This window comes from Arachis hypogaea, chromosome 16, assembly GCF_003086295.3.
Source record: "Arachis hypogaea cultivar Tifrunner chromosome 16, arahy.Tifrunner.gnm2.J5K5, whole genome shotgun sequence".
Taxonomy (NCBI): Eukaryota; Viridiplantae; Streptophyta; class Magnoliopsida; order Fabales; family Fabaceae; genus Arachis; species Arachis hypogaea.
Window position 1 is genome coordinate 17,984,080 of NC_092051.1, and position 72,089 is coordinate 18,056,168.

Genomic DNA, 72,089 nt, shown 5'->3' on the forward strand with positions numbered 1-72,089 from the left:
AGCACTCGCGAGTTTGAAGTTCGTCACAGCCATCCCTTCCCAGATCCTACTCGAAATACCACAGACAAGGTTTAGACTTTTCGGATCTCAGGAATGGCCATCCATGGGTTCTAACTTATACCACGAAGATTCTAATATCTCAGACTCGGTCCTCTGTATTAGATATCTAAGAGATACTCATTCTAGCTTGTTTGCATGTAGAACGGAAGTGTTTGTCAGGCACGCGTTCATAAGTGAGAATGATGATGAGCGTCACATAATCATCACATTCATCATGTTCTTGGGTGCGAATGGATATCTTAGAAGCGGAATAAGTTGAATTGAATAGAGAAACAGTAGTACTTTGCATTAAATCATGAGGAACAGCAGAGCTCCACACCTTAATCTATGGAGTGCAGAAACTCTACCGTTGAAAATACATAAGTGATGAAGGTTCAGGCATGGCCGAATGGCCAGCCCCCAAACGTGATCAATATGATCCAAAGTTGAACTAAAAATCATAAGATGTAAATACAATAGTAAAAAGTCCTATTTATACTAAACTAGCTACTAGGGTTTACAGAAGTAAGTAATTGATGCATAAATCCACTTTCGGAGCCCACTTGGTGTGTGCTTGGGCTGAGCTTGAAGTTTACACGTGCAGAGGCTTCTTTTGGATTTGAACGCCAAGTTGTAACGTGTTTTTGGCATTCAACTCTGGTTCGTGACGTGTTTCTGGCGTTTAACTCCAGACTGCAGCGTAGAACTGGCGTTCAATGCCCTTTTGCATCATCTAAACTCGGGAAAAGTATGAACTATTATATATTTCTGGAAAGACCTGGATGTCGACTTTCCAACGCAATTGGAAGCGCGCCATTTGGAGTTCTGTAGCTCTAGAAAATACACTTTGAGTGCAGGGAGGTCAGAATCCAACAGCATCAGCAGTCCTTCTTCAACTGCTGAATCTGATTTCTGCTCAAGTCCCTCAATTTCAGCCAGAAAATACCTGAAATCACAGAAAAATACACAAACTCATAGTAAAGTCCAGAAATGTGAATTTAACATAAAAACTAATAAAAACATCCCTAAAAGTAACTAGATCTTACTAAAAACATACTAAAAACAATGCCAAAAAGCGTATAAATTATCCGCTCATCACAACACCAAACTTAAATTGTTGCTTGTCCCCAAGCAACTGAAAATCAAATAGGATAAAAAGAAGAGAATATACTATAAATTCCAAAATATCAATGAAACATAGCTCCAATCAGATGAGCGGGACTTGTAGCTTTTTGCCTCTTGAATAGTTTTGCCATCTCACTTTATCCATTAAAGTTCAGAATGATTGGCATCTATAGGAACTCAGAGTTCAGATAGTGTTATTGATTCTCCTAGTTTAGTATGGTTATTCTTGAACACAGCTACTTTATGAGTCTTGGCCGTGGCCCTAAGCACTTTGTTTTCCAGTATTACCACCGGATACATAAATGCCACAGACACATAATTGGGTGAACCTTTTCAGATTGTGACTCAGCTTTGCTAAAGTCCCCAATTAGAGGTGTCCAGGGTTCTTAAGCACACTCTTCTTTTTGCTTTGGACCTTGACTTTAACCGCTCAGTCTCAAGTTTTCACTTGACACCTTCACGCCACAAGCACATGGTTAGGGACAGCTTGGTTTAGCCGCTTAGGCCAGGATTTTATTCCTTTAGGCCCTCCTATCCACTGATGTTCAATGCCTTGGGATCCTTTTTATTACCCTTGCCTTTTGGTTTTAAGGGCTGACGTGTATCCCGCTAAGCTCGGGGTTAGCATCAGCAACAACAATCCGACCATGAATCTCGGAAACAAACAAACCAAAACTGAAACAAACACGCACGTGAGTTATACACGTTACTTGCGAAAACAGAACTCATCATCCAAGCCATCAATATCGGAACAAATCAGGCTCCACTTGACGCCTCAGTCATCTATAAAATAAGGGTAAAAACAACCTAAGAAGGACAGGTGACAGAACTCACTCTAACTCATTTTCTTTACTCCTCTTAACTCATACACTTACTTGAGCGTCGGAGTGCTTTTTGCAGGTGCTCCCGCTGCCGTGTTTCACCACACCGAGGTTACCTCTGGAGACCACCTCCCTGACGACGCACAGCTCCTGGAGCTAAGCAAATCTCGTTGGGGACCTATACCTCGGCTGGTTCAGACGGAACATTTGGCGCCCACCGTGGGGCCCGGTTACACTAACCCCACTTTTTCTTTTGTATAGCACCTCGTGTTTTCTTTTTACGCAGGAATTCTCAACCCTCGCTCATGGCTGATAATGGAGTCCATCAAAACACTCAGGCCGAGCTCATGGCTCAAATGGCCGAACTGCAAGCGGAAGTCAAAAGGCTGGCCGAACTAACCAGCCAAAATGACGCCAGTAAACGTGAAGACAACGGCCATAAAGGAAAAACAGACCTACTGAGTATCGACCCACCAAGGGAGAAGCTGACCTTGGACAACCCATTCTCCGAGGAGATCACCAACTACCAGATGCCAAAGCATTTCACATTACCTTCTTCCCTCGAGCCATATAAGGGGATTGGTGACCCCCGGGCTCACATCAAGAAATTTCAATCTATGATGTTCTTTAATGGTCCTAATAACGAACCCGTCCTTTGCAGGGCCTTCCCTACTTACCTCGATGGTGCAGCCCTGCTTTGGTTCTCAAAACTACCTGCAGGATCAATCTCTTCTTTCGAGGAATTAGCGAAATCCTTCATAGACTACTTCGCTGCAGCAAGGATATATGTACATGGATCAGACTACCTCGGTACCATTCGCCAAGGACCCCAGGAGAACTTGAAGGACTACCTAACCAGGTTTGCAGAAGCAACAATGGAAATACCCGACTTAGACCCCGCCGTCCATCTGCACGCCATAAAGGCAGGACTCCGACCCGGAAAATTCAGGGAAACAATCGCGGTAACAAAGCCAAAGACATTGGAAGAGTTCCGAGAAAGGGCGGCAGGGCAGATGGAGATCGAAGAGCTCCGCGAAACCGAAAAAACAGAAAAGAGACAACCCAGAAGAGAGGATGAAAAATCCACAAGGTCGGCAAACATCAAGGACCTCAAGAGACCCTTCAAGCTAACCCCAAAATTTGACAATTACACCAGGTTCAACACAAGAAGGGAAAGGATAATCAAAGAAATACTCAACGCCAAAATCATAAAACCACCAGCAAGGGCCGGGAGCTATCAAGACCAGAGATTCGTCGACAAAAGCAAGCACTGTGCTTTCCACCAAAAGTACGGCCACACAACCGACGAATGCATAATAGCCAAGGACCTATTAGAAAGATTGGCCCGGCAGGGCCTCCTAGATAAATACATCGAGGGAAGGAAGCATAAGGAGAACGATAAAGAGGAACGCCAACAGACCTCAGGAGCAAAAGACACCAACAAATGGCCAAACAACACACCACCTAAGGGGATCATAAACACCATATCAGGAGGATTCGCCGGAGGAGGAGAAACAACTTCGGCGAGAAAACGTAACTATCGCGCGATGCTTGCAATAGAAGGGACAACACCACATAACGACAAGGACACATTAAACCTAGAAATCGTTTTCAATCAGAGGGACATATGCTCAGCCGCACCACATTCAGACGACCCAGTGGTAATTTCTATCCAAACAGGCGAGTTACTGGTAAGAAAAGTCCTCTTGGACCCAGGTAGTAGTGCCGATGTTCTGTTTTACGCTACTTTTATAAAAATGCAATTATCTGAAAAACTTATACAACCTTCATCCGGAGAATTAGTCGGATTCTCCGGAGAAAGAGTACCGATCAAAGGCTACATATGGTTGAAGACAATGATGGGAAACCACCCATTGTCACGAACCATCGACATACAATACCTTATAGTTGACTGCCCTAGTCCTTATAACATTATTCTCGGAAGACCTGCTCTGAACATGTTCAGGGCAGTGGTTTCAACCTTTCACCTATGTGTAAAATTTCAGGCACAGGACGGAAAAATAGCGACACTTCACTCAGACCAGCAACAAGCTCGGCAATGTTACAACGCAAGCTTGAAAAGGCCAGCAACAGAGGTACTGTCCTTGGCAGAGCTTGATCCGCGCGAAGACACCCAAGAAAGGCCTCAACCAGCAGACGAGCTCCAAAAAATCCCACTGACAGAGAAACCAGAACAGTTCACATACGTCGGCCAGGCACTACAAGGAAAGGAAAGATCAGAACTGGTGAAAGTATTGCAAGACAACTCTGACCTATTTGCATGGACCCCGGCAGATATGCCAGGAATAGATCTGAGCATTATCTGCCATAAACTCGCCACAAACAAAGCAAGCCGACCTATAGCTCAGAAAAAGAGGAATCTCGGAGCAGACAAATCAAAGGCCGCACTGGAAGAAACCGAAAAGCTACTTAAAGCCAACTTCATCAAAGAAATCAGATTCACCACATGGCTCTCGAACGTAGTAATGGTAAGAAAAAATTCAGGTAAATGGCGCATGTGCGTCGACTTCACCGATTTAAATAAAGCATGCCCCAAGGATGCTTATCCTCTACCATGCATCGATAAACTTGTAGACAGTGCCTCAGGTTACAAAAGCTTGAGCTTCATGGATGCATACTCTGGTTATAACCAGATACTCATGCACCCAGAAGACCAAAGCAAAACCGCGTTTATAACCGAGCATGGAAATTTTTGTTATAGAGTAATGCCATTTGGACTAAAGAATGCAGGTGCAACATACCAGCGACTGATGGACAAGGTGTTCCATCACCAAATAGGTCGGAACATGGAGATCTATGTGGATGACATGGTCGCCAAGACCACCCATGGGAAGTCACACTGCGATGATCTTAAAGAAATATTTGAACAAGTCCGAACATATAGAATGAGGCTCAACCCAGAAAAATGTGCTTTTGGAGTACGAGGGGGAAAATTCCTCGGATTCATGCTAACATCACGAGGTATAGAGGCGAACCCAGAAAAATGTAAGGCAATACTCAGCATGGCAAGCCCCAAAACAGTCAAAGAAGTACAACAACTAGCAGGGAGAATAGCAGCATTATCCCGGTTCCTACCATCAGTATCGAGCCGATCATATCATTTCTTCCAAACAATAACAAAGAACAAAAAGTTTCTATGGACAGAAGAATGTGAAAAAGCTTTCGCTGAACTCAAAGTCGTCTTATCATCACCTCCAGTACTACAAAGACCTGAAATCGGCAAGCCCTTATACTTATACTTATCCGCTTCCGAACATTCCATAAGCTCGGCCTTAATGATCGAATCAGGGAAAGCTCAACAACCAGTATACTTCGTCAGCAGAGTCATGCAGCCAACAGAACAAAGGTACCTAAGAATTGAACAGCTAGCTTTGGCGCTCGTAACAACGGCGAGGAGACTTAGACATTACTTTCAAAGCCACACAATAATAGTACGAACAAACCAACCATTACGACAAATACTAACAAAGCCGAAATTAGCTGGACGACTGACCAAATGGTCCATAGAGCTCTCAGAATTCGATATCCAGTTTCAACCAAGATCGGCACTAAAGGCACAAATCCTGGCCGACTTCGTATCAGAATTAACCTCGGCCGAACACAACAAGCACTGGGAGCTACATGTAGACGGAGCATCCAGCCGAGAAGGAAGCGGAGCCGGAGTAATTCTGAAAGAAGGAGAAAACGTAGTGGCCGAGCAATCGCTACAATTCCACTTCCCAGCAAGCAACAACCAGGCCGAATATGAAGCCCTCATAGCCGGACTCAAGCTCGCCCTCAACCTCAGATACAAAGCCTGACAGCACATTGTGATTCCCTCTTGGTAGTCCAACAAATCCGAGGAGAATACCAGGTAAAAGATCCCTTGCTAGAGCGTTACTGGCTGATAGCAAAGGATCTTATTTCGAAATTTAATTCATTCATCATCCTACATGTACATAGAGAAAAGAACACTAGAGCCGACATATTATCTAAACTTGCATCCACTAGGGCAGACACACAAACATCAGCACTAACACAGCTGACACTTAAAAAACCCAGCATTGAATCTATATCTATAACAAACATTAACCATCTCCATGACTGGAGAACGCCCTTTCTTGAGTACATCAATACAGGTACCGTGCCTAAGAATGAGCTTAATCCGCAACACTTCAGACGAAAGGCAAGCCTATATACAAGCGTAGCAGGAGAACTGTATAAGCGCGGCATCTCACAACCATTACTGAAATGCCTGAACAACGAGGAGGCAAGAGAAGTAATGAACGAAGTACATGAAGGCGTATGTGGAAATCACACCGGAGGAAGAGCCCTAGCCGCAAAAGTCGTCCGAACAGGATATTTCTGGCCGACCATAAAAAGAGATTGCATAGCGAAAGTCAAGAAATGCGACAAATGCCAAAAGCATGAAGCCATTTCTACAAAGCCAGCCGAGCTATTGCACAGTATGGAGGTAAGCTGGCCTTTTCAAAGATGGGGACTCGATATCCTCGGCCCATTTCCAGTAGCACCAGGTCAGGTAAAATTTCTTTTGGTATCAATCGACTACTTCTCAAAATGGATAGAAGCGCAACCCTTAGCAAAGATAACAGCCGAAAAGGTAAGATCTTTTATATGGAAAAACATAATATGCCGATTTGGAATACCAAGAGAGATAATATCAGATAACGGTAGACAATTTACCGATAATAACCTCGGCACATTTTTAAGCAATTTTAATGTACAGCACTATTTTAGCTCGGTCGAACACCCACAAACCAATGGGCAAGCCGAAGCTGCTAACCGAGTTATATTGCAGGCAATAAAAAGAAAGCTTGACAATGCGAAGGGTGAATGGGCCGAGCTAATCCCAGAAATACTATGGAGCTACAACACTACAATACAAACAACCACTGGCGAAACACCTTTCAGGTTGGTATACGGGGCAGAGGCACTAATCCCAGTAGAAGTCAGAACACCCACAGTTAGGACCGAGCTATACGACGAACAAAACAACACTCTCATAAGAAGGGCCGAGCTTGACCTCATCGAAGAAGACAGGGATATCGCGGCAATCAAACAAAGAGCCATGAAACAATTGGCTGTAAGAAGACACAATAGCAAAGTCGTCCCGAGGGCTTTTTCAGAAGGCGACCTTGTCCTCAGACGAACTGAAGACGCAAGACGACCTCCTTCACACGGCAAGCTCGCAGCGAACTGGGAAGGACCCTTTCGAATATCAAAAGTGCTCGGAATGGGGGCTTATCAATTACAGACATTACAGGGCAGCCCAGTGTCAGGAAACTGGAATGTTTCCTCATTAAAAGTGTATAGATCATAAAATGTACAATCAGCGGATGAAGGCACCCTTTTTCCCCCTTAGAGCTTTTTTCCCAAAAAGGATTTTGCCTAAGCAAGGGTTTTAACGAGGCCGGACGCCCAATACATTCAACTTATCGAATGTTTCTCTCAAATCTAAGCCTAACAAACAACATATAAGGAAGAACGATGTATACAAAATCAACAACAAAATGACATCATTAACTTGGCCTAAACCTCGGCCAAAACAAAATAGTTCAAAAATATCAGCAAAACAAGGCCAAACCTCGGCCAAACGAAAGAAAATAGTCAATAATAGACAATCATACACAAACTAAGAGGGAGGAGCGTTCTCATCATGCTCCTCCGCAGTCCCATCTACAACTAATTTTCCACCAACAACTATCTTAGTCATATCAAGCTGATCACTGTCAAAATCTGGGGCCAGCACAGCGATCTGACTCGCAGCTCGTTCAAATCCATAGGAGAACATCTCCATACCATGCTCCTCCAACTCATGAACGCGAGAAGTGAGCCGACCTTTGGCCACATCATGTTCCATAACTTCAGCTTGCAGCAAACGGATCTGGTCCCTTAAGCGAGTCACCTCCTCTTCAGAATCCTTTGCCCTAGCCAAAGCACTGATAACAGCATCATCTTTCTCCTTAGCAGATTTTTCCAACTCAGCTATCCTCATATTATGCGACTTCTCCAGATCGGCAACTCGATTCACAATCCCCTGCTGCTCGGCACCGATAAGCTCGGTAGTTCGACCAACACACATCAGGCGAGAAGCAACAATCTACATAAAAAACCACAAAAAGTCAAAAGCCAAGGAAGAAGTATACCAAAATGCTCAAACTATAGCAGGCATTACCTGAACAAATTTACCAAGAGATTCCATACCAACGCGGCGAGTCATCAGCATATCTCCAGGGTATTGAGACACCTTATCAGAAAGATCGGCGAAGTCAAATTGATCGCTCCACAAGGAATGCGATCCACAACCAGGAATAAAGCCATGAAGCTTTCTCTGATGATCAAAGGCAACCCCACCACCTCCAACAACTTCCCTTACTTCCTCCAAGATCACCTCCACATATTTCTCAACATTATCCCTTTTTCTCTTAAAGGAAGACGCAGCCTGAGCAACAGATTGAGCAATATCACCTCCCCCCTCATTCACTGCCAGAGAGGCATCGGTAAGTCTTTCCTTTTTCTTTTTTAGAAAAGTCTGAAGACGCCCTGGATCAAGAAGAGGCACCCGTCCACCTACACAGAAGACAAAAGGTCAGAATAAATAAAGCAAGTAAGAAACAAACACAAAATAGTCAAGAAATACCTAAATATGCTTTCAAACCATCCATATCACCAGAGTCATAATAGCGAAGAAGGTCAGGAATAGACAAACACTCCCCCCCAGCAAAACTCTCAACCAAAAAGTCTAGTAACCGCTCCTCCTCCTCACTCCGTTCAACAGCTTCAAGAATCTGACAAGGTTCCGAACACCAGTATAAGGGAAATCTCTCTACCAACTCGTCATCTAAGTAAAAAGGGTATTCAGATTCCGCCGACCTCACCTTTACGAACAAAGATTTAAAGTTTTTAAAGGAAGACTTATAAAGAAGGAAGAGAGGCCGACCGGGGTAACTGCTCAGACATACCCATAACCCCTTTCGAACCCCTTTCGCCTGAAACAACGAAAAAAAGACAGCAAGAGAACAAGGGGTAGAAAGAAAGCTCATTAAACACTGGAAAGCACGCAAAAACGCCCAAGAGTTAGGATGTAATTGTGAAGGCGCACAGTTCAACTGGGTTAACACATTACATTCAAATGCAGAAAACAGGAACCTAACGTGAGGCTCAATAAGACAAGGAGTATAAAAATAGAAATACTGCCAATCCCCCCTCCTCTCGCAAACCCTATCTTCACTAGAACAGGGAAGGAACTCAACCACAATACCAGACCCCTCCCTCACAACATGCAAGCTACGAAGCTCACCAATGGAGTCGGCACTAACAAAAGAAGAGGAGCGGGTCCACACATCATCATGAACCCAGTAATAAGGGTTAGATTCATCCTCCTCCACAACTTTATATTTTTCTTTATCCCTCGCCATCCCAGAAGAAAGAACAGAGAAAAGAAAACGAACTACAGAGGAAAAAACGAACCTTTAGAAGTCATGGCAAAGGTCAGAAAGAATTTGAAACATCAACGAAATTCCCAAAGGAAAATTATTGCAAGCCCACTAACTTAGTGGGTAAATACTTCACAACCGTTAAACAAGCGTGGATAACCCAAACGGCAAATAAAAGCATTAAAAGCGGGCACGTTTTGCAAGAAAAGCAATAGCAACGCCTTCCAAGACCATTTAACACCATTGGAGACCAATTTTGGAGCGGCTCAAGACCAGAAGACACAACGAAAACAATAAGCTCGTCTATCATTTACATACAATGCCAGCCGAGCTTGGGGGCTATGACGTGTATCCCGCTAAGCTCGGGGTTAGCATCAGCAACAACAATCCGACCATGAATCTCGGAAACAAACAAACCAAAACTGAAACAAACACGCACGTGAGTTATACACGTTACTTGCGAAAACAGAACTCATCATCCAAGCCACCAATATCGGAACAAATCAGGCTCCACTTGACGCCTCAGTCATCTATAAAATAAGGGTAAAAACAACCTAAGAAGGACAGGTGACAGAACTCACTCTAACTCATTTTCTTTACTCCTCTTAACTCATACACTTACTTGAGCGTCGGAGTGCTTTTTGCAGGTGCTCCCGCTGTCGTGTTTCACCACACCGAGGTTACCTCTGGAGACCACCTCCCTGACGACGCACAGCTCCTGGAGCTAAGCAAATCTCGTTGGGGACCTATACCTCGGCTGGTTCAGACGGAACAAGGGCTATTGGCTTTTTCTGCTTGCTTTTTCTTTTTCTTTCTATTTTTTTTTCGCATTTTTTTTTCTGCAAGCTTTATTCTTTGCTGCTTTTTCTTACTTCAAGAATCATTTTTATGATTTTTCAGATTATCAAATAACATGTCTCCTTGTCATTATTCTTTCAAGAGCCAACATATTTAACATTCATGAACAACAACTTCAAAAGACATATGCACTGTTCAAGCATTCATTCAGAAAACAAAAAGTATTGTCACCACATCAATATAATTAGACTAAGTTCAAGGATAATTTCGAAACTCATGTACTTCTTGTTCTTTTGAATTAAAACATTTTTTTTAAGAGAGGTGATGGATTCATAGGACATTCATAACTTTAAGACATAGTTACTAAATACTAATGATCATGTAATAAGACACTAACATAGATAAGCACTTAACATAAAGAAAACGAAAAAAAAAAACAGAAAATTTAAGAACAAGGAATGAGTCCACCTTAGTGATGGTGGCGTTTCCTTCTTGAGGAATCAATGATGTCCTTGAGCTCTTCTATGTCTCTTTCTTGTCTTTGTTGCTCCTCCCTCATTGCTCTTTGATCTTCTCTAATTCCATGGAGGATGATGGAGTGCTCTTGGTGCTCCTATCCTTAGTTGCTCCCAATAATTATGTGGAGGAAAATGTATCCCCTGAGGTATCTCAGGGATCTCTTGATTTGCAGTCAAATGTTCTACCACTGAGTTATAGACCCTTGATGGAAGCTCTTGTCTTCCCTTTCCTCTTTCTAGAGGTTTCTCTGGCCTTAGGTGCCATCAATGGTTATGGAAAAACAAAAAAGAACTATACTTTTACCACACCAAACTTAGAATGTTGCTCGCCCTCGAGCAAAAGAAGAAAGAATAGAAGAAGAAGAAATGGATGTGAGTGGTGAAGGGGTGATGGGGAAGAGAGATATAGGATTATGAGGAGGGAAGGTGAGAATGAATGAGAAGAGGGGAGAGTAAGAGTGGAGGTAGGTGGGGATCCTGTGGGGTCCACAGATGCTGAGATGATCCTGTGGGGTCCACAGATCCTGAGGTGTTAAGGAATTACATCCCTGCACCAATTAGGCATGTAAAATGCCTTTGCATGCAATTCTGGCGTTTAAACGCCGAATTGGTGCTTGTTCTAGGCGTTCAGCGCCCAGATGCAGCATGTTTCTGGCGTTGAACGCCAGTTCTATGCTTGTTTCTGGCGTTCAGTGCCAGCTTTCCTCAGTGTGCATTCCTGGCGTCTGAACACCAGGATGCTGCTTGTTTTGGGCGTTCAACGCCAGATCCATGCTCTGTTCTGGCATTGAACGCCAGCCAGATGCTCCTTACTGGCGTTTAAACGCCAGTAAGCCCTTCCTCCAGGGTGTGATTTTTCTTCTGCTATTTTTATTCTGTTTTTGATTTTTCTATTTATTTTGTGACTCCACATGATCATGAACCTAATAAAACATGAAAGAATAATAAAAAATAAAAATAAAAATAAAATTAGATAAATAAAAATTGGATTGCCTCCCAACAAGCGCTTCTTTAATGTCAATAGCTTGACAGTGGGCTCTCATGGAGCCACACAGGTGATCGGGTCAATTTTATAGACTTCCCAACACCAAACTTAGAGTTTGGATATGGGAGTTCAACACCAAAATTAGAGTTTGGCTGAGGCCTCCCAACACCAAACTTAGAGTTTGACTGTGGGGGCTTTAGTTGACTCTGTACTGAGAGAAGCTTTTCATGCTTCCTCTCCATTGTTACAAAAGGAGATTCTTGAGTTTTAAACACAAGGTTGTCCTCATTCAGTTGAAGGATCAATTCTCCTCTGTCTACATCAATCACAGCTCTTGCTGTGGCTAGGAAGGGTCTTCCAAGGATGATGGATTCATCCTCATCCTTCCCAGTATCTAGGATTATGAAATCAGCAGGGATGTAAAGGCCTTCAACCTTTACTAACATGTCCTCTACTTGTCCATAAGCCTGTTTTCTGGAATTGTCTGCCATCTCTAATGAGATTCTAGCAGCTTGTACCTCAAAGATTCCCAGTTTCTCCATTACAGAGAGTGGCATGAGGTTTATTCCTGACCCCAGGTCACATAGAGCCTTCTCAAAGGTCATGGTGCCTATGGTACAAGGTATTAGGAACTTTCCAGGATCCTATTTCTTCTGAGGCAATGTCAGTTGATCCAATGCATATATTTCATTGGTGAACAAGGGAGGTTCATCTACCCAAGTCTCATTACCAAATAAATTGGCATTCAACTTCATGATTGCACCAAGGTACTTGGCAACTTGCTCTTCAGTAACATCCTCATTCTCTTCAGAAGAGAAATACTCATCAGAGCTCATGAAGGGCGTAAGGAGGTTTAATGGAATCTCTATGGTCTCTAGATGAGCCTTAGATTCCTTTGGTTCCTCAGAGGGAAACTCCTTATTGATCACTGGACGTCCCAGGAGGTTTTCCTCCTTGGGATTCACGTCCTCCCCTTCCTCTTTGAATTCGGCCATGATGGTTATATCAATGGCCTTGCATTCTCTCTTTGGATTCTCTTCTGTATTACTTGGAAGAGTACTAGGAGGAGTTTCAGTGATCTTCTTACTCAGCTGGCCCACTTGTGCCTCCAAATTTCTAATGGAGGACCTTATTTTATTCATGAAACTCAGAGTGGCCTTAGATAGATCAGAGACTAAATTTGCTAAGCTAGATGGATTCTGCTCAGAATTCTCTGTCTGTTGCTGAGTGGATGATGGAAAAGGTTTACTACTGTTAAACCTATTTCTTCCACCATTATTAAAGCCTTGTTGAGGCTTTTGTTGATCCTTCTATGAGAAATTTGGGTGATTTCTCCATGAGGGGTTATAGGTGTTCCCATAGGGTTCACCCATATAATTTACCTCTGCTATTGTAGGGTTCTCAGGATCATAAGCTTCTTCTTCAGAAGATGCCTCTTGAGTACTGTTGGATGCAGCTTGCATTCCATTCAAACTCTGAGAAATCATATTGACTTGCTGAGTCAATAGTTTGTTCTGAGCCAATATGGCATTCAGAGCATCAATTTCAAGAACTCCCTTCTTTTGAGGCGTCCCATTACTCACAGGATTCCTCTCAGAAGTGTACATGAACTGGTTATTAGCTACCATGTCAATGAGTTCTTGAGCTTCTGCAGGCATTTTCTTTAGGTGAATGGATCCACATGCAGAAGTATCCAATGACATCTTAGCTAATTCAAACAGACCATCATAGAATATATCCAGAATGGTCCATTCTGAAAGTATGTCAGAAGGGCACTTTTTGGTCAGTTACTTGTATCTCTCCCAAGCTTCATAGAGGGATTCACCTTCCTTCTGTCTGAAGGTTTGAACATCCACTCTAAGCTTACTGAGCTTTTGAGGAGGAAAGAACTTGGCTAAGAAAGTTGTGACCAGCTTATCCCAAGAGTTCAGGCTATCCTTGGGTTGAGAGTCCAACCATATTCTAGCTCTGTCTCTTACAGCAAAAGGGAAAAGCATGAGCCTGTAGACTTCAGGATCTACTCCATTAGTCTTAACAGTATCACAGATCTGCAAGAATTCAGTTAAGAACTGAAAAGGATCTTCAGATGGAAGTCCATGAAACTTGCAGTTTTGTTGCATCAGAGAAACTAATTGAGGCTTAAGCTCAAAATTGTTTGCTCCAATGGTAGGGATGGAGATGCTTCTTCCATGTAAATTGGAATTTAATGCAGTAAAGTCACCAAGCATCTTCCTTGCATTGTTATTATTTTCGGCTGCCATCTCCTCTTCCTGTTCGAAAATTCCTGTAAGGTTGTCTCTGGATTGTTGTATTTTAGCTTCTCTTAGCTTCCTCTTCAGAGTCTTTTCAGGTTCAGGGTCTGCTTCAACAAGAATGTTCTTGTCTTTGCTCCTGCTCATGTGAAAAAGAAGAGGACTAAAGATACCGGGGATCCTCTTTACCACAGTATAGAGGTTCCCTTGTGTGAGTAGAAGAAAAGAAGAATAAGAATGTAGAAGAGAAGAATTCGAACTCAGAGGAGAGGAAGGGGTTCGAATTTTGGGTGAAGAGAAGTGTTAGTAGATGAATAAATAAATAGAAGGATATGAGAGAGAGAATTTCGAAAATTAATTTAAAATTTAAAGTTAAATTTCGAAAATTGAAGTTTGAAATTAAATTAAAATTAAAACAATTAGTTAATTAAAAAGAAATTTTGAAAAAGGAGAGAGGAAATTTTCGAAAATAAGAGAGAGAGGATTAGTTAGGTAGTTTTAAAAAAGATATAATTAAAATTTAAAAAGATATGATTGAAACAAAAGGATAAGATTTGAAAATCAATTTTAAAAAGATAAGATAAGAAGTTAGAAAAGATATTTTAAAATCAAATTTTTGAAAAAGATATAAGTTAAAAAGATATGATAGAAAGATATGATTAAAATTAGTTTTGAAAAAGATTTGCATTTTAAAATCAAAATTAATGACTTGACTCACAAGTAATCACAAGATATGATTCTAGAACTTAAAGTTTGAATCTTTCTTAACAAGCAAGTAACAAACTTGAAATTTTTTGAATCAAAACATTAATAGATGATGTGATTTTCGAAAATATGATAAAATAAGAAAAATATTTTGAAAAAGATTTTTGAAATTTTCGAAAATAAATAAGAAAAATGAAAAAGATATGATTTTTTTGAAAAAGATTTGAAAAAAGGTAGAATTTTTAAATTGAAATTTTGATTTGATTCATAAGAAACAATTAAATTTAAAAACTTTTTGACTAAATCAAATCATATTTTCGAAAATTTTGATTAAAATAAGGAAAAGATAATTTTTTTTATTTTTAAATTTTTATGATGAGAGAGAAAAACAACAAAAATACTCAATGCATGAAAATTTTTGGATCAAAACAATGAATGCATGCAAGAATGCTATGAATGTCAAGATGAACACCAAGAACACTTTGAAGATCATGATGAACATCAAGAACATATTTTTGAAAAATTTTTTATGCAAAGAAAACATGCAAGACACCAAACTTAGAAATCTTTAATGCTTAGATACTATGAATGCAAAAATGCACATGAAAAACAAGAAAAGACACAAAACAAGAAAACATCAAGATCAAACAAGAAGATTTACCAAGAACAACTTGAAGATCATGAAGAACACTATGAATGCATGAATTTTCGAAAAATACATGACTTTTTAGAAAAATGCAATTGACACCAAACTTAAAAATTGACTCAAGACTCAAACAAGAAACACAAAATATTTTTTATTTTTATGATTTTCTAATTTTTTTGGTTTTTTTCGAAAATTATTTGAAAAAGAAAAATAAGGATTCCAAAATTTTTAATATGAATTCCAGGAATCTTGTACTCTTAGTCTAAAGCTTCAGTCCAGGAATTAGACATGGCTCACTAGCCAGCCAAGCTTTCATTGAAAGCTCCGGTCCAAAACACTAGACATGGCCAATGACCAACCAAGATTTAGTATGCTATTACATGCATTGAAGTGATTAGTTGAATCCTCAGTCCAAAAGAATTTAGACATGGCTTTACAGCCAGCCAGGATTCAACAAATCATCATGAAACACTAGAATTGATTCTTAAAAATTCTGAAGAAAAATATATTTTTTTTTTGGAAATTTTTTTTTTCGAAAAACAAAAGAATAAAAACAAAAACTTAAAATTAAAATAAAGTTACCTAATCTGAGCAACAAGATGAACCGTCAGTTGTCCAAACTCGAACAATCCCCGGCAACGGCGCCAAAAACTTAGTGTTGTTGCCGGACCAAAAACATGGCACTATTGTTACCGGAAACAAATGCGAAATAAATCCCCGGCAACGGCGCCAAAAACTTGGTGCACAAAATTGTGATCCCTGGTAATGGCTCCAAAAACTTTGTGCTCTAATCTTAATTCATAATTTGTCACAACTTCGATACAACTAACCAGCAAGTGCACTGGGTCGTCCAAGTAATACCTTACGTGAGTAAGGGTCGAATCCCACAGAGATTGTTGGTATGAAGCAAGCTATGGTCATCTTGTAAATCTCAGTCAAGCGGATATCAAATGGTTATGGAGTTTTCGAATAATAATAATAAATAAACAGAAAATAAAGATAGAAATACTTATGTAGATCATTGGTGAGAATTTCAGATAAGCGTGTAGAGATGCTTTCATTCCTCTGAACTTCTGCTTTCCTGCTGTCTTTATCCAATCATTCCTACTCCTTTCCATGGCAAGTTTTCTGTAAGGCATCACCGTTGTCAATGACTACATCCCATCCTCTCTGTGAAAAAGGTCCAAATGCTCTGTCACGACACAGCTAATCATCTGGAGGTTCTCGATCATACTGGAATAGGATTCACCCTCCTTTTGCGTCTGTCACTACGCCCAGCACTCGCGAGTTTGAAGTTCGTCACAGCCATCCCTTCCCAGATCCTACTCGGAATACCGCAGACAAGGTTTAGACTTCCGGTTCTCAGGAATAGCCATCCATGGGTTCTAACTTATACCACAAAGATTCTAATATCTCGGACTCGGTCCTCTGTATTAGATATCTAAGAGATACTCATTCTAGCTTGTTTGCATGTAGAACGGAAGTGTTTGTCAGGCACGCGTTCATAAGTGAGAATGATGATGAGCGTCACATAATCATCACATTCATCATGTTCTTAGGTGCGAATGGATATCTTAGAAGCGGAATAATTTGAATTGAATAGAGAAACAGTAGTACTTTGCATTAAATCATGAGGAACAGCAGAGCTCCACACCTTAATCTATGGAGTGCAGAAACTCTACCATTGAAAATACATAAGTGATGAAGGTTCAGGCATGGCCGAATGGCCAGCCCCCAAACGTGATCAATATGATCCAAAGTTGAACTAAAAATCATAAGATGTAAATACAATAGTAAAAAGTCCTATTTATACTAAACTAGCTACTAGGGTTTATAGAAGTAAGTAATTGATGCATAAATCCACTTCCGGGGCTCACTTGGTGTGTTCTTGGGCTGAGCTTGAAGTTTACACGTGCAGAGGCTTCTTTTAGAGTTGAACGCCAAGTTGTAACGTGTTTTTGGCGTTCAACTCTGGTTCGTGACGTGTTTCTGGCGTTTAACTCCAGACTGCAGTGTAGAACTGGCGTTCAATGCCCTTTTGCGTCATCCAAACTCGAGCAAAGTATGGACTATTATATATTGCTGGAAAGCCCTGGATGTCTACTTTCCAAGGCAATTAGAAGCGCACCATTTGGAGTTCTGTAGCTCCAGAAAATCCACTTTAAGTGCAGGGAGGTCAGAATCCAACAACATCAGCAGTCCTTCTTCAACCGCTGAATCTGATTTCTGCTCAAGTCCCTCAATTTCAGCCAGAAAATACCTGAAATCACAGAAAAACACACAAACTCATAGTAAAGTCTAGAAATGTGAATTTAACATAAAAACTAATAAAAACATCCCTAAAAGTAACTAGATCCTACTAAAAACATACTAAAAACAATGCCAAAAAGCGTATAAATTATCCGCTCATCAGTAAGCTTTCGATCCAATTCCACAATTTCAAAATCTCAATGCATGAAATAGGTGATGTGAATAAATTTCAATCATAAACAAGCATCACCTAACGAAAAATGCATTGATAATACACAATTGCCTAACAATGGATGATGAATGCATGGTGGTCAAAGCATGCAATTCAAAAGAGTTAAGATGCTTGAAGGCAATATCATACGTACTCGGTATGCAAAGATGTCAAACATGAAAAATTCAAGACCAAGTAACAAAATGTAAACTCAATAAAAAGAAGTCTAACATTGAAAATTAACAACAATGATGTTAAAATAACATCCCATCAATAATCAGCAGCAATAGATAGCAAACAAGATTAATAATCCAACACCTATAATGAAAAATAGAAAATTAAACAAAAATTAAACTAACTAAATAACTAACTAAAAGAAATGGTGATTGGTAGTATTGAATGATGGTTGAAAAAGGAAAAGAAAAGAGAAGAGAGAAGAAGGAAAGAAATAGAAAGAAGAGAAGAAAAGATGAGTGGTGAAACAGGGCAGAGTCACGCGTACGCTTCGTGTCACACGTACGCGTGAGTTACAGAAATGAGCTGCAATGTGTACGCATCGGCGATGCGCACGTGTGAGTGAAGAGAGATATAAGTCACGCGTACGCGTGGGTGAAAATTGTGCTAGAGGCACAATTTCAGCACACTCCACGTGTAACTCTCTGGTTTTTGTACTGACCCTGCAAAATTTGGATGTCACGCGTACGCGAGGGCAAGGTGTACGCGTGAGTGGTCAAAAAACTTGGGGTCACGTGTACGCATGGCATGGTGCTCTATTTTTCAAAATTTTTCCAAGTTCTTGCACCAAACCAAGCATTCCAAACCTCCAAACAGCTACCAAAATACCATAAAACCTTATTTAACATACTAGACTACTAATTAAACTCAACAAACCAACATAAACATGAAATTAAACCTATTTTTTCCAATATTTACAAAAAAATTGAAAAAATGTTACCATGGTGGGATGTCTCCCACCTAGCACTTTTATTTAGTGTCCTTAAGTTGGACTTATGGGGAGCTCTCATCAAGGTAGTTTGTGCTTGAATCCATCCTTGAACATCCACCAATGTTTGGACTTTCAATAAGCTCCATCATTCAAAATTGATAGCTCCAAGCTTTGATGGAGTTCTTCACAAACCATGAGCTCCCAAAATTGATTCTCTTCTTGTAATCCGAGATCCCACACTTTGTTTTCACACACGTCTTCAAGTTGATCATGGTGATTCCATTCGGGTGGCAAGTTCTTAGAATTCTCATGAGGACACTCAAACATCATCCTAGATCCATGCAAATTGGTTCTACACCAACCATTGTTCCCAAACTTGAAGTTTCCAACCATAATGAACCGAGGATTGTGACGCCTACCACTAACCAACTCTTTCTTTCTTTCCATTCCACAAAGAGCTCTAAGTTGACCATCCGTTTCAAGCAAACCATATTCAAGCGGAATTAGAAAGCTTAGAGATATGAAGTTTACCCACTTGAATGGTGTAAAGGATGATGGTAACTTAGGAAGGGAGGCCTCCAACAACTTTGACAATGCGAGCTCCACTCCCTTGTAATCTTCCTTGACAACTTCCACCTCCTTGCAAGCTTCTTCAATTTTAACATCTTCCTCTTGGTAGCTTTCTTCCAATTTAATCTCTTCTTCATTGCTTACCAAGGGTATGGGCGGTTGTGTATCTTCTTCTTTAATCTCTATGTCAAGTCCAATGGGAGAGGATTCAATTGTAGATAGAAATTCATCAATGATTAAATCCATCTCTTGATCAACCTCTTTAAGATCTCCAACTATGATATGCTTTGGAGGTTGTACACCCTCCTCAACATCAATATCAAGCTTCTTGGAAGAGAATTATATAAGTCTACATTCCCATGGACCTTCAACATCTCCTAAATCTCAACTATTCCTTCCGGCTCAATTGTCTCAACTTTCTCCCTTTGTTGCACTTCTTGCTTCAACTCCTTTTCTCCACCTTGAAGCTCCAAATTCTCCTTCTCATTGTGCTCCTTAACTAATCCTCCACATTTAACAATAAGGGTATCTTGGATAGTTGAGCACAATGATGCCAATTGGCTCATCACTTTGGTTAAGCTAGCCATGGTTTTCCTTTGGTTTTGGTAATGAGTTATAAGTTCTTGTTGTTCTTGCATTAGGGGTTAGAGAGATTGGTCCAATGAAAGTGGTGGTGGAAAAGAGGGTTCATTGTTTCAGAGAAAGGGTTCATAATTGGAAGGTGGTTCATTTTGGTAAGGGTATGGAGATGGTGTATATTGAGGTGGTTCTTGGGAGTAATTGTGTTGGAATTCTTGTGGTTCTATGTATGGTTCATATGGCTCACAAGGTGGTCGGTATGGTGGATAAGGATTAGGGTCATAATGAGGTATTTGGTGGTTCAAAACTATGTTGAGGAGGTGGTTCATAGGCATATGATGATTGTGGTTGACAACCACAATAAGGGTCACCACATCCATTAGGTTGATATGCATTAGGAGTTGAATTATACCTATAAGAAACCGGAGGAGGTTGTTGCCACGAAGAGTGATCAATTCCTTGAGACTCCTCCCATCTTTGATTGTACCATACTTGATGCATGCATGTTGTCATTGTAGTTCTCATTTCCTACAACATAATTTGAACCAAACTCATAGTCAAAGGGATGAGAATTCATAGTAGAGAAACAAAAACAAAAAGCATAAAAAAACAGAGGTAAAATCTAACTACTAACTCAAACAAGCAAACCAATGAAAGAGCAAACTATTCACAATATTTACATATATACAATAACCAATAACAAGCACACATTGCAATTCTCCAGCAACGGTGCCAAAAACTTGATGTAAAGATTTATACCAGTTCGAAATTTAGCAAAATAATTTCGTTGTGAGCATAGCCCAAACCGACATTCGATCCTCAAATCAAAGTTTAATTTTGGTTATCACAAGTCCAACCCAATAAAATAATCGAGAGTATTAGTCTCGGGTCGTTCTCCCTAGGAATCAAAATCGAGTGCTCAATTATTGGTTATGAGGTCAAAAGGGTTGGTAAAGGTGGAAGAAATTAACTAACAAGAAAATAGAACAAACAACTAAAGAAAGCAAGTAATAAAGAGAGACATTCTTGGCAAGGATTGAGAATATAGGCTTTCTATCCTAGTCATTAATCATAACAAAATAATTATCAAGAGTTTATCCTATTAAGTCATCCCCAACGAAAGAAGGTACAATGTCATCTCCAACACTCGAAGAAAGTCTAATAAGACTAGTTAATCTCAATCTAAAAGTCCTAATCAACTTACTAATTGAATTAGCAAAAGATTAGCGTCAATGGAAACAATATTAACTAACAACTCTAGATCACCAACATAAGTTGGGTATTCGTGACTCAATATTGTCTAATTTCTCTTTCCAAGCCAAGAATGCTCAAAAACTACTCTAACATCCAACCAAGCATTTTTATCAAACACTTGGAAGGCATAAAAGGAAAGCATAATAAATTGCAAGAAATATAAAATCTACCCAATGCAAGAAATTAACAATAACAACTAAAGAAAGCACATTAAACCTGAAATACCTCAAATTGCATTAAAGGAAATTGAAATTGATAAGAATGCATGAACATAAAAGTAACCAAAAAGAGAAATTAACAAGGAAAACTAAGAAGATTGAAGTAAATCAACAAGGAAAAGTAAAGAAAACTAAATCAAAACAAGTAATTAAACCTAAACCTAAATCTAGAAGAAAACTAAACTAAGAACCCTAATTTCTAGAGAGAAAAGGAAGTTTCTCTCTCTAGAACTAACCTAAGGCATGTTTCCTACACTAAACTAATTGTCCCCCCTTGACCCCTCTTGAGTTCTGCATCAAATAACCTCAGGAATGAGTTGGATTTCGGCCTGGAAAGCTTAGAAATCGCCCCCAGCGAATTCACTTTAAGTGAGTCACGTGCCGCTCGTCACGCGTGCGCGTGATGACGTGTGCACATCGCTGGCCAAAATTCCTCCTCACGCGTACGCGTGGGTGACGCGTGCGCGTGGCCTTCAAATCTCCAAATGCTCATTTCTTCATGAATTCTCCACTTTGCATGCTTTTTTTCTTGACCTCTTCCATCCAAACCTTGCCTTGTGAATTTGAAATCACTCAACAAACACATCAAGGCATCGAATGGAATTAAATCTACTCTAAGCCATCCCAAAACCCACAATCTCCTATGATAGATCCTCTTTGGTTTGAAACAGAAAAAGATCTCGAGTTTTTACATAATACGCAAACATTATCTTGCAAGTTAATCACTTCTAGCCTACTCAGTCTTTTCTTGGTATTAACTCTGCTTACCAATACAAATCAAACAACCAATTCCACTCTTGGTGGAACTAAGCATTTACAATAATTTTAGTGAAGTTGTAACTTGTTACATCCTCCCAAAATATTCTGATTGCAATATTTGCACAAAAGAGTTAGTAAAAAAAAACATATTTTTTATCAAACTTTCATACAACTCTATTCTCAATGTCATTTGTTAGTTTAACCGGTCTTAAATTATCATGTAATTGATTAACCAATTCTAACTCCCATTAGTGTAACTCTCACTTCTATTAAAAATTTCAAATCTACTCTAAGTCATTCCAGAACCTATAGTCCCCTATGACATATCCTCTTTGATTTGAAAAAAAAAAAGAATCTCGGAAACCAATCTTTCAAAAAATCACATTGTAACCAAACATCCTACTAGAATCAAATCCTTCTTGCGCCACTTTTCTCCATCAATAAGCCAGCAATTATTTTTTCCCTCACATGTTCCTTAATCTGTAATTAACAAATATCTTTTCATGGGTTGCCTCTATTAGATAGTGCTTGGTTAACAATATCTCATTGGGATTCAAATTATTACATGAGCATACCACCTTCTTCCATAACAGATAATTCTCCTTATAAAAATGCGACCACCACTTAAATAAAAGACATGTGTTACGAATCACTGCATCTTCGACTCCTAGTCCACCTAATTTTTTTGGAACCTGCATCACTTCCCACCTAACCAATGCCATACCATTCATATCATCCTCCTTACTCTATAGAAATATTCTCTACAATGAAATCAACTTTTCTGCAACAGCCTTCGGCATCTTACACAAACTCAAGTAGTATATCGGCAAGCTATTTAAGACTGATTTGATAAGAACCAACTTACCAGCTTTATTGAGTACCTTAGCTTTCTATAAGCTGAGTTTCTCCTCTACTTTATCTATGATTGATTTTCAGGTCTTAACCAACCTTTGGGTTTGCTCCTAATGCGATATCAAGATACTTAACTAGAATAGTATCCTCCTTACAACCCAGTAAGCCACACATACTCTACACCCATTGCTGCTCGCAGTTAACCGGGATCAAATTGAATTTATCAAAAAATTAATGCTTAGCCCCGATATCACCTCAAAGCATCGCAGAATCCTCTTGTAATTTCTGATAGTCTCCTCATCAAATGGGTTGAACAATATAGTGTTATCTACAAACTGAAGATAGTATAACTTTATATTATCCCTCCCAACTAGTAGAGAGAATATACGTCCATTTTAACTGCCTTACCCACCATTTGATGTAGCACATCAATAACAAAAACAAATAAGAAAGGAGGCTATAGATCTCCTTGTCTCAAATTCAATTCTATCTCAAAAGGTTTAAATAATGAATCATTTATCAATACAGATATAGAAGTTGTGCTAACACACTCCATAACCCACTTCCTCCATCTCCTATGAAAATCTATCTTTTGCAACTCAATATTCACAAAATTCCACTTGACCCTATCCCTTCTGAAAGTTTAACTTGATTATTGCCGTTTTTTTTTCAACTTAAACCACTGTACAATTTCACATGTAATAAGTGTCCCATCATTTGTTTTGATTCATTATACCCCTATTTTTTGGCCCATCATTCATATCACTATAAATCCAAGTCAATGTTCTTTCAAAGTTGGAATCATTACTCATTATATCACATCCCACAAATTCAGCACTTTCTTCAATTCCTTCATAATCTACTTGATACGTTATATATTTTTTGTGATTCAATTTTGAATGAACATTACTCCATTCATTCAAAATTATTTATGAAACTTACCAACCTATCCTTCTCCTCTCTTTCCTCCCTCTGCACCTCCACCACTACCTCAGCTGCCTAATCTCGACACTTTTTTGAATTTGTTTTCCATGTAAGCACTACATCCATGTCCACATGCTTTTTTGCTGTCTCTTTCCTTGGTTATTTTTGGCTAGACCCTACTTCGCCCTCATGCTCCAAATTACTAATTTCTCCATACATCTCACCTCCAACTTCCTTCACTAACACATCGAATCCACTAGTATTTATTGTGATATGGATCTATTCGTTAATCACATCCATGACACAAGTATTAAGTTGCACACATCTAACACTAAATGAAATGCATAATTTCGTCGTTTTATTAATTTTCCCTCTTGTCCTCTTAACATGCTAAAAATGTCAACTGACCAAGCATGCAACAGAACTCCGAAACATTCTAACTACACTTTACGGGTTTCACTTTGCTCCATCTCCATATACTATCAAAGAATTGCAAAAGGATATTTATTTTAAATGTGCACGCCTCTTCCGCACTCAACATAAAATCAAAAGTCAGAAGAGCTTTGAACGCTCCAAATTCTCGTATTTAAACTACTTGAGACATGTTCTTCCCAATTATTTTCTTCAATTTATTATAATCAGTAGCCTTCGTCGTTCTGTCTACTAGACTTTTCTGTAACCAGTTGATGAGATTCTCCTTTATCACTGATACTTTCTGGATCGTCTGAACACTAGGGAGGCCGAGCTTAAGCGCTTCCGAGTGAGTTGACACAGAGGAGGAAGAGCTTGACGCCGACCGGAAGTCAGACACCGCGGCGGGAATACCTGCACAAGATACTCCGACGCTCAAGTCAGTAGTGATTCACGGTGAGTAAGTTAAGAGAAAAGAGTGAGAGAATAAGAGTGATAGAACCTGAGACCTAGCCAAGCATATTAGCTAGGTTTTATAGAAGTTGTCTTCTGTCCGTTAGTGGATAAGTCCTAGTTTATAGGTTGGTTGAGATATTCTGTTTTGGTACTGTAAACTAGTTGAGCACGTTTCCTATTTTCAGTTGAGTGATGCTGTTTTGGTCCCGATCACGTGCCGAGATTTGCGGACGGCTGATACGGGACCGAGCTTTATGATGCACGTGTCTTTTTATTCGGACAGGTAAGGTTGACCTTATCTGCTCTTGTTCCGAGCTTGTTTAATGTGACGCCAGCCCCCGATATTTACGCGCCGAGTATTTTGGGTGACTGATACGGGGCCGAACTTATTGGCTCACGTGCCGAGCTTTTTATGCAACCGAGGACAAGGGTGACGTATCATAGCCCCCAAGCTTGCCTTGATGTGGACAAGACTAAGGCGAGCTTTTAGACAAGGAGTGCCGTAATCCTCGGTTGCCGAGTTTGTATGTCGTGTATGGCCCTTGTAGCCCCCAAGCTCGGCTTAGTTCTGCTTCAGAATGTGGAACGTTTCTGGCTTCCTCGCGTTTCGTGCCGTTGTGACATGATTGATGTGAAAACCGCTCCGCTTCTCTAGGCACCCCTGTCCATTGGATTTTGCAGTGGATTTAATGCCTCCCTCTTTTTTGCCACTCTGAATTAAATGTATAGGGCCTAGTAACCGTTTCTTTTGTGGGTTTTATGTTACTTTGCGTTTTCTTCTTCTTCCCAACTGCTGTAATCTGGGATAGAGGTTATTTTCTTCTTCTTGTCTGAGAGATGAGCAAGCAAGGTCAGTGTTAATTCTTCTTTCCTCTTCATCTTGCTTTTTTCTTTCTTTGTCTTCGATGGAGAACTGTAATGTGGGTGCTTCATACGATTGGGTTGATGTTAGGGTGAGAGAACGCAAATCCCAGTTTGATGATGAAGAGTCTGTGAAGCTATTAGGGTCGGATGTCTGGGTTAGGCCTGGTAGTGATATTAGGATTGAGTTGCTGCCTTGTGGGGAGGAGGATCGTGTTTGTGACCGGTTAGACGACTGGTCCTATTTTTATATGTACAGTTGCCTTTTCACAGAGCTGGGGGTAAGACTTCCTTTTACCGAATTTGAGTGTGGGGTTTTGTACTGGTTGAACTGTGCCCCGACCCAATTACATCCCAACTCCTGGGGTTTCGTTCGAGCTTTTGAGGTTTTGATGGAGCTTTTAGAGTGTCCGCCGTCTCTTAGGTTGTTTTTCTCCTTATTTCAGGCAAAGGGAGTGAATAGAGGTTTGTGGGTAAATCTTAGTAGCTATCCTCGTCGGGCGGTATTCGGTTTGTATAAGTCTTCATTTAAGGATTTCAAATCAATGTTCGTTAAGGTTAGGAGTGTTCCCGAGGATTTTCCCTTCTATCTGAACGAGCATTTGGTTGAAAGGTTTCCCTTATTTTGGTGCTCCAAACCTTACCAGGCCCTGGATGTAGACGATAGGTTACTTGATGATGATATTGTCATGGATTTTTTGTTTAAGTCTCTGGGTCCGAAGGGTTTGTTGTCAGTTGCTGAGATGTTGAAATGGGATTCCGATAGGCAAGCAGTGTATGATCATATAGGTAACTGCACTTTGTTATGTTTGTATTGTGTTTCTGATTTTCCATGTTTCTCCTGACTTGTTTGCATGTTATTTTACAGCTGAGAAGGCTCCTGCAATCACTACTGCGGGGTTGAAGTCGTACTTTAGCCAACGGAAGAAAAGTGAGAAGGAAGTGTCGTCTAATGTGGGAAAGGGGCCAGCCGCTATAGTAGCCCAATATGGTCCTGGGCCGAAGCCTAAGCGAAAGAGGGTTCAGGCTAAAGGTAGTCTTGCCGAGGTGCTGGATGGTAAGGGGGAGTCGTCGCTGATTCTTCAAGCAGTTGAATCTGCTTATGAATCGCAGAAAAGGCTTCACGGATATGATGAGAACGAGCATGGCAGATCTTTGTGGGCGAAGCTCTATCCTTTTGGCGTTATGGCTGACGAGCTTTGCTGTTTTCCTGATGATATGAAAATGATTGATGAGGTGGGCCGAGCTGGTGTTAGTCGTTTTCTCCAGGTATGACTTAAGTATTTGCGCTTGCTGAATGTTCCTTTATAGTGTTGTTTGTTTACTGAGTTATTTTTCTTCTAGGTTATTGGTGCTCGGATCGTCGCCATTGGTCGATCTCAGGAGCTCGCCTTAGAGCGGGAGGAAAAAGAAGCTGCACATGTAGAGGAGTTGTCTGAAATTATCCAGAAAAAAGATGATAAAATTGTTGAGCTGTCATCCTCCATTGAGAAGAGAGAGCTTGAATTTGCTGAGGAGCGGAAACTGCACGAGGCTTCTTTGAAGAACACGAAGTCTGAGGTCGATCGATTGTCTTCTCGGATCAAAGAGTTAGAAGGCGGGGTCTATGAGGCCTTTGCCCAAGGGTTTGATCGCGCCGTTTCCTAAGTTAAGGTGTTGTATCCCGAAGCTGATTCTTCAAAGCTTGATGTTATGAAGGTTGTCGTTAATGGAGAACTTATGGAAGATGAAGGTGCTGCTGGAAGTGAGAGTGAGGGGTCTAGCATAGGTGATAAGATAGAGTAGGCTTTAGTGTTTGTCCTGTTTATTTTGTATGCTTGTAGTATCTTTGAAGCTTGTTGCTATTTTTGTCGTGAACTTTTTTCCTAATGTTTGACAATGATGTTTTGTGGTCCGAGTATATAGCTCGGTTTGAAATTATAGCTTCTGTTGATTAATGTGATATATATATTTTGGTTAGATTATAGTAGTGTGCCGTTATGTGAAAACGGCTGTTTGTGTTTGATGATGGCTGAAGCCACTCTTTGTTTGTTTGATCCGTTGATTAAGATAGTAGAGGCTTTAATGTACTGTTTTGATGATCCCTTAGGATTCGCTCGAAATAACTTGTTTGTTGTATTCATTTGTACTTCTCCGAGTAATATGCTCGGAATGCGTGCGTTGTTCTCCGAGTATAAGGCTCGGATTTATTTTAAATGTTTATTTGTTGGAATGTATGGTGGAGACCATCGTAAAAATGTGTTAGTTTGTACTTGTCCGAGTATTATGCTCGGTATGCGCATTTAGAATTCCGAGTATGAAGCTCGGATTGGTTTGTTCATTGGGAAAAACGTTGACTTATTTTTGTGGTGGAGGTTTTCCGAGGGATAAGCTCGGCTCGTGATGTTAAGGTTCCGAGGATTATGCTCGGATAATTTGAAGTGTTTACTAGCTGAAATGTATGCTAACTGCCAAAATGAGAACTGTTTTGGTTGCACATTAAGTTGTATGGCTACAATGGTTTGTTGCGTCCGGCCTCATTAAAACCCTTTCCGAGTAAAACCCTTGTGTTTTGGGAAAAAACCGTCGGAGGGAAAAAGAGTACCATCATTCGCTTATTACACAGGCTATGTCACGATTGATATTCCCTTAGAGAGGAGACGTTCCATGTTCCCGGAAGTTGCTCTCCTCTAAGGGTTTCTAATTTGTAAGCCCCCTTTCCGAGGTTTTGGAGAACTCGGAAAGGACCTTCCCAATTTGCCGCTAATTTGCCATGTGCTGGTGGTTTTCGTGCATCTTCTGTTCGTCTGAGTACAAGGTCTCCATTGTTGAAAGACCTGTGAACTACTCTTTTGTGGTGTCTTTGCTCTAGGTATTGTTTTCTGGCTTGCTGCTTTATGGCGGAGATGTCTCTGTCTTCTTCTACGAGGTCTAGTTCGGCTGACCGAGCTTGTTGATTGTTCGGTTGATTATAGAGCTCGGTCCTTAGCGTTGGGATGCTGACCTCTACTGGAATGAGCGCTTCTGCGCCATATACCAATTTGAAGGGAGTTTCCCCTGTGGCAGATTGAATGCTGGTGTTGTAACTCCATAGAATTTCTGGAATGAGGTCGGCCCACTCCCCTTTAGCTTCGCCGAGCTTTTTCTTTAATCCCTGCAAGATAATTCTGTTAGCTGATTCAACTTGTCCGTTAGTTTGCGGGTGCTCTACTGAGCTGAAGTGATGTTTGATGTTAAGGTTTGTCAGAAAGGCGGCGAGCTTATGGTCTGTACATTGTCTTCCGTTATCAGAGATTATTTCTCTTGGGATACCGAATCTACATATGATATTTTTCCATAGAAAAGATCGCACTTTTTCTGATGTTATGTGTGCTAGTGGTTGTGCTTCTATCCACTTAGAGAAATAATCGATTGACACTAAGAGGAACTTTACCTGGCCTGGCGCTTTCGGAAAGGGTCCAAGGATATCCAATCCCCACCTATCGAAAGGCCAGCTTACCTCTATGGTATGGAGCTCCTCGGCTGGGGTCTCTGAAAGGGTGGCATGCTTTTGACAATTATCACATGCTTTGACTTTTGTGATGCAGTCCCGTTTTATCGTCGGCCAATAGTATCCTGTTTGCAATATCTTTGCTGCTAATGCTCGGCCGCCGATATGGTTGCCGCAGACTCCTTCATGCGTTTCGGCCATAACCTCCTCGGCTTCCTCGTTGCTGATGCACTTGAGCAATGGTTGTGAGTGTCCTCGCCTGTATAGGGTGTTTCCGAGCACTGTATAGAAGCTTGCTCTTCTTCGGAAGAGCGGCAAGTTCGGCTCATCATTTGGAATGGTGCCTGTATTAATGTAATCGATAAAAGGTGTTCGCCAATCTGGGACCTGTGTAATACTCAAAATTGTTTCTTGCTCAAAACTTGGTTTGTCAAGTGTTAGCTGGGACAGTGCCGATGTATTTTCGGCTTGCCGTGTTGTGGCTAACTTAGATAACACATTGGCCCTGGTGTTTTGTTCTCGGTTTACATGGATAATATTAAATTCTTTAAATTTTGAAATTAGATCCTTTGTTATGAGCCAATATTTCTCTAACAAAGGATCTTTTACCTGAAATTCGCCCTTTATTTGGTGTACCACTAAGGAAGAGTCGCAGTAGGCTGTTATTCGAGGTATTTGTAGTTGTAGGGCGAGCTTCAGTCCAGCGAGTAGGGCCTCATATTCTGCCTGATTGTTGCTTGCGTTGAAGCGGAACTGTAGTGATTGCTCGGCCACCACCTTGTCGCTTTCTTTTAGTAGTATCCCTGCGCCACTGCCTTCTTTGTTTGACGCTCCATCCACATGTATGCTCCAACTGGCCTCTGTATTGTGTGTGTCTTTAGTCATCTCCGATATAAAGTCGGCTAGCACCTGTGACTTCAGTGTTTTCCTTGATTCGTATTGGATGTCGAACTCGGAGAGCTCGACCGACCACTTTATCAATCTGCCGGCGAGCTCGGGTATGGTTAGTATCTGCCTCAGCGGTTGGTCTATTCGTACTATGATTGTGTGGCTCTGAAAATAGTGCCGTAGTCTTCTTGCTGTGGTGATTAGTGCTAGCGCCAGTTGTTCTATCTTCGGGTACCTTGTTTCTGTTGGTTGTAGCACCTTACTGATGAAGTATACTGGGCTTTGCTTTCTTCCTGTTTCTGTTACTAAAACTGAGCTTATAGCATGGTTAGATACTGATAGGTATAAATACAGTGGGTTACCTGTTTCTGGTCTTTGGAGGATTGGTGGTGATGTTAAGTGTTGTTTAAGTTCGATAAAAGCATTTTCGCATTCGTCTGTCCAGTTGAACTTCCTGCCTTTAGAGAATGTCTGGAAAAAGTGATAAGATCGGTTTGCCACTGCAGGTAGGAAACGTGACAGGGCAGCTATTCGTCCTGCAAGTTGCTGAACCTCCTTTACCGTTTTTGGGCTTGTCATGTTCAGCACGGCCCTGCACTTTTCCGGGTTGGCCTCGATGCCTCGAGATGTTAACATGAATCCCAGGAACTTCCCTCCTTGCACTCCGAACGCGCATTTGTCTGGATTGAGTCTCATGTTATATGCTCGGAGTTGTCTGAAGATTTCTACTAAGTCGTCACAGTGGGACCTCTGCATAGGTGTTTTTGTGACCATATCTACATAGACCTCCATATTGCGGCCTATCTGCTGTTGGAACACCTTGTCCATTAGCCTTTGATATGTCGCACCTGCATTCTTTAGGCCAAATGGCATTACCTTGTAACAAAAATTTCCATGTTCTGTTATAAAAGTTGTTTTGCTTTGGTCTTCTGGGTGCATTAAGATCTGGTTGTAGCCAGAGTATGCATCCATAAAACTCAAAGCTTTGAAACCAGAGGCGTTATCAACTAATTTATCAATGCAAGGCAGTGGATATGCATCTTTGGGGCAAGCTTTATTTAAGTTTGTAAAGTCGACGCACATGCGCCATTTACCTGAGCTCTTCCTTACCATTACCACGTTAGACAGCCATGTGGTGAAGCGAATCTCTCTGATGAAGCCTGCATTGAAGAGCTTCTGGGTTTCTTCGAGTGCTGCTTGTTTTTTCTCTTCTCCGAGGTTCCTTTTCTTCTGTGCAACTGGTCGGATTGTTTTGTCGATTGCGAGCTTATGGCAGATGACTTCTGGGTTGATTCCGGGCATGTCATCTGGTGTCCATGCAAAAAGGTCGGCGTTCAGACGTAGTATGTGAATGAGTCTTGCTCGGTCTGCCCCTTCTAATGCTTCTCCAACATATGTGCATTGTTTGTCGTCTTATGTCAGTGTTATTTGTTGAAGATTGTCCATTGGCCGAGGTCTTTCGCCGAGGTCTTCCCTTGGGTCGAGATCGGCTAGTGTCGCTGTGTTGGCAGACGTGTGGATTGCTTGAACCTGGGGCCGAGCTTCCTGTTTTGTTTATACTGGTTTTAGACCAGCGTTATAGCATTGCCGAGCTTCTTGATGGTCGGCATACACCGTAGCGATCTTGTTTTCCTGCACTGGAAACTTGACACACAGATGTAATGTGGAAACCACTGCCCTGAATATATTCAGGGCGGGTCTCCCAAGTATAATATTGTAAGGGCTGTAACAGTTTACTATTAGGTATTGAATATCAATCGACTTTGATATAGGGATTTCTCCCATTGTGGTCTTTAGCCATATGTGTCCCATGATAGGGACTCTCTCTCCAGAGAACCCAATTAGCTCTCTGGAGGAGGGTTGTATCAATTTTTCTGATAATTTCATCTTGGTAAAAGTAGAGTAAAATAAAACATCAACACTACTACCTGGATCTAACAATGTTTTTCTTACCAACAGTTCTCCGATCTGGATTGAAATTACCACGGGATCGTCGAGGTTAGGGTTTGCCGATTTGAAGTCTGCTTGGCTGAAGGATATTGTGACATCTGGTTCTTTGTCCTTCTTTGGTTGTATAGTTCCTTCGATTGCCAGCATCGCTCTATAGCTTCGTTTCCTAGCCGAGCTTGTTTCTCCTCCGCTTGCGAATCCCCCTGATATGTGGTTGATGACTCCTCTTGGTGGATCAGGAGTCGTCCTTTCTTTTTTGTCGTCGGCAACCGCTTGCTTATGTTCTACCCTGTCCGAGTTTCCTCCTCTGCCCTTCCGGATCTCGATGTATTTGTCCAGGAGCCCTTGGCGCGCTAGTCTTTCCAGGAGGTCCTTTGCAACGATGCAGTCATCTGTAGTATGACCGAACTTCCGGTGGAAGGCACAATGCTTTGTCTTGTCCACGAATCGTTGATCCTGGTAGTTCCCTGCTCGGGCTGGTGGCTTTATGATTTTGGCGTTGAGGATTTCTCTGATGATGTTCTCTCTTCTGGTGTTGAATCTGGTGTATGTGTTGTATTTTGACGCGGGCTTAGGAGGTTTCTTGGTGTCTCTGTTGCCTGGCGATCTGAAAGTCCTTTCCTCATCTCTCCGATGTGGCTGTTTGTCTGATTTTTGGGCTTCTCGGAGTTCTTCAATCTCCATTTGCCCAGCCGCCCTTTCTCGGAATTCCTCTAGCGTCTTTGGTTTTGTTATGGCAATGGTCTCCCGAAATTTGCCAGGCCTGAGGCCGGCCTTGAGAGCGTGCAGGTGAACGGCCGGGTCTAAGTCTTGGATCTCCATAGTGGCGTCAGCGAATCTGGTCATGTAGTCTTTCAGACTCTCGTGCTGACCTTGTTTGATGGTGCCGAGAAAGTCCGAGCCATGTACATAGATTCTTGATGCAGCGAAGTAATCAATGAATGATCTGGCGAGGTCTTCAAAGGAGGAGATCGAACCTGCAGAAAGTTTAGAAAACCAGAGTAACGCAGCACCATCTAGGTAAGTGGGAAATGCTCGACAGAGGACGGGCTCATTGTTCGGGCCGTTGAAGAACATCATCGATTGGAACTTCTTCACATGGGCTCGGGGGTCGCCGAACCCCTTGTACGGCTCCAGCGCGGTGGGCAGCGTAAAGTTTTTTGGCATCTGGTAATTCGTGATCTCCTCGGAGAAAGGGTTGTCAAGGGTGAGCTTTTCCTTTGGCGGGACGATGTTTAAAGGGTCCGTCGCACTTTGAGCCGAGCCTTTGGAGTTCTCTCCATTGTTTTGCGTTGAGAGCTCGGCTATCCTCCGTACCTCCGCCTGAAGCTCAGCGATTTGAGCCAGGAGGTCGTCCTGTGAGAGTTGTGGATTTTCCTTGTCAGCCATGTCCGAGGATCGGGAATCCTGCAAAATAAAGTAGAAGACTAAACGAAGGAAAAGATGGGGTTAGATGTACTCCGGGCCCCACGGTGGGCGCCAAGTGGTTCGTCCGAACACTAGGGAGGCCGAGCTTAAGCGCTTCCGAGTGAGTTGACACCGAGGAGGAAGAGCTTGACGCCGGCCGGAAGTCAAACACCGCGGCGGGAATACCTGCACAAGATACTCCGACGCTCAAGTCAGTAGTGATTCACGGTGAGTGAGTTAAGAGAAAAGAGTGAGAGAATAAGAGTGATAGAACCTGAGACCTAGCCAAGCATATTAGCTAGGTTTTATAGGAGTTGTCTTCTGCCCGTTAGTGAATAAGTCCTAGTTTATAGGTTGGTTGAGATATTCTGTTTTGGTGCTGTAAACTAGTTGAGCACGTTTCCTATTTTCAGTTGAGTGATGCTGTTTTGGTCCCGATCACGTGCCGAGATTTGCGGACGGCTGATACGGGACCGAGCTTTATGATGCACGTGTCTTTTTATTCGGACAGGTAAGGTTGAGCTTATCTGCTCTTGTTCCGAGCTTGTTTAATGTGACGCCAGCCCCCGATATTTACGCGCCGAGTATTTCGGGTAACTGATACAGGGCCGAACTTATTGGCTCACGTGCCGAGCTTTTTATGCAACCGAGGACAAGGGTGACGTATCACTTTCCTTTCACATTCATTATTATCTGTACCAAATTCTTCCTGAACCTAATGATTTACAGTTCTCCAACTGTTGCCTCCTTCCTGTACCACTTTTCTATTTTTTTTTTCGTCAATTTTCTGTACTTCACCTGTCCTACCAACATTTTTTTTCTCAATCTAATATGATGTATTTTTGCAATAGCTTTTAGGGCTCTTCTCTTCGTTGTAAAGAAAGATTCGTTTTCTAAATGTTAGTACTCTTTTTTTTGTTTTAAATCCTAGAATCTTTTGTTTGTTCCGTAGTTCTATCCGTCCTGAATTTTCCATATTAACCAATGTCAATGATTATTATAAATTAAATTTGGTTAGTATAGCAGAATCCTGGTTTAGATTTTTCTATTATATTCTTTTTCAAATTTTCCACATCAAAGCATAGTTGATTAAAAACACCTATATACTTGATTGTTGATTGAATATAATTTTGATTAAGTAGCTCACATTATTTGACCAATACTTGTTAGAATATCATAAGGAATAAAATCAGAAAAATATAAAAAAGAATTTAAAAAAATTAATGTAATTTATTAGAATATTATTCTATAATTAGTGTACTCATTAGTGTACTCTTAGTCTATATATTGAGAAGAATTTTATAATCAAGTGAAAAAATCAATACGATACTCTTAAATCTTTTTTCTAAATTATTCTTCTTTTTTAAATTATCCTTCTTTTCTTTTCCTAAACTCTTTATACCAATATAACAATACTTACTAATCAACGGGAACAAAATTGAGATAACTTATCAATGATTAAAATAATCATCAATAATTAACTTAAGAGGCTTAGTATACTGATATCAATTAAAATTTATAATATTGTTAATAAAAATAGAGCAATTAAGGTTTGGATTTAACTCTGACTTTTGTGTTAATTAAGGGACAATGATCCTAATTTGAACTTTACATGGTCTAAACTCTATAGTAATCAACAAAATGAAACTAAAACGACTATTTTCTTTGTTTGGTTTTATGATTTTTCTTTATTTTGTTTCTTTCTAACATAAAACTAAGCTTCAAAATGATAAATACATGAGAATATGAATGGGTGCATACGATGCAGGATGGTCATCAGGAAATTAAAGTAAAGCTAATTGAAGAAAATTAAACGACCGCACCGAATGAATGAATGAATCTTGTTTTATTTTTATTTATTATGATTACCATAAAAGTTAGCATTTTGTGAGTGATAGTAGATATTTTCTTTCTTCACACACTAACCGATACAACAACACATACACACACTGCTTCTACCACTATCTTCTAAATTATTCCTCATCATTTTCATTTTCATCATTAATTTCCATGCATGGATGCTTCCTTCTCTCTGCTTTTGTCCCCTTAGCTTTGGATCGGTATCAAAATTGTGCGTGTGCCACCACCTGTCCTATCTTATTTTAACAATATTTTACTGAAAAACATATGCCGAATGAACAAATTATTTTTGTAATCAACTTTAACTAAGTCTTCTTTCTTCTTCTTATTATGTCTCAATAAACTACTGAATCAACATAGTTAAACTCGGTTACTAAAATAATTTGATCATATAAGATCACCCGTTTCTCACACAATGCTTATTCCACACAGTTGCAGATGTTGATGTCGGTGATCATGATGGTGATTCATATTCATGTTCACGTTCATATTCACCATCTCGTGACACCTCCTCAACTCATTTCCATATCTACTCCGTTGATCATCTTTTCCATTTGCAATTATTACTTCTTGTTCATGTTCATATTTATATTCGTCTTCATCTTCGTCTTCGTCTTCTTCTTTTTCTTCTTCTTCTTCTTCTTCTTCTTCTTCTTCTTCTTCTTCTTGGTTATAAGCAGCATCATATGCGGCTTGTTCTTGTTCTTCTTCAAAGAGAGTACGGTCAGGGATGAGGTGTAATATCAACCGTCCATCCTGCCGGCATGCGTGAAGGATCTCCTGCCGTTGAATTCTAACTTGTGTGAGTTCTAACCTGCCGTCCTTCCTCACGGGACGGAGAAAGAAACTCGGCTGTCCGTTGCGGTTCAGTGATGTCAAAGGCGGTGGAAACGACCTACTCACCTTTGAATTCCTCCCCCGTCGGCTCTCTTTCCGGTCCATATTATTCCTCCTCCAATCAGAAACATCAGCATCATGATTCTCGTCATGGATCCATTCTTGTTCTTGTTGATGATCACAGATGAAGCACCTCTCGTTTGAACTCTCGAATCCAAGACTTTCTGTGCATGACGTCATCCCATCGTCATCAAATCCAATGGCGGTGGATGGAGAAGAATAATGATGATGGTTCATCAACATGGCTGATTCCACAACATTGGGAGGCTTCTTGGGTTGTTCATCATGTTTGGGGAGAGTGAGGAGATCTAATCTTGGTGATTGATGGTGATGCTGTTGAAGTTTCAAGCGAATGTTCTTGTTTTTGAGAAAAGTATTGATCATGGTAATAGGTAAAAGAAGAAGAAGAGACAAATAGAAAAAGAACAAAAATGTGGGAGAAATTGGCTCCAGTGTCATGAGATTAGATGAGAACATATATATAAATAGAACTGAAATTTGTTGTTGGGAATAATAGGAAATAGAAATGAGAAGAAAGAGATGGAACAGTCTTTTAATAGAGAGAGCAAACGGTGCCGGGTCCCACGTTTGACTTATTCATGTATCTTCCATCCATCTCTTTCTCTTACTTTTACTCCCTCAGTCCACCACCTTCACTACAAACACCGTGTTGCCATTATGTTACAATTAACTATTACTTTATTAAATAATATATTTAAAAATATATAAAATAACTCAATTATCAAATAAGCTAACGAGTTATAATTCAAATGATATAAGGTGTGTTTGACAAACTCATTGAAAAAAAAAAAACATGTTTAGACTTTTGAAAGTTTTAATTTTTGGTTTAAACAAATTTTTTATTTATGAACGCAAAAATGATTTTGCATTTAAAATTACGTTTACAAAAAGCAATTATTCTAAACTTTTGCATTTCACCAATGGATTTTTAGCCATCAATATTTAATCTTTATTTACCGTATACCAATTTTATTCTTTATGCATATTATTGTATTATTTATGAAATTCTTATTATTTTTGTTTATATTAACTCTCTTTTTTATTATTTATTATTTATATTTTTTATTAATTATTTATTTGATATTATACACTTTTATAATTGTGATTTTTTTTGTATTATTTTTTATTATTTTTTTATAATATGATTTATTGATCTTATTATTAGGTAAAGTAAATTAAATAAAAAAATTAATTGTAAATAATAATAATAATAAATTATAGCATACTAAACAAGAGTACTAAAAGTACTAAAAATATACTATATAAAAAATATTATAAAAATTTTTTTGATTTATTTCAATCACTACCAAAATAAATATTTAATTTTTTTATTATTTGTAGTACTCTCTAAAATTTATGTTTTGTTAGTTTTAATTAAAAATATTTTTTGCCAATTTTTTTATATTGTTTTTATTTTAGTATATAAATATTAATTTTATTATAAAATTAATTAATAAGATCTATTCAAATTTCTAAATTAAAATAATAAGATAATATACAAAAATTATTTAAGTTGATGTCTATTTTAGTAATTTTTATCTAAAAGTGATTTTGAATAGTTTAATCCAAACAACATTTATTTTATTATAATCCATTTTGATATAAAAATTGTCAAACATAAATTACCTTAACACAAACTTATTTTTTTTTTTATCAAAATCAAATTTGCAAAATCAATTTTGTGCAAACTCTTATGTGTAAATTGCAATCCAAACACACACATAGTCTTTCAATTTTTAACTAAAAATTTCGAATTCGAATCTCACTCTAATTTAAAAGAAAATAAATTATCAAATAAGACATTATATATTTATATATACATATTAATTTTTTATTACTTTAATTAAATAATTAAATATTAGAATAATAAAATGTGTAACAGTGAAATAATTAACTTTATAATAGATTAATAATCAACTTGCATCGTTATTGCACATCAAGATAATTTGTGTGTGTTATGCTGTAAGTCTGAAGAGACTGCGTTTCATTTGTTTATTAGGTGTGAGCTCACTTGCTGGAGTGCATGGCTGTTCGCTCTTGGGAGGTTTTGGACAATGCCAAGTTCTTTAAAGGAGCACTTTCTAAGTTGGACGAATGGTTCAGTGCGAAAAGATGAGAGTTCTTTAAAGGAGCACTTTCTAAGTTGGACGAATGGTTCAGTGCGAAAAGATGAGAGTTCTTTAAAGGAGCACTTTCTAAGTTGGACGAATGGTTCAGTGCGAAAAGATGAGAGGAAACGATGGTTCATTGAATTTTTTACTGTTATATGGACAATCTGGCAAGAAAGGAATCGTAGAATCTTCAAAAACCAAGAATCTAATGTGGAAGAAATCCTAAACAGGTCTTTCAAATTCTCTAATGAATGGCTTGGTGGTAAACTCTTTGGTTGTTGATGGCATTGTCGAAGATGACTAAGAGTTGTCATGTATGCTGAGTTGTCTGGTGTTGTTAACTGGGTTCATGTGTTATATGGTTTGTTTTAATGCTCCACCTTGTATTGAGCTCTTTACTTCAAAAAAAAAAAAAAATAATAATAATAATAATAATAATAATAATGAATAATTCAATAGTTATTTTTTTGAGTTTCGATACGCATTCAAGTATTTTTGTCTATTAAATTTAATTAAATTAATTTAAATTTAATAAAAATTACTCACATAAAATTTATGTAGTAAAGTTTGTGTATATTAGACACTTTTTTTTCTTTTTGCATATCTCTTTTTTTTCGTGTATTTTTTTTTTCATTGTTATTTTATTATTGTTACTGTTGTTGTGTTTTTTTTTTTATTTCTTTCTCTTTTTATGTTATTGCATCATTTTTTATTTATTATTTTTTTCTCTTTACTTTTATATTTTTTAAGAGAATGAAAAGAAAAAAATTATGAGAAAATAAAATAAGAAGAAGAAGATGAATAGGGAATGAAAACAAAAAAAATGATGAAAAAATGAAATAAGAAGAAGAAGATGATGAATAAAAAAACAAAATAATGATGATAATAATGATGACGATGATGAAAATGAGAGTTTGTGTAAAATTTATCCGAAAAATAACACAAAAATTTTTTAAGCTTAATATAAGAAATTTCTAGATGTTGACGTATAAATTTTTTAACAATAACACAAAAAATTTTTTTAACTAATTAGATGTTATTAAAAACAAAAATAGTATCAAAATTTTTTAAAATTAACATTAAACTTTTTCAACTATTGTACCAAAAATTCTCCCAATATATTTTTATTCTTTTTCTATTTTTTTATATTTTATCTTTTTTTTTCTCCCAATATATTCTTCTTTTTCATATTTTGTTATTGATACAAAAATTTTTCAGTATCTTCTATTGTTTTATTTTAAAAATAGAGAATTTTATCATAACAGAGTTGTTTTAAAGTTGAATTGTATATTCCTAAATTCTAATCAACAATCTATTTTACAATGCAATGTGAAAATCAATTTAAATTTTGTATTTATCGTGATAAAGTTGTTATGTTTTATATAACAAATTTTGATATTTTTTTATTTCTATGTTTTATATGAAAAATTCAATACATTTTTCTTCTTTATTATCATCATATTTTTTGTGTTATGTTTTTTCATTATTCTTCTTTTTTATAAAATAAAAAATATATGAACAAAGAAGATAAATAAGAACAAAAAAATTATAAGAAAAAAAATAATGTCAATAATGACGATGATTAAGGTGATGATAAAAAAAAGAAAAAAATCAACTGAAAAAAAAATAAAAAATAAAAAAATGTATATATCACGATTTAATTAGACTTAAATAAAAAATAATATTATATATTTAAATTCTTTTATTAATTAAATTTAATTAAATTAGTCTAACATAATAAAAATTAGTTATAATTAATATTATTTTAAATTTTATTATTTAATTTAACTAGACTTTATTTGTAAAAAAATTTAAATATATAACATTATTCTCATTAAAATATTTTAATTGTCTAGATTTACTGTTGTATTTTGGATTCTGAGCATTTTGGAAGAAGATATATTCTTTAACGGCATGGAACTATCTTCCCTATATTTGAGGCTACTATTGGGATTACCAGGGACGTGCCTAAACTAATTATAGTTATGTGGATAAATTGTTCTTTTTATCTCACGTGTTTGTTATTTTTCAGGTGTTTTGACGTTTTGCTAGGGTAAAAGAAGGAGTTGAATTTTTTGGGTTAATAGTCGTCTCTAATAAATTATTTATTTTTTAAATTAGTACTCAAATGATTATTTTAGTTACATAAATTAAATTGGTCTTTTCATCAATTAGATAATGCTACGTCACATTAAATAACAGGTGACATGATGATATGATAGGTTAATACTACGTGTCACAAGATAATTGGTTGACGTATCAGGTCAGTGACACCTAGCACGTCTCGTATCGCTTGACATGTAAAAAAATTATTTATAATTAAAATAGCCCTTAAAAGTCCATACGTAAGTCATTTACATATCTAAAATTTTAAAAATTAATCAAATTAGTCTTTATATAAATTTTTTTAAATTTTTTTCATAATATTAAATTTAAAATACTTTTTTATACTATTAATTTTAATTTTATTTTTTAAATCTTAATAAACAAAATTCTCTTTACATAAAATAATAAAAATAATTAAATTATTATAAAGTTATTTTGATATTTGTATTTTGAAATTGTGTATTTTCAAATTGTAATTTTTTTATAGTGAATTTTTTTTAAATGAGTTTATCAAATTATTATTGATTATATATTAAAAATTTAATATTTTGAATCTCACTAAATAATATAGTAGTTATTTTAAAATTTAAATCTTTTAAATTTTTAAAATTATAATTTATATTATTGTATATTTATATGATAAAACTGAATAATTGAAAAATTGAATTGTAAGATCACTTGTTCAAATTTTAATATTTTAATATAGTTTTTTTTAAAATAGCTACTAAAATTATTTAGTAAAATCTAAAAGATTAAAACATTTAAAATAACTTCTATATTTATTTAGTGAAATCTAAAATGTTAAAACTTTTAGTATATAATTAATAATAGTTTGATAAAATTATTTATATAAAACAATTTCACTAAAAAAAATTAGAATTTGAAAATGAAAAATCTAAAAATATATATGAGAAAATAACTTTGTAACAATTTAATTATTTTTATTATTTTATTTGAAATTTTTTTATTAAGGTGTAAAAAATAAGATTAAAATGAGTAGGATTAAGAAATATTAAAAATTTAATATTATAAAAAAATTTATATAAAGACTAATTTGATCAATTTATAAAATTTTAGAGATGAAAATGACTTATATTTATACTTTCAGGAACTAATTTGATTATAAATAAATTTAAGACATATCAAATGATATGTGACATGTCGAGTGTCACTGACCTAATACGTCAACTAATCATTTTGTGACATGTGGCATTAACCTATTACGTCATCATGTTACATGATACTTAATGTGACACGTCATCATCTAACTAATAAAATGATCAATTTAATTTATATTTTATCTTTCCGAAACTAATATTACTAAAAAAATTATTTGAGAATCAATTTAAAAATAAATAATCTTTTAAAAACAAATTTAACTATTAACCCAAAATTTGTCAGTACCCTCTAAAATCTAAATAGAAGATAACATACGTTTTCCAATGTACCCACATGACATGAGAATATCTATTTAAAATTATGCTATAGCAAAAATTACACTTTCGTTGAAGGTTGAATCCACATACAAGTACCAATTGGAATAACATCCTACTATGTCTTAATGGAATTAAATCCTTTAATTTATCAAATAAACAAAAGGAAAAATTAAAATTGAAACTCATGAATAGCTTGCAATTTTGTCTTAAGTGATAATTCAAAACGTAAACTAATTTGGCACACCACCTTGACAACAAGCACTAGCATTTGATGCCGGATATAATTCTAAGAAATTATAATAATTTTTAACCTAATGATAAATATTTGATCCAAATTACAATTCATGTCTTTGTTGAAAATGGATTGAGAGATGCTTGAATTTCTTCTAGTGTACGGCCCTTGGTCTCTGGTACTAATTTTGCCACAAATACAACGGTGAAACCACAAATGCCACAGAATATGAAGAAAGTTCCTGCCCAAACATAATACATTAAGTAATTAACTTCACATATAAGAACTTCTTTAACTTTTTTTTTTTGGAATTAAGAGAAAGCTCAACACATTAAAGTGGAGCAAAACAAGCAAACATAAAAATATAAACGCTACAGACAAAGCAACCAATCCCCTTACACCTTCAACTCAGCTAACAACTCCCGAAAACATCACAATCATACCACTCTTTGTAACTCAACACCGTCTTTGTTTGAATGGATTCAATATTTTCCCGTGCATTCTTGAAAATTCTGGCATTACGTTCCAACCAGATGTTCCAGATCACTGCAAAGAACGCCACCATCCACTGCTTCTGTCCTTGTCTTCTGCCGATCATGCCAATCCAACTCCCAAAAAGATCTTTCATGGTTCCAGGGGTAACCCAAACACTACTAAAGGATCGCAACCAGTAGCACCACACCTGCCATGTTACCTCACACCGAAGAAATAGATGCTCAACATTTTCTACCCCCTTGTGGCACAGGACGCAAGTAGTATCACTATGAATATCAACTCCTAATCTAGTCAATCGCTCCTTATTATTAATGCGACCAACTAGCACAAACCATCCAAACAGTTCAATTCTTGGGGGTACCAAGCCGTTCCATATTGCACTTGTGAAGCTATAGCTCGTGATCTCCTCTGACAACGTCTCCGTTTGGATTACCTGCATAAAAGACTTCGTGGAAAAGACACCTGTGTTATCAAGTTTTCATACCACAGTATCCTCATTTTCAGGTGACATCCTCACTGGCCTTAGTCGCTCATGTAGTTGATGTACCAGTTCTAGCTCCCATTGGAACAGCTCCCTCCTCCATTGAAAGTTTCATATCCACTCTAACCCATCCCAAAAACCACAATCCCCAATCACAAAATTTTGTTGGCTTGAAACAGAGAAGAGTCTTGGGAAATTCACTCTCAGTGGACCACCCTGAACCCAATTATCTTCCCAAAACCGGGTTTTCCTACCGTTGCCGACTTCCATTGCCAAACCATTAACCATTTTATCTCGCACCCTTTGCTCTTTGATATTTAGCTGGCAGATGTCCTTCCAAGGCCCCCTTTGACCGGTACAGACTGATTTGCTAGCATTATATTAGGGGACAATTTGTTGTAAGAACAGACAATCTTTTTCCACAACGGGCATTCTTCCTTTGAAAACCTCCACCACCATTTAAACAGTAGTGCTGTGTTCCTAAGCACCACATCCCCCACCCCCAAGCCCCCAGCCTTTTTCGGAGCCTGTACCAACTCCCACTTGACCAATGGGATGCCATAGGTACCGTCCTCCTTACACCACATAAAGTACCTTTGTAAAGCAATGAGCTTGGTCGCCACCGCCCGTGGCATCTTATACAAGCTAAGGTAATAAATGGGCAAGCTATTCAGGACTAATTTGATAAGAACAAGCTTACCTGCTTTATTCAACACCTTCGCTTTCCATAAACTGAGCTTCTGTTCCACCTTATCAATGATTGGTTTCCACGTCTTTACCAACCGCGGATTAGCTCCCAAGGAAATCCCAAGGTATCGCACATGCAACTCTTTCTTTTGACACCCTAGTAGGTTACATGCACGCTCTATCCATTCCTGCTCATAGTTCACCGGGATCAGATTCGACTTCTCAAAATTAATGTTCAGCCCAGACATCAACTCAAAACACCGCAGCAATCGCTTATAGTTCACAATTGTTTCCGTCTCTGGCGGGCAAAATAAGATTGTGTCATCTGCAAATTGTAGGTGCGACAACTCCACATGGTCCCCCCTACTAGTAATGGCGCAATGCGCCCATTCCTAATGGCTTCCCCCAGCATCCGATGCAACACATCAACGACGAGTACAAAAAGGAGAGGAGATAGGGGGTCTCCTTGTCTTAGTCCCCTTTTCCATCTTGAACGGTTTAGACGGTGTCCCGTTCACCAGAACAGCATAGTAGCCGTGGTAACGCACTCCTTTACCCAATTCCTCCACCTTTGGCCGAAACCCATCTTCTGTAGCACAATATCTATAAAACTCCATCGTACTCTATCATAGGCTTTTTGAAAATCCAGCTTGATGATAACCACTTCCTTTTTACGCGCCTTCAGCCAATGGACTGTCTCACAGGCTATGAGTGCTCCATCATGAATTTTTCTACCCTTTACAAATGCAGTCTGAGTCTCTCCTACCAACCCCGGTATCACAGGCCTCATCCTCCTCACCAACACCTTCGAGATCACTTTATACAGACAGCCCACCATACTAATCGGCCGAAAGTCCTTAAAACCTCCTTTGCACCTTCAACCTTTGGGGCTAATGTCACCCAGGTGACATTCGCCTCTGTAGGTAACTGCGCACTTCGGAAAAATCCCAGTACAGCTGCACTGAATTCCGGACCAATGTCATCCCAGCACTTCTTTATGAAGTTCATATTATACCCATCACTCCCTGGGACCTTAGACGATCCGCAGTCCCACACTGCCTCCTTGATTTCCTCCTCTGATGGCATGACCTCCAATGCCACAGCCTCATCTCCACTAATCTATTTCACCAACCCATCCCTGAAGCCAATCCTCGGAGCATATTCCTGCCTATAAAGCTCCTTGTAAAACCCCCTAATGGCCCCTTTAATTCTCGCCTGATTCCTCACAAGTCGACCATTTAACATCAGAGCTTCAATCCTATTAGACCTTCTTCTAGCTGAGGCAATGATATGGAAGTACCTGGTATTCTTGTCCATGTCTGCCGAATGCTGAGATCGAGACATCTGCTTCCAGTGAATTTCCTTCCTGACGTACCATTTTCACAGAAGCACACCAGCGCCTTACGTCTAGCCTCCGTTGTACCATCATATATCCCATTACTCACTAAGTTGTCCAGCCTTGTGATCTCCTCCTTAAACATTCCCAGTCTCTTATCCATGTCCCTAAGGTAGCGTTTGGTGGAGAAACAGAGACGAAAAGACTGAGACTGAGAGACAGAGACTAAGAGACAGGGATTAAAATAAATCTCAATATTCTGTTTGGTGCAAAATAGGAGACAGGAATTGAAATAAGAATAAAACTCTAATTTAATTTGCACAAAGGGTAAATTTGGAATTAATTAATTGAAATGAAAGTATTTTAGGTATAAAATGTTATTAAAGTTTCAATCTCCATCTCTAAAAATTTCAGTCCCCTGTGTCCCTACTTTTTGGAGGTACTGAAATACTGAAATTTTAGAGACAGAGACAGAAATTTTAGTACCAATCTCTGAACTAACAAACACGATACTGAGTCTCAGTTTCTCAGTCTCTGTCTCAGTACTTCAAAACAAACGCTACCCTAAGTATTATTGTGCCAATGCCGCAAAGGACCCGTTAACACCTTCAGCTTCCACATGAATTGAGCATCTCCCAAACTTCTCCATTCATTTTTCACCATTCGCAGAAAACCTTCATGCGTAAACCAGGAATCCAGACTTCTTAACTTTTTTATTTTTCCCTTCAACTAATACTCCATATTAGTCTCTAAAAAATTTCAATAAAACAATTTAATTTACAACAAATGTTAATCACCAATCAACCCTAAACTTTTATTTCGTTAGACAAATTGATCACTTCCTGCGTCAAATTTATCGTCTATACAGAGAGACTAATTTGGGAACTTTAAAAAAATTTTAATGGGATTGATCTATGTAACTTTTTACCAAATTTATTTTTTACCTGTTGAAGTCCAACTCATAAGGAAGTTAAAGGCATATGACACAATCCAAGAGCACAACCAACTAACCAAAGTCACTAGGCTTCCAGCAGACCCCTTTACATTTATAGGAAATATCTGAAACAAAAAATTCTCCAATTAATCAACCTTAATGCTTACTATTTTAATGATAGATTTGTTTGTATCTATCTCATGATAAGAAATTATACTCCATCATTAGAGCATATATAAAATAATAATGGCGAAATATAAATACTAGATTATGATTTTTCGAGTTAAATTACGACGAATGTCTAGGGTTAAGGTTTAGTTGAATCCGACTTCATCAAAATTAAGTTTCGTTAAAACCTAACCCTAAACATCACAATCTAACAATTTTCTCATAGTTTTTTTCTTTTGGCAGTAGTAGATTCTGATAAGAAACTACCTCAGACATTATAACCCATGGGATTCCTCCCATGCCAAGAGAGAAAGATCCTGTATATACCTGTTCATCATAAAATTAAAATGTAAATCATTGAACTACCTTTATGTATGGACTGACATGTATATTGGTTTGAGTGAAACAAACTTTCTAACGTTAGAGGCACTGTGAAAAGTTCTAGCAAGATTATGTGATTGATAGTTGATACCTGAGAGCTGTTAGATGAAAATTTAGTCAAATCAGTCAAATTATTTAACGGCTCTCAGGTATCAACTTCACGTGAAGTCGACTGCACCTGAGTTTCCACCATCCATGTTTCGTTATCAAATTAAATTGATACGTTTAAGTAAAAATTAAATCAAATCAAATAAGAGTGTTTTACAACATAAGTATTTTCACTACTAAATCATTACCAGTACACCAGCAAGAGCAAGAATAGGACTTAGATCTTTCCATTTATGTAGGTCCTGCATATGACAACCGTAATTAACTGATTAATCTCAGCAAAACTGAAGTGAAAACAGAACTTAATGAAGCATAATTGCAAATCCAAGAACCAGCAAAAGGAATGATAGGGCCACAAGTAAGCATCCGAAGCATGTTCCCGAAGCAGAGACCTGTATGCAAGAACTTAATAAGCTTTTGGATTCAAAATTTTTACAAAAAAATTCGGTTTCTGTCTTTATTTTCAGTGTTTTCTGTTTTCAAGATATTGCTTTAAAACAAAAAAATAAAAGTAAAAACAATAAAAATTCAGGCTTTAGACAACCTTGAAATGAAAATCGAAACTAAATAGGACCTAAACCTTCTTACCAGCAAAAGTGGTCGTCTTCCGGATTTATCCATCAAAAGTACTCCCAAAATTGTCATTGGAATCTGCAAACACAAAAATATCCAAATAGTGTGCACTGTGAAGAGACTAAGACATGAAGAGAAGACTAATGAAAAAGAATTGTATGAAGATAATTAAGGACCTGAACAGAAACCATTGCTATTGTTCCAATACTTGCTGAAAACCCTGTCATAGATAAGAGTTTTTGCTTTCTTGAGAATTGTATTACTATAACTCTTAATATTTTCATATTCATCTTCTCCTACAGCGACGTACCAGCAGAAATGAATATAGAACCTGCATAAAAAACAATGCCATTAACCCCTCCAAACTGTTGCAGTATCATTAGGCCAACACCTACCTACATCAAGCAACAAGATACAGTAAGAGTGTGCAAAAGTTAAGATAGAATTCCAAGTAAATCTAACTTCGAAAAATGAAAGCTCACAGTAAGTGACTTCAAATACTGCAATTGAAATAATCCAATAATGCTAGCTTCTGAATGCTGCTGAAGTGCTTCTGTATAATCCTACCAAAACAGTGCATGTTAGTGTGTTAGACTTTGTGGTATCTTTTTCCTTGCTTCTTTTGCTTTCTAGATAGATTGTAACACACGAGTTTAGCACTCGAATGAACAAACGCTTGTTATATACTCTAATTTCAGTGGCCTCTTGAGAAACATTGGCATTCTCTCCCCTAAGGCGCTGTAAAGAATTTTCGCTCCCCGCCAAGTGACCAACCTTTGCCTGCAGAAGATTGTAAGTATCGGTGACATTTCGCAACTCCAATCATTTTAATAAAAAGTGAAGAATGATTAGTTGCTTGTTTGAATGATAGTAAGCAACTAGGAACAACTAACCAGCCACCTAGGAGACTCAGGAATGAAGGGTAGACTCAGAACCTGTGCACTACAAGGAATGATTCCTGAGACAAAGATGAAAAACATGTGAGTAGCTTCATCAACCCAGTTGTTTGATTTCATGTTTTGTTAAAACAACACCAGAAAGAAGGTCATTTACCTATCAGAGCCAAAATCCTCCAATTCAAGAATGCTCCAATAAGATAAGTTAATGATACCCCACAACAAATCATAAGCTGTCAACATAATAATAAGGATTTGGAATAAGCCAATGCATGAAATATGTAAAACATGATGCAAGTAGAATGACATTTGAGAGAATATTTTATCACTTTACCTGATGAACCGTGGTGAATCCTCCTCGGAGATTCTTCGGTGCTACTTCTGCTACATAAACTGGAACCTGTTATGTTATATAAAAGGGAAAAAAAATTATTTGTGTTTCTTTTGACTTGATCAGCTGAATGCAATTTGAAGTTTGAACTGAAATTATACGAAAGTTTATGAATCTTAACATTACCACATAAGATAGAAGGCCCATTCCACACCCTACCAACAATCTTCCAATGTAAAGCCACCAAGCAACCTTCAATCAAGCAGCAAGTGTTAAATACCAAGAATCTTAGCACCGGCACAGATTCTTCCATCCTTAATTGCATTTAAGGACATTGTGCTTGGAATATTGCAAAAAAGATAACTAAGATTATGCAACCTTCCTCAACACAAATTTCTAGTAAAAGGCATAGCTAGACTAATTCGAGAAATGAAGTCGAAAAAATGACAAACCTACATTTGAGAATGCTATTGCAAGCCATCCCAAGATGCAGAATACCTCTGCAAATCCCATTGCCTGATTTGCAAAATGCAAAATAACAAAAGAACATCAAAATAAGAAAGTTGAGTAACTAAACACATAAAATCGGAGAAAAAGAAACTTACAACTCGACGTCCAACACAATCTGCTATTCTACCACTGACAAAAGCACCAATTATTGCTCCAATTGTCAATATTGAACCAAAAAATGAATACTGCATACAAGGAAATACTTATGTAGATAAGCTTAAGCGTTTTCTGTCACAATTCAAGCATCTCATTATAGTTAACAATTGAACTTCATCTCAATGTAATGATGAAAAGAAGGTTGTGATTCAAATTTAAAGGTTCAAACATCAGCAACTTCAAGAGTGAGTTCATCCATGATTCCAGATTGAGCAGGTGATGAATATCCAACCTGCAAAACCAGTCAGTGACAGTGATTAATAATTAGTACTATGATACTGAATTCTGATGATGATTTTTCCAAACTCAAACCAAAGAGTGTAAATGGGAATTTATTAAATACAGCAGATCCGAAAACGTAAGAACCAAAGACAGCAACAAGGGTGGTGAGTATGAGAGTAGCTGGCATGGAACAAGTTTCACTCTGCATCATCTGTTTATCACAGGTAATAACACCATGAACTTGTGATTCAGTGTTGGAAAGCAAAGGAGTCCATGATTGGCTTGGTTCCATGCTCTTACTGTCCTCCAAGATTGACCAACCTCTCCTGCACAAAGAAGCTACACAGAATTTCAAGGTTATGACAGAAAAGATAATGAATCAATCAGTGATGGAGTGATAGTGACTTGTGGATGAGTCTTGACTTGAGTTGAGTTAAGATATTTATACAATATATCTATCTAGTAATAATAAGAATCATGGGGTGTATTGACTAGTTCTTCATACCCAGATTTATACATAATTCCTTTATTATTTATTTATTTACTCTTGTTGGATATATTTAACTTCTTTTCAGAAAAACTCTGAAAGTGAAACACAAACGCCTCTTCCTGTACTTTCTTTGTTGTTGCATGGTCTGAGGAATTGACAATGGAGTTACCATTAATGACGGTCCAATATGTAGATAAAAAGAATGTTTCAACTTAATCATTATAGTTTGTTCGAATATTCTGTAACAGATTTCAGGATTTTGTTAAACACACGACCTCATACTCAAAAATTTGGAAGACTTAACTACTGAACTGTGAGTTTATTTCGAATGTAGTAATATCTAGTTAAATAATTGTACATAAATAACTATATATGTATGTATTGATAACTACCTAGTGTCATTTAAAAACCAAAAAAAAAAAAATGTATTCCTCGAAGCAATATTTCCATGACAGTGTGACATTGAATTTCTAAAATCAAATATTTATAGACCAGAAATATTACATGCACTACTTTTGTGCACATCTCTCTAATATTCTTTTCATATTTTGTATTAAAAGTGATTGATAAAAAGTGAAAAAAAAAATTTAAAAATTGTTTTTTTTATACCATAAAAAGAAGGTATACAAAAGAAGTATACACAAAAGGTGATACACACATCATTTCTCTTTATATATTATATATATAAGGTATGAGTCTTGTTGGTTGCTTCCTTCATGCAAACTTGTGTATATGCCTTTCAAGCAGGGAGAACCAGAAAACCAAATTCATTTCTTTGTAGAATATGAATTCAAAGAAGCTTGAATTTGTTCAAGTGTGCGCCCCTTTGTCTCTGGTACTAATCTTGCAACGAATACAACTGTCAACCCGCATACGCCGGAGAATATGAAGAATGTTCCTGCCCCAACCATAACAAATTAACAACCAACTTCACTCATATATTTTAATACCTCACCAAGAAAAGGATTCATACCTGCTGAACTCCAACTCATGAGGAAGTTAAAAGCATATGAGACAATCCAAGAACACAACCAGTTAACAAAGGTCACAAAGCTTCCAGCAGAGCCTTTCACATTAATGGGAAATATCTGCACAAATAATTTATTGTTATATATGATTAAGATTCTCAATTCTCATCTCATAGTAAGAGGAAGCTACCTCAGACATTATAACCCACGGAATCGCCCCCATCCCTATGGAGTATGATCCTACATATACCTGCTCATTATCAAGATTCAAATGTAAATTACCTTTAAGAAAGATAACAGTTTTATATTCTTCTTCCAAATTAAGTCTTATTCATGACTTTGAATCCATTTGAGTTAGATACTGAAACATTGCATTTAGATTTATGAGATTTTCACACTCTAGTCGAAGATTCGTATTACCAGTACACCAACAAGTGCCAAAATTGGACTGAGTTCTTTCCATTTATGTATGTCCTGCATATAGGTAGTAGAACTAGTCAAAGAAAAGAAAATGAATTCATGCCAAAGAAACTTACTAGAGCAGATTCTGTAATTAAAAGAACCTGCATGAAGAATGATAGAGCAGCAAGAAAACATCCTAAGCAGGTTCCCACTGCAGAGACCTGCATAATAATCCAACTTTTGGATTTAGAATCTACTGAATGCGCCACAATTAAGTACAAATAAATGTTCAATCTTTGTACCAGTAGTAAAGGTCTTCTACCAGATTTATCCATCAAAAATACTCCCAAAGTTGTCATTGGGATCTAAAGCACCAAAATGATAGGAATCGTGTCAAGAGACGTGGGAATGAAGGGTACATTCAACAAAGGTGGCATATATCTCATCTTATCGTATATGGCACTAAGTAGACAGAAATAATAAAATGGATAAAGTACTATTTTGGTCCTCAACATTTGAGTCAAATCCTAATTTAGTCCCTAATGTTCTAAACGCCATATTTTTGTCCCAAAAAGTTTCAAATGGGTTCAATGTTGTCCCACAGTTAAATTTGACACAAGTAGTTAACGGAGTGAGTGACGTGGATGTTAACAAATATTATTCTTAAGTCACATCTTCTTCTATGCCTTAGAAAAATATAACTAAAACCTTCTTTTAACACTTCTTCTAGATCTCCTTCTTGTAAAAAAAAAATCCAAAACCTAGCAATCAATCATCAACCCTCATAATTAAAGGAAAAGTTTTTACGTTAGTGATCGTTGGTGAGTTGACTTTACTTACATACTAAAATTGACTGTTATTGCCTCTTCAATATGCTAATTATTCATGTCAAATTAAACAGTGGGACAACATTGAATCCATTTGAAACTTTTTTGAACTGAAATAGGACGTTTGAAACTTTTTAGAACTAAAATAGGACGCTTAAAACGTTAGAGACTAAATTAGGATTTGGCCCAAATGTTGAGGACCAAAGTAATACTTTATGCTACTTAAATTGTGAAACAGGAAGTATAAACCTTAACAACGACCATTGCTACTGTACCAATACTTTCCGAAAAACCTGTCATAGATGAGAATATTTCTTTGTATAAATAATTTTTTAAGTATAACATTTGATACTCAATTTTAAATGTCGTTAGATAAAAGCATAAAGAAAGAGTAGCACATACCAGCAGAGATAAATATAGAATTTGCATAAAAAATAATGCCATTAATCCCTCCAAACTGCTGCAGTATCATCAATCCAACTCCTACCTAGGCAAGTAACTAAATATTATGAAGTTTGCAAACAGTTAAAATAAGCTGTAGATGACACAAATTGGTTTAGTTAAGAGAGCTCACAGTAAGTGACTTCAAATACTGCAACTGAAATAAGCCAACTAGGCTAGCTTCTGTTTGCTGCTGAAGTGTTTCTATATACTCCTGCAAGAAGTTAATTTACAAAGTGATGTCCCGGTTATTGTAACCAAACATACTCAACTTTTAATGGACAAAAACTTATTATATACTCTAATTTCAGTGGCCTCTTGATAAACATCGGCATTCTTCCCTCTAAGGTGCTGCAAAGCAGAATCACTCTCCTTCATGCGATCAACCTTTGACTACACAAGATTGTGAAGCAACAGTTATGATACTTTTTAGTCCAACTATGAGAAAATATTGATGAGAAACTTCAGTTGCATTGGCATGTTATGTTCCAACCAAGACAGCTCGATCAAGAAACTGACAGCATCTAGCACCCACTTACCAACCACCTAGGAGAATCAGGGATAAAGGGAAGGCTCAGAAGCTGTACAAGACACGGAATAGTTCCTGAGATAGAAACAACATCGATGTGAGTACTATGCATAAAGTTTGTTTATTGACATTAACACCAGCACCAACATTACCTATTAGAGAAACAACCCGCCAATTCAAGTTTGCTCCCATTAGGTAAGTTAATGACATCCCAATACATATCATCAACTGTCAAAATGATACCGAATAGGGATTAAAATATGCTTACACACAAAGCATGCAAAACATAAGCGGCACACTCGATAAGAATAGAACAGCATTTAATAGAATATCAAGTGCAGCTGTGATCTACCTGATGAACTGTAGTGAATCCCCCTCGAAGATTTTTGGGTGTTATCTCTGCTACGTAAACCGGTACCTATTATGGAAAGGGAACTATCCATTTGTATGTGTTGGATGACACTGAATACAGTTTGAACTGCAATGATGGCAAAATTATTTACATGTCACAATAACTACCACATAAGATAGAAGACCAATCCCAAATCCCACAAACAATCTTCCAACGTAAAGCCACCAAGCATCCTTCAAAGAAGCACCATATATTAGATATCAACAACTGAACTAATGGAAATGCTGTGAATGAAGACATTCAACTCAAAGAATCTTCATGCAACCCTTTCATTAATTATATCTCTAACTTCATTGGTTTTAAAGAAAAGCAGCAATTCAACAAACACTTAGAGCTCAATATATGGGAATGAAATCAATTTTATACCTTCGCGAATGATATGGCAACCCATCCAAATATGCAGAAAACCTCGGCAAATCCCATGGCCTTCATAGAAAAAATAACATAGCATCCAAAATGAAGTTCATTAGTAAAAGATTACAAGTGAAAGCTACACCTTTGATATATAAAGAAAACATAAAATTGGAGGAACTTACAAGCCGACGACCCACATAATCTGCTATTGTACCACTGAGAATGGCACCAATCATGGCTCCAATTGTCAATATTGAACCAAAAATGGAATACTGCATGAAAGAATCCAATGATTAAATACAAAAAGATAAATATGAATGTTATCTAGATCATTTTCTATTAACAGTAGATGTAAGCTCAGTTGTAATTAGTTAGTCATTTTAGCATATGATAATTAGAATAAAAATTAGTTTAGCTTGTTAATTATTTAATGTGTAGCTGTAATTAATTGTAGTAAGGGTACATAAAGTGTAACCATCTAACAAAACAGTGTTTTAGTTTTTTTTTTTTATTCTATAAAATTTCAAGAAATGAGAAGAGTTCATTTTCTCCTTCTCTCTCAACCTTCACTCTTCCTCTCTCTTCTACTTCATCAAATCATCAACATCACAGCTTGAATAGCTCGAGATTTTCTTCAATGAATATGAATATAAGATGAGTTTAATTGTGATGCATGTAAATCGTTTTAAAGTGAATACCCCATCCGGCCCTGACAATTATCTCGAAAGGACAACGAGGCCTCCAAGAAAAAAAAAATACTCAATCCGGCCCCAATTATTTTTTTTGTGACTGATTAGCTCCTGTGCCAAAAAAAACAACATTGATTTTTTTTAGCACAGGGGCCTCGTTGTCCTTTCGAGGTAATTGTCAGAAACTGGATTGAGGTTTTTTTTTGTCAAGGGCCTCGTTGTCTTTCTTGTAATTGTCAGGGCTATTTTGGATTTTTCTCCACGTTTTATACATAGCCCAATCAATGTAATATTGCGTGGTATTAAGTAATTAGATGGAAGTGTAAAAGTACTCTATACTCATAGTGCATCAAAATTATATTCATTGAAGACATGTAAATTAAGAGAGTTGAAAGAAAAACCTGGGCGAGAGCAAGATTGAGGTCATGCATGATTCCAGATTGTGAAGGGGATGAATAACCCACCTGCAAGAACAGAACTCATCAGTGTGAATCTGTGATGATGGATTGGACAACAAAGAAAAGAAAAGAAAGGAAGTTACAGCAGAGCCAAACACATAAGAACCAAGAACAGCAACAAGAGTGCTAAGCATGAGAACGGTGGGTATCGAAGATGAAGATGAAGATGAAGATGATGGTCCCTTATTAGCCTTATGAACAAGAAGAGGGATCGATGATTGCCATGTTTCAGAAGTAGTGCTGTTACGCTCCATGGTTCTTTGTCTCTGTAATAAGATCTAAACACGCACACACACACAGAGAGAGAGAGAGAGAGAGAGTTACAGTTAATGAATCTAGAAAACTATGAAGTAGACAAAAATGGTGGTCATCTTCACCAAAACTGGTGCTGCTAATTTTTTTTTTTTTAGTTTTTTCATCAGAAACAATAAATTATATTATTATTATGCACACCTTCTATACTATTTTATTTTATTTTATTTTATTTTTCATCATTAATTAATTTATTAGACGTATTAATTATTAACTATAGTAAATATATATCAAAATCAATCATTAAAATATTTATTAAAATATAAAATATATATTAAATATAAATTCAATTATACATATACATATATTTATACAAAAATATAATAATTTATTTTAATAATTAATTTTAGTATATAAATAATATTTTTTATTAATTAAAAACACATCATGTCTTATCATAACAATTTTTTTAATAAATAATTTTAAATATTATTTATCAAAAAAATTTAATTTTAATGCAAATAATTTTACATAAATATTCAGATACAAAGCTTAATATAACCATGTTAAGTATAAAGTATATATTAAAACTTAGTCATTATATAAATACATATATATTATAGGAGGTTATTATAATTTATTATTTTAGGTTACTGCTTAATTATCAACTCAATAATTTCTTTAGTTTAATAATCTAATAACATATACTTTATTTCATACTTTTAAACGTTGATAGCTAATAAATAGATAATAATCAAAAATAATAAAATTTTGATAGTACTCTAATATTCTTCATATAAATATGTTATAAAGAATAAAATATTATTTTGGTCTTCAAGATTTTGGACAAATTCTAATTTAATTTCAAACATTTTAAATATTTTATTTCTATTCCAAAAAATTTTAAATAGGTTCAATATGTTCCTACCGTGTTAAATTTGACACTTATCAATTAATAGAATGAGTGATGTGGACGTTAATAATGTTATTAGTTAAGTCATATCTTCTTCCATGTATTATAAAATATAACCAAAACCTTCTTGTAACACTTTTTCTCTTCAATTTTTTTTTATAAAACTCCAAATCTTAACAATCAATAATCAGCACTTCAAAATAAAAAAAATAATTGTTGATCAACACTTCAAAATAAAAAAAAAATTGTTGATGAATCAAATTTACTTATATACTGAAATCGAATGTTATTAACTCTTTAATATATAATTATTTGTGTCAAATTTAATGATCTGAACTCGCTTAAAAAGATTTTGAAATTAAAATAGAGCGTTTGATGAAAGTACCGAAATAAAATGTTTAAAATGTTAAAACCTAAATTAGTATTCAGACCAAACATTAGATACTAAAATAATACTTTACCCGTATTATAAATTTTAAAACAATACATGTATTACAAAAATATAACATTGATACTGCATGACTAAATTATTTTGGTAACTAAATTGAATCAAATTAGTTCAATAACTTATTGACATAATAAAAATCAAATAAAAAAAGACACATAAGAAAAAAAAAGACTTAATTAAGCTTAGATATAAAAATAATTACTTGTTTATTTAGTATTTTTTAAGATATAATGACTAACTTTTTATATACCCACAATATTTTTGCTTTTTTTATAGTTAATGATCAGAACAAAAATTTGTGTATCTTATAAAAAAGAATAATACTTCGAATGAGCTTTTAAAAAAATGTTAGTTGATATTATAATTTTAAATAAATTTTAATCACTAAATTAGTCTTCTTTATTTTATTAGAAAAATTAGTTTTTATCATATCAAATTATTCATTTATAAAGAGAGACTAAAATAAAAATTTTAAATATTTTTAAAATTATTATATCTTTTATTAAATAATGATAAATGTAACACTCTACCACACTTAATCTTATGCTTAAGTCATAAGACTGAGATAGTAAGATATTACGACATCTAAAAGTATATATATATATATATATATATATATATATATATATATATATATATATATATAATAGGAAAAGAGATATTTAACTAGGAGTCTTGAAAAACGGGTAAAACAAAATCGCAAAATAAAACCACAACGCTCAAGAAACGAGATAACTTGCGTGCCAAGAAAGCTATAGTTAACAAGTGAAAGATAACAAAACTGGGAATAGAGGATCAAAAATACAAAATAACAAGCTCCTAACTCAGTCCGCGAAGTCAAGGCTGGCCGGAAAATATTCACATACATATATACGTATCCCAAAAACTCCAAAATACATAGATAAAACCCTAACTCTCCTTAAGCCTCTAAGTGGAACAAAATAAACAAGTTACTCAGAGAGAAAGTTAAGTACATATATATAAAACTGTACATCAAAGTAAAATCCAGAGACTACTCCGCTTCAGAAGTCCTCTCGACCTGCATCTGAAAACAACAACACAGTATGAGGTGAGAACTGGAAGTTCTTAGCATAGTAAAGGTGTTACGCACATAATATATAAGGTCCTGGGAATGTCAGAGGCAATCCTAGAACGCCGACACTCAGATTATAATCTTAAGATATTAAATAGAAACCATAAGAGGTGGTCTTCTAAGGGTTCCGAAACTTAACTAGAACTTGACCTAAATACTAAACCCTTCTATCCTTCCTTCGTTCCTCCATCTCTAGTAAATACAAGGACAAACAAACAGACAAGGCAAGCACAGGTAGAATACAGATATCAATTATGACAATTAGCATATTATAATCAATTAGAAAATTTCAATTAATGCACAAACAAGTCAGGCATACAAATGCATATGATGCATGCCTATTCTATGGCCGTTGATATCAACTGTCGGTTACGTAGTCATCCCGACATGTTCTCAAGCTCAAAAATACACCATAGGGAGAATTCCCAAGCTGACATGGGGAAGAGAACGCCCCCAAGCTCAATAATATCTATGGGACGAATCCCAAGCTGACATGGGAAGAAGAGACAATACCCCAAGTTGACATGGGGAAAACAATACCCCAAGCTGACAGGGGAAAGGCAATACCCCAAGCTGAATGTTATCCCTGGGACGAATCCTAGGCTGACATGGGGGAAACAACACCCCAAGCTCAATAATAACCACGGAAAAAATCTCGGCTGACATGGGGGCAACGCCCCAAGCTTAAATTATTCAATCATTTCTTATAATATATCATTTTCATTCTTGATACTAATTCATGTCTCTTCTCATCATTCTCAATTTCACTTAACTCGTTGATCATACATTTTATTATCCTTGATTAATTAATATCATCAATTCTCAATTTCTTACATTACTCTCTTACTTACCTCGTACATTTCATAATACTTGTAGAAAATCAATCATTCAAGCCTTAGCATCAAAACTCGTTCATACATGCACCTTCTTCTTATACAATTCATCATCTTTAACCTTTACTTCATTCCCAAGTTATCCCTATTTCCTAGCTCCAACTTATAACTAAGCTTATCATTATGTTCTAGGACTAAAAGGGTAAAAACAGAGGTTTGGAGGTTCAAAATTGAGCTTTAAAACACAAAATACCTTCGCTGAAAACAGGGGAGTCACGCGTACGCGTGGGCCACGCATACGCGTGAGCGTGCAAACTTAGCCCATTACGCGTATGCATAGGCTTGCCCGCGCACGCATACACGCGAGGCTGTAGTTACCCTATGCGTGTGAAGGTTTCGCGTACACAAATTGCCCCTGCCACGCGTACGCGTCGGCCACGCATACGCGTGGGCGTGAATTTTATCAAAATTTTGGCTAAGTCTGAAATTTGCAAATTTGCTAAATTAAACACCAAACTTTCGATGCACATAACTTTTCTATTTTAAATCATTTTTCCTCCGTTCTTCGAACGGTATAAACTTCACATACCCTATTTTCACATAAAACAAGTTTGAAACCATTTCAGGGTCCGGAAGCCAAGTTATGGCTTGTCAAAATTCGGCCAAAAAGCAATTTTTTTTTACAATGAGTCCAAACCTCAATTTTTATAAAAACCAAACTCAATCCTTACTTTCTTTACATATATCCAACACAACATTATACCAATTTAAATGTCAACACTTTCACATCCTACCTCAATCAACTAGATTTTCCACCTAAACTTCACAAACTTGCCAACAATCATCAACATACCAACTTATACACACATATATACATAACCTCAAACCAAACACTTATTACCTAATCAATAAGATTCATCAATCAACCATCACAAACTCATATTCATCCTCATACATTAGCCACATCATTAACTCATCATCATAAATTACAACACCAATATCAACATGAAACCAAAACCCAACCTTGTTCAAGACATATCATTGAAGCACTAAACAATTTACATACTCAAGCATTCATTTCTATCCTACGGTCATCTAGCCTAAATTTTCACAGAACATTATATATTAAATACGTGAAACCTAAACCATACTTTGGCCGATTTTCACGTATTGTCCAAGACAAATTACCAAAGCCAAACACAACTCCAAAGTCCAAAATCACCCAAAGCATCAACACTAATCCTCTACCAAGCCTTTCAATGCCCAAAATCAAACTCCAATATATGTATACACACCTAATTTCACATACCCATATATAAAATTCAATACTCATACACTAATTCAACGAATTAACTCGAGTTAATAATCCTTACCGTACCCACGGACCAAGAGAGCTAAGTCCAACAAGCTCCACAAGCTAGATTGAACCTAGAGAACCAAAATCAATAATTCCTCAACTTGGATTCTCTTTAATTTCAAAAATTGAGGGATAGAGAGGCTGGGGTGAGATTGAAGCTTACCTATGAAATTGATCTGATAGAATCGTAGAGCTTAACGCAGCGAACGTGTGGCCACAATCGGTGCGACGATCGAGACTCGGAGCAGAGAGTTATGGTGGTTTGAATTGAAGTGAAGGTTTGAGACCTCTCTTCCTTCCTCCCCTAATGTTTTGCAGCGTGAATGATGAGAAGAGAGGAAGGGGAAGCTGTCTTCATAAGGGTTATTGGGTTGAATTGGGCCTTGGCCCCATTTTGGGTCCAGTTTGTCCGGTTCGTCTATTCGGCCCAATCTTGGGCCAAATTCTTTAAAATTGGTATCAAAATTCTTGTTTTAATTTTTTCTATCTCATTAAACTATAAAAATTCCATTTTCTAATCACTTTGATTAATAATTAATTTATTCGCTAACTATTTATTATTTTCTCGGGGTTTATAATAAAGATTAAATTATCTAATTTTTTACTAACATTTTACGTGAGAATTGATATGTCTAATAAAATAAAATTTTTAAGACGAATTTGGTAATTAAAATTTGACGAGGATTAAATTATCCGACTAAAAATTGTTTGGAGACTGATTTTCGGATAGGATTTAGCTATCACTACAAGAAAAACGTTGAGTACCGTCAGATTTACCGTTGTATTTGTCAAATAAATCCGACGCTAATCAATTCATCGTCGAATTTTCCATCAGAAATAATTGGACGGTATAACCCTCACTAGTAAATATTTACTGTTGGATATTTTACGATTATCGTCGGATTTTGCGACGGATAATCAGCTCGGAAAATCAATTGGTTACCGGTGAATTTTTTCAACAGTAATATTGGCGCCAAAAAAAATTGTTCTGCACCATATTACCGTCGTATGATTCCAACAGTAATTCCGACGGTGATGTCAATTTTTTTTTAAATTTGAAATTAATGGTCAATTTTAATTTTAAATTTATCTTTTTTTTTACACAACTAGTGGTTAATTCATAAATAATGAAAACTTTTTATTTAAAATAAACAATACAATGATCAAATAAGTTAAAAGTCAAGTACATCAAATAAATACAATGAAACAATAAATAAACAAAACTAATATCTACAGATTCAGGTAGCCATCGTCGTTGTCAGCTCCATGGCCCTGAGTCGACGGCACAAAAGGTGGTGATGTTCGTGGGCCACCTGTAGTAGGACCGCAGCCACCAGCAACGGTGCAGCCACCAGCAGGTTCGATGTCAGCAGCGCACATCTGTGCTTGGTACACCTCCATCTGAGCCTCCATATGCTGCATCTACTCCAGCAACTCCCTAAACTCCAACCTGAGCTCATCGGTAGATGTCATGTGGGTGAGGATCTCCTGATACTTCTCCCAATAATTGTTAAGCTCTTGAGTCTACTGGTGAAGGTTGCGCTGAAGCTCCTGCACCTACAACCTCAAATCCACGTCTTCGTCGGGCTGGATGGCTCGACACCTTGACTGGTAGCAGAGCATGACGACGGCCTCAACGTCGAGGTGCGGAGACTACTGGCGAAGAACGCCCCCATGCCATATACGCGGTTCCTGTATGGGGCTGAGGCGGTCTTGTACAAAACCGCATCGAGATTGACGATTGAGGCCGCAGAGCCATCGGCAGCGTCCTTCACTTTGCTGAGATTGCTGAGTCGCAGCCTCTAGTCTCTGTGTGTAGGACTCTTGGCAGTTAACACAAGTTATTGGGATTAGTAAGACAGATATACAGTTAATTTCTAATAATTTTATAGCAGAAGATAATCATATGTATGTTTACTCACATAATGGTCCTGAGACCGCTGATAAATAAATCTCGCTATGTTCTCCTTCAGCGTGTGGGTGTACTTGAACGTCCCCGCCAATGTAGTCTTGCGGTCCAACGACTTCAACTACACATTGCATCGAAATACAAAATTATTAGAATGTCTAGTAATAGTATGCAAAAAGAATATAATGAAGTTATTAACGAAATTAAAGGAACTACTTACCAGCCTGGATTTGGTCTTCATGAAGGTCGTCAAGCCGTCGGTATACTTGGACGACTTGGCCAATGCCCTGTTAGCTCTGTTAGTGAGACGCCGATGCCTGAACCCCACATTGGTCTCCCAATGAATTAACATGGCCTTCTTTACCTCTGGTCGAAACCAGCCTGTCCGCTGCTCCCGCCCAGCTGCAACAAAAAAACGTTAAAATTAGTTAAGCAAGATAGAGGATATAAACTAACTAAAAAGGTTTGAAAGAGAAACAGTGAAAGTAATTACCTCCCATTTCTCAAACCAGCACTACCTGGTCTCAACGGGGATCTTCGTGTAGCTAGGCCAGGGCTGGTCGTACATCAGTTTGATGATATTGGTCATCTTCTGAGCACATGTGTTGGGATTCGGCAAAAATCTAACAACAATCCACAAACAAAAATCAACTTGAATCTATCCAAATCAACCTAAATCCACTAAACATGAATCAATTTTCAGCAATAACAGGAATCATAATCAATAAAACTTGAAATCATTAATTAGCATTCCAAATCAACCTAAATCTACTAAACATGAATCAATTTTCAGGAACTTTCAGTAATAAAAGGAACTATAATCATTAAAACTAGAAATCATTTACCAGCATTCTAAATCAACCTAAATCGACTAAACAGGAATTAATTTTTAAGAAATTTCGGCAATAACAGAAACCATAATCATTAAAACTAGCTAGAAATCATTAACCAGCATTCCAAATCAACCTAAATCTACTAAAAAGGAATCAATTTTCAGGAACTTTCAGCAATAACAGGAACCATAATCATTAAAGCTAGAAAATAATAACCATCATTCTAACCTAAATCAACTAAATTAGAAACAATTCAAACACTTTCAGCGATAACCATAAACAAACAATACGTGAGTATTGACTGTGATACTTACCCCGTGCCGCCATCAGGCCAAATGCGCAACCGTACGATGGGACGTGGTGGTGGGGCATCAGATGCTGCCTCACTTCTATAGTTGGACTAAGGGCCGTGGCGGCATCCGTCACTAGAGGCTGAATTGCCGTGGATGCGAGCTGCTGAGCGGTAGGAGGCAGCGTCCTCACCATAGATGAAGGCACGTAATTGGGGTTAGGGATCATAATGACAGCTGGTCCGCTAAACCCGCAACCTGTGGCATGATAGGGGTGATCGGAGTAGTGGGAAAGGATCCAGAAGTCCCATGAGTACCAGACAAAACCCTTCCTCTATCCTAACCACGGCTACGATCACGACCAGCAGCCTGATCCGCAGCACCTCTTCCTGTCGTCATATCTTCATATATCAAATTATCAAACAATCTTAGCAACAATTTCTTAGCAAAACAGTCATTAACACAGCATTAACATAATTAAACAATTCTAAACACTTCAAGTATTCAAAATCTAATGTGGTGAGTCAAACATAACCTAATCAACCTAAATACACCAACACTAAAAAAACTAAACTGAACCAACTTTAAAGCTGATTCAAAAGTAAAATTCTAATTGTACTCAAAACTAAACTAAATTAAACTAAAGTTAAAAAATTATCTAACAATCTCAGCAATAATTTCTCAACAAAATAGTCATCAACGCAGCAATTAACACAATTAAACAATTCTAAATATTGCAACCATTCAAAATCTAATGTATTAAATCAAACATAACTTAATCAATCTAAATACACTAATATTAAAAAACTAAAATGAACTAACTTTAAAACTGATTTAAAATTAAAGTTCTAATTCTACTCAAACCAAAACTAAATTAAACTAAAATTAAAAAATTATCTAGCAATCTCAGCAAAACAATCATCAACACAACAATAAACACAATTAGACAATTCCAAACACTTCAACTATTCTAAACATAATGTATTGAATCTAATTTGACTTAATCAACCTAAATCCGCTAAAAGTAGAAAACTAAACTGGACTAACTTTAAAACTTATTCATAATTAATGTTGAAATTCTACTCAAACCTAAGCTACATTAAACTACAATTAAAGGAATTGAAAAAGAGTTGTTCAAGAACCTGTAATGAAGAACAAAGCAAGAAATAAGCAAACACGTGGATGTTGCAGTAGTGGTCACCAAAGTTACTGTGGCGACGGATGGTGGTAACGGCAGATGGTGGTGACAGCGAAGGAGAGAGAGAGAGAGAGAGAGAGAGAGAGAGAGAGAGAGAGAGAGAGAGAGAGAGGCAAAGGGAAGAAGGAGAAGAAATAGGGGTATCTATAAAGGGACGACGGCGACAGGAAGGGGGTGGCGACAGCAGTGCTCTCGGCGGCGACGGGAGGGGGCAGAGAACTGAGGTGGTGGCAGTGATGAGAGAGAGGGTGGAGATGGAGAGAGAGACTGTGAAATTTGAAATGGGGGAGACGATGTTTGCACTTTCATTTAGGACATTATTATTGTTCGATGAATCCGACGGTAACGTTTTTTGTGTGTCCAAAACGCAGCGTTTTACTATACATTCTTATCGTTAGATCGTCCTACCAGTAAATCCGACGGTAGTAGCGTGCCAAAATTTCTTTTTTTTCCTCCAAATATTACCATGGACGTTATTGTCGGAAATATCGTTGTTCCGATGGTAATATTTTAGGGTGACAAATGTATTACCAAATTCGACGATCAATCCGACGGAAAACTCGCCGCTAACCTCTAATGTTAAATCCGACGACATTCAGCTTTTTTCTTGTAGTGTATCTTGTGTCTTAACGACATTTTAAGATGATAATAACATAAAGGGTAAAGTATTTTTTTTTCTTGAAATTTGTTAAAAGTTTCAAAAATATATTTAGGTTTTATTTTGTTTTAATTTTCTCGTAAAATTTTTAATTTGTGTCAAATATATCCTTAATGGCTAATTTATCAAAAAAAATTATGACTAATTAAGTAACAATTTCACAAGAATAAATCTTCAACATAAGCAAATTAAACTAGATATAGTTGTCATGTATTATTATTAGATTTGTTTTAAATTTTTTGAAAATTTAACTATTAGAAATATATTTGATGTAAATAAAAAATTTTTAGGATAAAATTAGAACAAAATAAAATTAGTGATATTTTTAAAACTTTTAATTAACTTTAAAGAGAATTTATATTTTATTTTATTAAAAAATTTTCAATTTTTAATACATTCAATGTATTAGAAATAAAAAAAGTTTATTTTTTAATAATTATTTTTAATAAAATATTTTTTTGCATGGCATTTTTAATGTGTCTTTGTAACACGTGCTAGCAAGATTCTTTAGAATATTACTCTCTAAAGAAATACTAAACATTTATTTAAGTTAGAAAATTATTAAGTTTCATTAAATTTTATCTTTTTTCCATCTATTAAGTAAAAAAAATCATATGCATTAAAGAGAGAGCAAACATAGAATGAATAAAGAGAGGACAAAATATATATATAGATTCTCCAAATGAGATTTGAACATATATTATTCGTGCAACTTCAAAAACATCCTTTTAAAAAAGAAAAAATCAAATAAAATTAAAAGAGGATAGAGAAAAAATTAATTTTCTAACTCTTTTTCATTTGACTTAATATTTATGTTTATGACTAGAAAATAAAATCCTGAAACTTAACATATATTATAATTTAACCAAACTATACTATACAGTTGGAGAAAAGTATAATTTTTTTTCTTCATGTTTGACTAGCCTACATTTTATATTTTAGTCAAATAATTATTTTTATATAAAATTTATAATTCAATAATATTAAATAATAAATTAATTAAATATATCAAATTATCTAATATTTTTTGTTATTAACTTCAGATAAAAACAATTATACACAAGTTTTCAACTTATTTTTAACATTTTGTTTCCTTCCAAATTATCTACGAATTTGCTCTATATCCCTCTCAATCTTTTAGAGGATATCAACATTCAAGCTTATAATAGTAATAATTTAGAGAGAAATGTTATATGCATTGTTTTGTATATATTTTTTTATTTTTATATTAAAAGTGATTATAAAAAATAAAGATTAAAAAAATTGTCTTTTATACCATGAAATAAAAAAAATGATATTTGTATTATATTTTTTAAATTATTATATATACATTAAAATCAGTCATAAATATATAAATTATATACTAAAATATAAAATACATATATTAAAAATAATTTTTTTTGGTGACTATATTAAAAATAAATTAAACTACACATATATTTATATATAAATACATAGAAATTATTTTTAGTATGTAAATATTATTTTTTATTTTTTATACATATATATTATTATATTCTTTAAAAATAGAAATATATACCATCGAACTATATAGTTCAAATAACATAGTCTCTTCACTCTCATCTAGAAGTCTCAGGAGTCTCACTCTTAAAAGTGTACAAAGAAGCTAATACAAATTAAATGTCATTTTTTATTTTCAAAAAGTTAAAGTTAATTACATTAACTTAAAACAAATAAAACTTTAAAAATAAGACAATCTAGACTCTAGACTCTATAAAAGAGCATACACAGAAAGGAGAGTAGAGGCGTGTGTGGAAGTGTCTGAGACCAGAACTACTTTACATTCTTCATCACCTTCAAATCTTTTGTTATCGATCATCTTCACCTACTCATCAATTCAATGGCCAGCAGATTTTGGTATATATGCATGCATTTTCTCGTATACTATATATACTTCTATTCTTGTTATTATTTTTTAATTTTCTTTTTCATACGCCATTGTGGTTCGTACGTTTTGCTTTTCTCTCTTTTTTAAAGAGCATGAGCATGAGCATGGTTTTATTCGATGTTTTTCGTTTTGGCAGTGTGTTCATCATCATATCTCTCAATTTCTGATCCAACACATTTGGTGATTTGAGTTTAATTAATTAATTAATTAACCATAATGCACATACACGTGCAAATATGTTCCGATATTTTTCTGGGTTTTCTGTTCAATCCAATATATAAAATACTATTAAAATTTAAAACCCATCAACAAACAAAATAAAAAAGTAAAGACTCAGCAGTTAACTTCATATAAAATTGATAATTATATATTAATAACACTTAATTATAAATTTTATGTAAAATTAATTGCATTATCTGAATTTCTATCAAATAGAAATTACAATTAATTTTTTTCAAAAAAGCATATATATATTGTACATGATATTTTTATTATTTTATTTTTTTCTCTATTGTACAAAAAATAATTTTCATTCTTCATTAAAAAAATACTTTTTATCATTGCATGATCCAAATTAAAAATTGTTTGATATGAATGCTTTTTTACTAATAATATATATATAACATATGAAACGTAACCGTCATTTTAAAATAACTAAATCCCTGTCCAAAAAAGTCTATATATTTCATTTATTATTATCATGCATAATAATATTTATTCTTAAAACAGTAGTCTATTTTGAAACCAAAAAAAAAAAATGTAGCGGTGTTTCCTTATTTTAACTCTATCCTTAATGCCGTTGATAATTCATTAATGCAGATAAATTAATTTAATATTATATTAATGCTTTCTCATTTTCTTTTTGTATTTGACTGCGCACAGAAACAGCGATTCCTAATTAAGTTTTTGAGAATAATTAATTTAATTTTGCGTGTTAATTGATAGGTTTGGAAAGAAGAAAAGTAGTAGCAGCCATGGTGGCGGTTCAGAAAAGAAGTTCTCATTGGACGATGCTTCTCTCGCCGCAAAACCCAGAAGGCGAACCAGCTTCTTGTTTTCTTCTCCTTCTCCACTGCAAGGTAATTATTATTAGGTTATTAATTATTAATTATAAATTTAATTTTAATGTACTGTAATAATAAAATAAATGTATCTGATCAATTTAAGGTTATGTTAACAAAATTAATCAATTTTTATATTAACTACTTAAATATAATTATCTAAAAAATAAGTGTGATTAATAATTATGTAAAATATTGTATACTATTGTATCAAAATTAAACTCATTGATTATAAAAGCTATTATTCAAATTAAGATATTTTTACCTAAAATAATAGTTAATATATTAGGATAGATATATTATATTAAATTATTTAATATTTTTTAACTATTATTTTTATATAAAAATATTTTTATTACTAGAACAAAACTTAACATAAATAATAAATTGACTACTATTAGTATAAAAGTGATTATTTGTAAAAGTATTTTCCTTTACAATTAATGATTATGTCAAAAAAGTTCAAATGTATTTTAATGATCATTAATTATCATAAAATATTATAGTATTATTAAGTATTAATGGTCAATAGTTGCCAAAAAATATATATATATTCGAATATATATAACTTTAATGGTCATACTTGCTAAAAAAAAACTTTATTGACAATATTTTTATTGATATTTGGCTATTATTTATTGTAAAAATAAGTGTCAACATAAGTATTGTCAATAAAAATATTTTAGTAAAATTTAATTATTCAATTAGTTTTTATAATTTTATTAATTTTTAGTTAGATTTGTAATGAATCTTTATATTAAATAAAAACTTAGTTAGGTCCTTTTCTAACTTTTTTTGTTTAAAAATATAATTTTTAAATATTTATTTTTGTTTTTAGTGTAAGATGGATTATGAAATATTTTAAAGGCTTAATTATTTTTGTTTTAAATAATTATAATTCTTTTATCTAATATATAAATTTAATTAAAAAATTAAAAAAATTTAATTAAAAAATTAGTGAAATTATATGAAATAATAGAATAATTAAATTTTTTAATAATTAAGCAACCATCAAAAAGACGTTTAAATACTTTTTTAATAATATTAAATACTTCTTGTTTGACAACTAGTGACTGTAAAAAATATTTTATTAAAAAAATATTTTTAGTAACAATCATTTTTTTTTTTGCCAATGAGTTATAGCTCAAATGGCATAGTCTCCACATACTCAATTAAGAAGTTGCGGGTTCGAGTATCTTATTTTTGGTAAAAAAAAAATTTTTCTTTTTTTTTTGGTGACTAATCAAATTTTTTCTTTTGGGAAATAATCACGTGAGAAGGAAATCACCGAAATTATTAATTTAACCATGCTAATATGCTATGTAGGTATTAAAATTAATTATTAACATAAAATATATATTAAAAATAAATTAAATAATATATATTTATATATAAATATATAAGGATTAATTTTAATAGTTGAGTTTAACACATCAATTTTGTTAATTAATTTTTAGATCGATCTAATCTCTCTAAAATTATTTAACCATTTAAAAAAAATGAATTAATTTACATCACTAATCATCCTTAAATTAAAATAATAAAATTCACAAATAATAAAATTATAACTTTAAAAATAATTAAAATATTACTTTATCACTACTAATAACAACACGGTGATTTAAATGATTTTTTTTTTGTGAAAATTCAGATGCAGTTGACTTCACGTGAAGTTGATAATTGAACGTCGTTAAATGATTTGACTTATTTGACTAAGGCCAAGTTTGAGTAAACAACTTAATTAAGTTACTTTTGAAGAAATAATTTAAACAATAAATGCTTATATTAAAAGTAGCTTATAAATAAATTATTTTGTGTTTAGTTTTTTAGTTCTAAAAGTACTTATTTTAAGAGAAAAATGATAAAAAAACTTTTTATTATGAGAAAAACCATTTTTTAACTTCTTCTTAAGTACCAAAATAACCTTTTAAAAAGTTACAATTTTATTTTAAAAATTGTACCAAATATTAATACTACACATTTTTATAAGTTAAAAGTAAAAAAAGTCACTTATGAACCTATCTAAACGGACACTAAATTATCATCTAACGCAGTGACGGATCCAAAAAATTTTAAGAATGGGGGCAAAAATATATACACTAGAATAAATTTTGTTGAACATTATTAATTATATGAAGATATAAACATTAAAAAAAAATGAATGAATATTTTTTCTTAAAATACTATTCATTATATATAATTTATAAAAAAGTATTTTTTTATTTTTAAAACTTTGACTTAAAATATTTTAATTAAATTATAAATAATTTATTATCTTAACTAATTTTTTATACACATTTAATACTAAAAGACTGATTTAATTGGCACATTAACAACTAATGATATACTAGTATTTATAATTTAAAACTAGAATTATATATAAATACTAGAAAAATTAAATCTGTATATAAAAAGTATGTTTATATAAAATAATAGAACCTTAATTTACAATTTTTTTTCTTTCTTTTAAAAATAATTAAATTGATTATATATTTTTTAATTTAATTTTGATATAATATTAGATGAAAGATTTTGTTCATCTATTTAATTATGTATTGTAATTAAAATATTGTCATTACTATTTTTAAAAATAAAAAATATATTCTAAATTAGTAAATTAATTAATTTATTTTAAAATTTTATATGCAACACAGATACATATAATAGAACAAAAGATAAAAAAAATAATAAAGATGAATAAATTGAAAATAAAATAAAATATATAAAGTCATGAAGAGAATAAAATATTAGATTAATACCTAAATTATAATTATTTGAATTAAAATTTGCAATTAAAAATATCGAAAAGAGAAACAATGAAATTGGAAGATATATAGAGTCATAGAAAGTTATATAAAAAAATTATGGGGAATTTAAAATTTATCTTTTGATGAATAGAAGATGACTACTAGACAAAGAAAAAAAATATGTTAAAAATATAAAAATAAAAAAGGATTTAAGAAAATAAAAAAATGACGTCACAAAAATTAAATTTAATTAAATTAAATAATATTTAAAATAATAAAAAAATAAAAAATAAATGAGACTTTAGTCAATTAAATTTAATTTATTTATAATAGAGTCATTTAAAATTTAAAATAAAAATACATTATATATAATTATTTTTTTTTAAAAAAATAAAAATCCAGTGGGGGCAAGTGCCCTTCATGGTGCTTACTAGGTCCGTACCTGATCTAACAGGCTCTCAAATTATCGACTTCATTATCAACTTCACATGAAGTGGACTATACATAAGTTTCACCTTTTTTTCCTTAATTTGTACATATCATGTGCACATTCTATCCTGATGAGTGTAATGTCTTTCAGGGTCGAGGCACATTGAGAGGGATAATAGATCCTTAACCCCAACAAGATCTGAATATTCCGTATCAACAACACCACCACCCTTTCCCTTTCGACAACATCATCATCATGATGAAGATTCATTGCCTCCACCAGCCACTTGTTTAAGCTTCAAATGGAAAAATATCTTTAAGCCATGGAAGAAGAAGAATAATAATAATATAAGATCATCATCACCATCAACTACTAGGCCCTCTCCTCCTCCTCCTTCTTCTTCTTCTCCTCCTCCTCCTCCTCCTCCTCCTCCGCCGCCGCCGCCACCGCCGCTGCCAAACCGAGGCCATGGCAACTTTAATTTTCCTCCGCTCATCGCTTTCAGATCCTTCCAAATTCGTCATGCAACCAACAATTTTAGCAGAGGTACGTAGGTCAGATAATTTTTAAACGCATGATTGTAATAAAATAATTTCTTACATGATTGCTTTTTTTTTTTTTTTTATGAATTGTATGTAGAGAATTTAATTGGAAGAGGTGGGTATGCTGATGTTTTCAAGGGTCGTCTGAATGGGGAAATGGTAGCTATAAAAAAATTGAACAAAGGGATTAATGCTGCAAATAAGAACTCGCCGTCGCCGTCCTCCTCGTCGTCGTCGACGTCATCATCGTCAAGCTTTCTGAAAGAGCTAAACATCATTGCCTACATCGACCATCCTAATACTGCAAAGCTTATTGGATACAGTTCAGAAAAGGAATTCTGCCTCGTCTTCCAACTTTCTCCACTTGGAAGTTTAGCTTCTATTCTCCATGGTCACTACTTATCATATTATATATGCCTTAATTTCTATCATAGTTAGTATTTTTTTAATAATAATTAATATGTTTTTCATTTTGATTTTAGGTAAAGTAAGTTTAATTTAATTCAATTTTGTAATTAATGTTTTTGATTTGTTTTAAAAAATTTTTTGAATAATTTTAATTTTATCCTTAATATTTTAGATGAAATCAACATTCAGGATCGGAATAATTTTTATGTAAATTAAAACGTTATGGATAAAATTAAATACAATTAAACTTTAGAAATGTTTTTGAAAAAATATATAAATATTAAAAAAATATATAATTTATTTTTTATTTTATCATTTAAATATATAATGACCGTATTTTTGTAAG

The 72,089-nt window shown here is 35.7% G+C and overlaps 6 protein-coding genes and 1 non-coding gene across 11 annotated transcripts in view; 3 read left to right on the forward strand and 4 right to left on the reverse strand.

Annotated features, from left to right (window-relative positions):
• Window positions 1-2,290: 2,290 nt before the first annotated feature.
• On the forward strand, window positions 2,291-5,806 carry LOC140180027 (uncharacterized). Its single transcript, XM_072220409.1, has one exon. The coding sequence runs from the start codon at window positions 2,291-2,293 to the stop codon at window positions 5,804-5,806; it is 3,516 nt and encodes a 1,171-aa protein (XP_072076510.1).
• Window positions 5,807-13,504: 7,698 nt separating this feature from the next.
• LOC112760642 (small nucleolar RNA R71) lies at window positions 13,505-13,608 on the forward strand. Its single transcript, XR_003181073.1, has one exon. It is a non-coding gene; the product is annotated as a small nucleolar RNA R71 (small nucleolar RNA).
• Window positions 13,609-31,548: 17,940 nt separating this feature from the next.
• Window positions 31,549-33,333, reverse strand: LOC112756768 (uncharacterized). Its single transcript, XM_025805389.1, has one exon. It carries the CDS (start codon window positions 33,331-33,333, stop codon window positions 31,549-31,551), a length of 1,785 nt encoding a protein of 594 aa, XP_025661174.1.
• Window positions 33,334-35,178: 1,845 nt separating this feature from the next.
• On the reverse strand, window positions 35,179-36,764 carry LOC112759029 (uncharacterized). The gene has a single exon (XM_025807842.3). It carries the CDS (start codon window positions 36,583-36,585, stop codon window positions 35,620-35,622), a length of 966 nt encoding a protein of 321 aa, XP_025663627.1. The 5' UTR covers window positions 36,586-36,764; the 3' UTR covers window positions 35,179-35,619.
• Window positions 36,765-41,781: 5,017 nt separating this feature from the next.
• On the reverse strand, window positions 41,782-49,722 carry LOC112756769 (sugar transporter ERD6-like 5). Of its 5 annotated transcripts, none has more exons than XR_011873952.1 (19): window positions 49,414-49,722; window positions 49,240-49,302; window positions 49,010-49,099; window positions 48,861-48,920; window positions 48,591-48,656; window positions 48,408-48,473; window positions 48,231-48,306; window positions 48,071-48,135; window positions 47,865-47,957; window positions 47,660-47,740; window positions 47,488-47,572; window positions 47,354-47,397; window positions 47,193-47,255; window positions 46,937-46,996; window positions 46,793-46,846; window positions 46,383-46,442; window positions 45,958-46,072; window positions 44,978-45,742; window positions 41,805-42,255 (listed from the first exon to the last, which is right to left on the reverse strand). XR_011873952.1 is itself a non-coding variant. In XM_025805390.3 (18 exons), the coding sequence occupies exons 1-18, from the start codon at window positions 49,582-49,584 to the stop codon at window positions 42,125-42,127; spliced, it is 1,443 nt and encodes a 480-aa protein (XP_025661175.2). In that variant the 5' UTR covers window positions 49,585-49,722; the 3' UTR covers window positions 41,782-42,124. The 5 variants fall into 5 exon arrangements, 3 of the variants coding, with proteins under 3 accessions (XP_025661175.2, XP_072076025.1, XP_072076024.1); XR_011873951.1 differs by having other exon boundaries at window positions 41,952-42,255; window positions 44,978-45,687; XM_025805390.3 differs by lacking the exon at window positions 44,978-45,742 and having other exon boundaries at window positions 41,782-42,255.
• Window positions 49,723-50,368: 646 nt separating this feature from the next.
• Window positions 50,369-55,293, reverse strand: LOC140179911 (sugar transporter ERD6-like 5). The gene is made up of 18 exons (XM_072219925.1): window positions 54,946-55,293; window positions 54,806-54,868; window positions 53,898-53,987; window positions 53,728-53,787; window positions 53,469-53,534; window positions 53,302-53,367; window positions 53,102-53,177; window positions 52,960-53,024; window positions 52,721-52,813; window positions 52,554-52,634; window positions 52,382-52,466; window positions 52,229-52,272; window positions 51,455-51,517; window positions 51,314-51,373; window positions 51,171-51,224; window positions 50,941-51,000; window positions 50,756-50,870; window positions 50,369-50,680 (listed from the first exon to the last, which is right to left on the reverse strand). The coding sequence occupies exons 1-18, from the start codon at window positions 55,114-55,116 to the stop codon at window positions 50,550-50,552; spliced, it is 1,443 nt and encodes a 480-aa protein (XP_072076026.1). The 5' UTR covers window positions 55,117-55,293; the 3' UTR covers window positions 50,369-50,549.
• Window positions 55,294-66,416: 11,123 nt separating this feature from the next.
• The window catches only part of LOC112756770 (receptor-like cytosolic serine/threonine-protein kinase RBK2), a 7,889-nt gene continuing 2,216 nt past the window's right edge, over window positions 66,417-72,089 (forward strand). Inside the window, exons 1-4 of the mRNA XM_072219306.1 lie at window positions 66,417-66,524; window positions 67,501-67,634; window positions 70,944-71,339; window positions 71,433-71,726. Of these exons, the coding sequence (XP_072075407.1) occupies window positions 66,508-66,524; window positions 67,501-67,634; window positions 70,944-71,339; window positions 71,433-71,726 (841 nt within the window). The 5' untranslated portion in view covers window positions 66,417-66,507. The remainder of the gene's footprint in view (window positions 66,525-67,500; window positions 67,635-70,943; window positions 71,340-71,432; window positions 71,727-72,089) is intronic.

Bases quoted from the DNA above. Each gene is read 5' to 3' on its own strand.
- LOC140180027 (XM_072220409.1), top strand. From the start codon at position 2,291: ATGGCTGATAATGGAGTCCATCAAAACACTCAGGCCGAGCTCATGGCT.
- LOC112756768 (XM_025805389.1), bottom strand. From the start codon at position 33,333: ATGGCTGACAAGGAAAATCCACAACTCTCACAGGACGACCTCCTGGCT.
- LOC112759029 (XM_025807842.3), bottom strand. From the start codon at position 36,585: ATGTTCTCATCTAATCTCATGACACTGGAGCCAATTTCTCCCACATTT.
- LOC112756769 (XM_025805390.3), bottom strand. From the start codon at position 49,584: ATGGAACCAAGCCAATCATGGACTCCTTTGCTTTCCAACACTGAATCA. The intron at 47,741-47,864 runs GTATATAACAAG...CTGTTTTGGTAG, and splicing joins AAGAGGCCACTGAAATTAGA to GATTATACAGAAGCACTTCA. The intron at 47,573-47,659 runs GTGAGCTTTCAT...TGCTTGATGTAG, and splicing joins AGTATTTGAAGTCACTTACT to GTAGGTGTTGGCCTAATGAT.
- LOC140179911 (XM_072219925.1), bottom strand. From the start codon at position 55,116: ATGGAGCGTAACAGCACTACTTCTGAAACATGGCAATCATCGATCCCT. The intron at 52,467-52,553 runs GTGAGCTCTCTT...TTACTTGCCTAG, and splicing joins AGTATTTGAAGTCACTTACT to GTAGGAGTTGGATTGATGAT. The intron at 51,225-51,313 runs GTTCTTTTAATT...ACCTATATGCAG, and splicing joins CTCTATCATTCTTCATGCAG to GACATACATAAATGGAAAGA.